This window comes from Salmo trutta, chromosome 3 (genome assembly GCF_901001165.1).
Source record: "Salmo trutta chromosome 3, fSalTru1.1, whole genome shotgun sequence".
In the NCBI taxonomy this organism is placed as follows: domain Eukaryota; kingdom Metazoa; phylum Chordata; class Actinopteri; order Salmoniformes; family Salmonidae; genus Salmo; species Salmo trutta.
The window spans coordinates 63731182-63801452 of NC_042959.1; the positions used below are offsets into that span (position 1 = coordinate 63731182).

The 70271-nt window shown below is 44.7% G+C and overlaps 5 protein-coding genes across 9 annotated transcripts; all 5 read left to right on the forward strand.

Annotated features, from left to right (window-relative positions):
* The first annotated feature begins 206 nt into the window (after positions 1-206).
* LOC115183051 (uncharacterized) lies at positions 207-20202 on the forward strand. Of its 2 annotated transcripts, XM_029744416.1 has the most exons (12): positions 207-308; positions 1030-1162; positions 1298-1471; positions 1757-2263; positions 2462-6754; positions 6856-7042; positions 7186-7408; positions 7597-8934; positions 10976-11141; positions 14700-14815; positions 16288-16431; positions 18223-20202. In XM_029744416.1, the coding sequence occupies exons 2-12, from the start codon at positions 1048-1050 to the stop codon at positions 19069-19071; spliced, it is 8112 nt and encodes a 2703-aa protein (XP_029600276.1). In that variant the 5' UTR covers positions 207-308; positions 1030-1047; the 3' UTR covers positions 19072-20202. The 2 variants fall into 2 exon arrangements, with proteins under 2 accessions (XP_029600276.1, XP_029600267.1); XM_029744407.1 differs by lacking the exons at positions 207-308; positions 1030-1162 and having other exon boundaries at positions 1169-1471.
* Positions 20203-20288: 86 nt separating this feature from the next.
* Positions 20289-22266, forward strand: LOC115165034 (uncharacterized). Its single transcript, XM_029718056.1, has 3 exons — positions 20289-20437; positions 20882-20965; positions 21110-22266. The coding sequence occupies exons 2-3, from the start codon at positions 20923-20925 to the stop codon at positions 22105-22107; spliced, it is 1041 nt and encodes a 346-aa protein (XP_029573916.1). The 5' UTR covers positions 20289-20437; positions 20882-20922; the 3' UTR covers positions 22108-22266.
* Positions 22267-22583: 317 nt separating this feature from the next.
* LOC115165748 (zinc finger protein 341) lies at positions 22584-40837 on the forward strand. Its single transcript, XM_029719091.1, has 5 exons — positions 22584-22606; positions 23332-24207; positions 37526-38508; positions 38679-40112; positions 40805-40837. Exons 2-5 carry the CDS (start codon positions 23337-23339, stop codon positions 40835-40837), a joined length of 3321 nt encoding a protein of 1106 aa, XP_029574951.1. The 5' UTR covers positions 22584-22606; positions 23332-23336.
* Positions 40631-44434, forward strand: LOC115183062 (zinc finger protein 79-like). 3 transcript variants are annotated; one of them, XM_029744432.1, is made up of 5 exons: positions 40631-41860; positions 42002-42086; positions 42260-42342; positions 42628-42802; positions 42943-44434. In XM_029744432.1, the coding sequence occupies exons 3-5, from the start codon at positions 42316-42318 to the stop codon at positions 44409-44411; spliced, it is 1671 nt and encodes a 556-aa protein (XP_029600292.1). In that variant the 5' UTR covers positions 40631-41860; positions 42002-42086; positions 42260-42315; the 3' UTR covers positions 44412-44434. The 3 variants fall into 3 exon arrangements, with proteins under 3 accessions (XP_029600292.1, XP_029600293.1, XP_029600286.1); XM_029744433.1 differs by lacking the exon at positions 40631-41860 and having other exon boundaries at positions 41955-42086; XM_029744426.1 differs by lacking the exons at positions 40631-41860; positions 42002-42086 and having other exon boundaries at positions 42103-42342.
* Positions 44435-51746: 7312 nt separating this feature from the next.
* On the forward strand, positions 51747-62857 carry LOC115183094 (carcinoembryonic antigen-related cell adhesion molecule 18-like). Of its 2 annotated transcripts, none has more exons than XM_029744442.1 (7): positions 51747-51866; positions 55352-55473; positions 55813-56017; positions 56884-57029; positions 58482-58626; positions 59572-59756; positions 62034-62857. In XM_029744442.1, exons 1-7 carry the CDS (start codon positions 51809-51811, stop codon positions 62034-62036), a joined length of 864 nt encoding a protein of 287 aa, XP_029600302.1. In that variant the 5' UTR covers positions 51747-51808; the 3' UTR covers positions 62037-62857. The 2 variants fall into 2 exon arrangements, with proteins under 2 accessions (XP_029600302.1, XP_029600296.1); XM_029744436.1 differs by having other exon boundaries at positions 51748-51866; positions 59603-59756.
* Positions 62858-70271: the final 7414 nt, after the last annotated feature.

A 70271-nucleotide genomic window follows, 5' to 3' on the forward strand; every position in this document is an offset into this window, starting at 1 on the left:
AGCTAAATCAATGGCTACAGAGGGACTTATCTTGTAAAGGAAGAGTCTTAATAACCAAGGCTGAAGGTATCTCTAGGCTAACATATGGCATGCTGCACGGCCAATCCAAACAGCAGATTTACCACGCTGGGCCTTTAAGGCTGAGCAACGAATTAATGCATCTCAGGAAAAACTACAAATCCCATTCTGCAACCTGGTTTGTGTATGACGCCATGATCTTTGCAGCTCGTTTCTGTTGGCTTTGTGCGAAGCGAGAAACGACGCGGAGATGTCTGGGCTGAAGAAACCAGCATAAGAAACCAGCATAGGTAACGTTATAGATTTACACATAGTGGTGTGATCATATGAGCAGTCATACGACGATACATACGCCGCTTGTGTGTAATGCTGAGCGTTGCAAATGTTTTAAATCCACGCAATATAGGCTATTTGTATGCCTTTCATCAATGCCGTTTCTGAGCAGTCCAGTAGCCTAGCAGCAAGACATCCGAATAATTAAAGATGATGGATGGACACCAGTTAGTTGTGAGCAATAACATTCCTCGTCAGTATTTGGCATGTTTAGTCGGCCCGTCATTTGCGCAGCAGTAAAGTACCCCTGGTTGTAGGCTTGTTGGTGTTGGTTTTCTGTTCAAGCGCAATGTAAAATACCACCCTTGTAGCCTATTATCCATCCCTCTGAGAACATCTTTGTCATACAAATATAGTGTCCATTAATTTGCCTGCCTGCCAGCTGATAAAGGCAGCAGCATGCCATGATTCCCTTGGAATCAGAGCTTATAGGCTTAGTTTGGGATGGCCATTTTATGGGCGTATATTCTCTTTAGCATAAAGAGTCGGTGGCTTTACATGCACACATTATGGGTCGTTGTCTTTTTATAATAAATAAATAAAACGTCTCTATTTTAGCCTGTTTTAGCCTGCTAGTGTGCAGTGTGTGCTTCACTGTTTTCCACACCATTGTGTTCTACCTTAATGCAGATGTAGTATGTTGTGTGAGAGTGTTGTTGAACTTGTCACTCTTTGCAGGGAATTTGTTTTACAGACATGGAGGAACCTCCAGTAGTGGAGGCAGGAACCAAGTTGGTCATGGAGCGCTTGACACAGCCAGTGGAGACAGTTGAACAAGCAGTAGAAATCGAGGAACAACCAATAGTTACAGGTGAACAATACATGGAAACCGAAGAACAACCAATGAGTGAACTGCTACCTGCCACTGTAGAAGAGGCTTTGGAGTGTGTCTCAGACCCCACTGCTTCTACAGAGATAATACTTGAACTATCCGCTGTCCCTCTAGAGTCTGCTGCTCCTGAAGAGTGGGAACTGGGCCAACCTGAGGATACACAGAAGGAGACCCATGTGGATGACGTGGCTGCTGGTGACAGAAAAAATATTCCCCCCAAGAAGAACAGAATGGAGCCACTCAAGATGGACATGTCCAGGCCACCAAAAATGGTGACGCCTCTCACATGTGAGTATTGAACTTCTCTGATCGTCTGCTGTGATTGGTTACCATGTAATACATTTTTGTATTTATCTTTCAAGGCTTTAGTATTGCAGACAGAATCTCATAATGTCCCCTGTAGTGTTTTCAGGTGATTTATTTGTAGTTCTTTCATAAGCAGTTTTAAGCTATTACTACAGTTCATTCATTTAATTTGCTCTTATAATAACCTCCATTGTGTGTTAATATAGGTTTGAAGGTGGGATACAAGTGTTCTGTCCTCTAATCCCCTCTCCCTCTCCCTCCCCCCAGCTTCCCAGATCTCTCTGCAGTGCCTGGAGTGTCACATCATCTTCAGCGACCACAAGAGCAAAGAGCGCCACCTCAAGCAGAGTCACCCGGCAGAGTACGAGCAGTGCATGCTGGGGGATGCCCTGTTTGCCTGCTACGTCTGCGACCGCCACTTCACCAACTCCAGTGACCTCATGCTTCATCAGCGTGCACACACGGAAAAGACGCCCTTCAAGTGCCCCATCTGTGGTGATGCCTTCAGCCGTTCCTCTGAGCTCACCCTCCATAAGAAGCTTCACTTCGGTCTGTACGGATACACCTGCTCAGACTGTGGAAAACCCTGCAAGACACTCACCTTACTGAAGTATCACCGCCGAACGCACACAGGGGAGAGGCCCTATGTCTGTAAGGAGTGTGGCAAGAGGTTTAGCATGTCCAAGGCCCTCCAGAAACACGCACTAGCGCATTCGCCGGAAGGAGGTGGAGGGATCACACCACTGACGAAGGCACAGCTAAAGAAGAATAGTGGTGAGTACTGAAAAACATGTTTGTTTTCATGTCATACAACTTCCCATACTGGGATGTGCAGTAAAACGCTAGTGATATACACTATACAGTGATAAAGCTAGTGATTCTATGCAGAGCCAAACCTTTTTGTTAGTGACAAATGACTACTTCACCTTTTACACCAAGATGTAAACTTTCATCTGTATTCTTTGTATCTAGGCACTGCAGTGGTAAAATTGTCCTGCTCCATGTGCAAGGCAACCTTCAAGACTGCCAAGACACGGCTGCATCACATGAAACACAAGCACAACCTGTGTGTTACAGCACCCAGCAGCAGCATCACACTAGCTGGTCAACAGGTGAAGCCAGGTCAGCCCATCATAACCCAGGCTCCTATGGGCCAGCCAACCTTTCTCCAAATGGAACCCCTTGGGCCCCTCCAGCAGGTGGACAACATAGACACTGAACAAATCCGGAAACTAATCGAGTCTTTGGGGAACGTGCGCAAAGTGAACCAGGTGGTGATACTGGGACAGGTGCTGCCACACGGTCAAACATTGGCTCTACAGCGGCTACAGGGAAAGAGAGAGCATTTGCAATTCCATTTTACTCAACCACAGTTTATAGAGCTGAATAAGTCTGGGGGTGGAGAGACTAAGTCAATGGGACTGGAACAGGCAAAGCCACAATGTGAATCACTGGAACCAATTATTACATTGGAACCTGTTATATCATATGGACAAATGGAGACCCCATTACTTTCACACACACAGGAAGTTACATACGCTGAGCATGCTGGATTAAAACAAACACATGAAGGAGAGATGATTCCTCAGCAGTTACTTGGACAGACTGGTCAGACAGTTGAAGAAGTGAACACTATGATTCAGACTGTGTCAGTGGAACAGGTGTTCTGTCACAGTGAAACAGTTGAGCTCAGGGAAACGACTGAACAAAGTCAAACGGTTGTGTTGGAAGTCACTCCTTCACTGATACCAACTCTGGAATTGGAACAGACTCAAACCGATCAACATGGACTTATGTCTGATTCCTCACTACCAACATTTCTATTTGACCAGAATTCTGGACAGAATCTAGTGGTTCAGGAGGGAAATAAGTCTGTCCCGTCACTCATACCAACAGTGGAGTTAAAGCTGATGCCATTAAAAACTGATCAGCAGGAAGAACTCTCCACTTCCTCATTGGTACCAACAGTTAAGTTTGCACAAACTCCTCCTGGACAAACAAGCCATGTAGGAGAGATGGCCACACAGATGGAAACATTACAGTTAGATCAGGTCTATTCCAGTATTGGACAGACACAACAGATGGGAATAGGACAGCGAAGATCAGTTGAGAAACCTCTTCTAGAAAACACAGAGAATGAGCAGCAGCACATTTTAGAAAATCCTTGCGAAGGAAAGAAACAGACATCACAAGAGCAGTTGCAGACACTGATAGATAAGTCTGCTTCTAACAACGCACTGAACAGCAGAGAGATACAACCTCGTACTCAGACGTCAGAAATATTCCCTCCGCCCTCAGAGACAAAGAAGGCGCCACAGAGTTCACAACTGCCTGTGCATTTGATGTCGGTACAAGAATTTGTAAAAGTGAGGAAGAGAAAGCAGCCAAAGAACTCTATAATGCAAGGAAATATGCAACAGCAGACGGTTGAGTTGAAGGGGGAGCCTGCCAAACGACCAAGAGCAACGAAAGCTCATCTTGTTGTGACGTTTGGTCCTAAAGAGAAGCCTAAAAACCAGAATAAGCTTCCACAACCATCTAAGCTGCTTCAGAAAGGAGACCAGATTCAGGAAATGAACCAAATGCGTGTCTCAACTCTACCTGACAAGAAATTGCCCTTAAAGGTTGGTAAAGAAAAAAAGGTCAAGAAGAAAAACAATATTTCCAAGTCAAAAATCAAATCCCCATCTATATTGTGTGACCCACATGTGCAGCAAGTCTTGCAGGTAGACGAGCAGGTGCATCAAGTGAATCCGAGGAAGAAGAAAGTAAAAAAGCAAAACTATGTAATTAGTGAGACTTATTCTGAGCAGAGTAGCGCTGAACCGATTAGCGAGCAAGAGGTGATCGCTCCACCCAAGCCAAAAAAGAAAAAGCAGCAGAAGATACAGCAGGAGGACCAGCCTAAGAAAACAAAGGGCCAAAAGCTGTCAAAAACGGGGAGAAAAACAAATAAACCGACTGTGGAAGCAAGCCCAATATCAGAACATATGCCCGACCCTGAAATAAAGCAACAGTCCCTACTCCTACTGAAGGGTCACAAACAGCCCCAATTGAAAGTTTACAAATTAGATGCCTCAAAAGCCCCCCAAGGTCAAACGGATCTCCACCAAGACACCCATCCCATCCATAAGAAGAAAGGGCCAAAAAGCAAGCAACTAAAAATGCTAGCTGCCGGAGGGAAAAGAAGAGTAGGGAGACCCAAAAAGAACCACACAGCGCTCTCTATGTTGACTCCTTTAAAGACTACGTCCCATTCTTCTGACACATCTCCGACCAATCCAAAGACCAGCAGGAAACGTAAGGCCCAAAAAGTGGAGACCGAGGGGATCATCAGTGGCTCTCATTCCCGGCGAGCCCTTGAATGTAAGGACTGTGGAGAGAGGTTCTCTGACGTCTCGTCCCTCCAGGAGCACAAGGCAGCCCTGCATGCAGTGGAGAGCCCTGGTCTCACCTACACTAACGGCAACATCTTTGAGGGCGTTTCTGGGTCAGATCTAGGCCAGCCTCCACTAAAGGTGACTGAAGAGGTCATTGAAAATTCACTGAGTCAAAACACGTTTGGAATGCAGGTAGCATCTGACTGGGATATGGCGGTGGAGATGAGAGGGATAGGGTTGGGAGAAAGAGGGGAGCGAGTCTCTTTCCCAGCCCTAAACCCTTCCCCTTCTCTGCCTCTGGTTGCTGCGCTTGTTGAAGGTGGACAGAAGGAAAGGGAGAAGAGCATGGATAAAACCTCAGAGGGGATGGAATCATTTTCTCATATGGCCCCAAATTCAACTCTATCTTACTCCCCTCCACAAGTTCAATTCCCTTATCTGGCCACATCTGACAAGGTCAAACCCCTTCTGTCTGAGAATCTTTCTCCTCCTCACCTCACACCCATAGCCCCCCTCCACAGCTGTCACCAAACAGCGGACACTAAGTCAGAGAATCAGGGCAATATGAATGACACTGCAGATGCTCTCATACCTACTGTTTCTGGATTTGAGCACCTAGGGCCTATTGAGGATGAAATTAAAGAGGAGTTACTACTTGAGGTGGATTTGGTCACTGTTGGGGATGGGGACCAAAATGAGGGGGAACACCAGAGCTCACCTCATAAAGACAGTTCACCAAATGAGGGATCCAGCCTTCATGAAAACAGCACTCATGAAAACAACAGCACTCATGCACTATCTGCACATGCTCAGATTGAAAATGTGAATAGAACTGTAACAACACAAAATGTACAGACAGAATCCTGCCCCTCTGACCCGCTGGAGATCAAGCAAGAAGAGGAGGAGATTATGGTGCAGAGAAGAGAAGTGGAAAAGAGGGGAGTGGGCAGAAAGAATTACACCAGGGGCAGGAGAAGAGGAGTTGGACGTGGGAGGAGAGGTTCAGCCACAAGGAAGAGTCTAGAAGGAGAGGGCATGAGAGAAATTGAACTAGAGAAAGAAATTGATCAATGTCAGGTAGTCTACCAGCTGTATTCACTCAATAATGATACTGAAATCAAGGATGAAGCAGACGTCACTACTCTCCATCCTGGTCAGTCATCTCCCATCAGTTTACAGACCGAGATCAGATCTATCTCTGAGCAAAACATGCTAACAGCTCCATGTCCATCTGGATCCTGCATCTCACCGCTTGAGGAGGACCCTGAGGACCAGGTAGTGTTTGAGCTAGAGTCAGTCACCACCAGTGTAGTGGAGGTGTTGAAGACCGAAGATGGGATGGTGATGAAGGGAATAGCAGGGGACCAGGACGACAGGGACACTGGCCAGTCCCCAGGCATCATACTGGAGAGGTTTCTCACCTCAAGGCAGAGAGAGGCAGCAGAGGGGGAGAATGGAGTGGTGCTCATGGCAGACTTGAGAGGTCAGGAGGTCAAGGTGGAGGAGAACATCTCAGATTTGGTTCCTGTGCCACACACCTCTCATGCCAGACACACAGTGCAGCAGAGGGGGGTCAGGATGTATCTGGTGAAACAGGAAAACAACCTGGTTTTGAATGACCCCCAGGTTAGTCAAGGTCAATCCCAATTGAATGTGGAGCAGAGCAGTACCAGGCAGTGCATATTCTACCCAGTGAAGGAGGAGAGGGAGCTTCTGGAGGAGCCATCTCAAAGTGAGCAGGGAGTACCAGCGCTGGTGGTGCCTGGAGAGGCCAAACTCAACCATCCAGTGGAGACTCTATCCATTACCAACCCTGCAGTAGAGGAGTATGAGGTGAACAGGAGAGCAGAAAAGTTGGGATCTGAGATCAATGAGTATGGAGAAGGTAAGATCTCAACATGAGTCATGTGTTGTAGCAATGTACATTTTCATACACAATAGTGAAGTTATCCATAGATGTAACTAAATACTGTTTCTTTTTTCTAGGTGACCTGGACTTTGAGCAGCAAGACACTGAGGAGCTTGTTGATTTCCTACTTCAGAATTCTGACGAAGTGGAGTCAGAGGTTGTTGAATGTTCTGACCCGCAGCCTGACCCTGAGGCTGTAGTTATGGCCTGTTACCATGACAGCCAAAACCATGCCTCACTGCATTCAAATTATATACCAAACAAGTAAGTATTGTAATTTGCATTTTACTCATCATGACTACACTGTACAATTTAATTTTAAAGTTTCTACTTTTTATTGTCATGTACTGTATGTATCCTTAAGGACATGTCATGTTGTCAGTTTTGATGTAAATTGTTGTCCTCAGCTTGCCAACCACAGAAAGCCAGGCTCATTCAGGATCTATGGGAGGGTCCCAGACAGGGACTGGCTACAGGAAACCCATTGATTACTTCTCCAAGTATTTTGGTTGGGACGCTTGGGCAGAGATTGCCCGGTGCACAAATAAAGTGTCCCATCTATCGAACGCAGTGACAGCAAAAGAGGTGGCCGAGTTTGTTGGAATCCACATTGCCATGGGAACATTGAAGGTATGTACATGAAAGTATTGGCGTATATCCTGAATCTTATTCATGTGGCGTCTAGTTAGGCTTATTGGGTCAAACTCATGCTAATCTCTGCACTTTTGAATGTCTACAGTCATTCTTATGAGCACACTATCTAATGCTGCATAAACTAACATTGTCTTCAATGTCTTTCTCCCTTTCTCCTCTCCTAGTTCCCCAGTCTCAAGCTGTACTGGCAGGACTTCACCAGGGTGCCTCTCGTTGCTAACACCATGTCTGCCTCCCGCTTCTCCCAACTCTCCTGCAAACTGCAACTGGCATCTCCAACGCCAGCAGGGGATCCCACGGACACCCAGGAAGCTGGACACAGTGGTAATCCAGACGGGCCTAAGGAGGGAGACTCCACACGCAACCCACTCAGAGCTTTACACACCCCAGCTAACCCTACAGTTGGCACAACTAGAGGTGAACTGGATGGCAGTATCCACACACTTACACGCGGCCACAGTCAAATACAAGCTCTTAGCTCCAAGTCTGTGTTTGCAAAATCCACAACCCAGACGTCCACAGTCCCTCACAGAATTTGGCAGAGGTGTGGGGACATACCATCCAGCCAGGACTGTTTTAGTTTTAAAACTGACCCCCTTTGGAGGGTTAGACCGTTAATGGACCACGTTCGGGCCGGATGCCTGATTCTGAGAAGAGAGGGTGACCATGGAGTCGATCAATACCCTCTCCCTTTGACATGTAGAGCGGTCAACAACAAGCGGCCCTCCTTGCACAGCACGGTCTTAGTTAGATCTGATGGTCTGATCCTAGATTTCAACCTTAGTCTGGATCTCTCCAACAAAGAGGCCACTGTTGAGAAAATGGTGCCCAGAGATGGGATGGTGTATCTCTGCAAGCAGGAGCTCTCTACTCCCGCCATGTTGGAGCACCTCCTTGGTTCTGGGGTGCATGGTGCGGGCAAGGTGGGAGGAGCCAAAGGACAGATGGGTGATGAGTTTGTTAGCTCTGACGGGCGGCTGATGCTACACAGGTACCATCTCGGCTTCATCCTCTCTACTGTAGGGAAGGCCCAGCAGAACATGGCATCTCTCGTCGACAGCTTCGAGAAGGCTCAAAAAGCAGCCAGCCTCAATAGAGACTTACTGAATCTCTACCATTCCCCACTCTCAGCCTCAGCACCAACTAGCTGGCCACAGGCTGTTCTGTGGTACCTTACAGATCTGGCTCTGGTAAACTCATGGATGCAGTACAGGCAGGATCATGTTCCTCTTCCTGAGCCTCTGAACCTCATGGCATTCAGGCTAGAGGTCTCCAAGGCCTTGATCCTCTCTAGTGGCTCAGACACCCAGGACTCAGCCCCTCCGCACCCCCCTCCTCAGAAATTACACTCCCTGGGCACAGCCCCAGATCCTGGCCTGTTACAGGATAGTCCTCTCCCTGACGTGGCCACGCGGTACGACGGTTCGGGCCACTGGCCGGAGCAGCTTGGGGAGGGAGAAGATGGCAGGTGCCGCTTCGGAGGCTGTGAGCGAATATCTCGAGTACGATGCCTCAAGTGTTGGGTGTTTCTCTGCATCTCTCGTAACCACAACTGCTTCTTGAATTTCCACAGTCAAGGGAGTTTTTGAAGCTGATAAGATTTATTTTTATTAAGTGGTGCATGTTTTATTTAATGCTTATTTAATTCTTTTAGGTTAGAAGCTCTGATTTCATATTTCTCCCCCCTACCCCAAATATTTTTTTTGAGTACTTCTCTCTTTTCAGTGTCAGCTTCAGTCCTGTGCAGCAAATTAGGAACTTGGTCCCTTTTTAGCCGACTGTGTAAATGTAATCTTAATGTATGCAATGGCTTTTGTATGAATTTGCCTACAAAATAAAATGTGAGAAGAGAATTAATGTTAACCATAAAGTCAATGTTTCTGAAACCAAGTGAAAATACATTTGAAGATGTTTTTGAAATTATAATTTAAAATAGTGCTGCATTTTTTTTCTGAACCTTGTTTTGTTGTTTATATGCCAAGAAGCTTGCATGTGTTTTTGGCGTTCTTTGTAAATTGAATAATTTAGTTATTTAATACTGTTGGAGCAAATACATGTACGTTTCCTGACTGTTTGGGTTGTGAATTGTATTGGTCCACCTGCTGCTCTCAAGATACATTTTTCACCGAAGTTATTCATCAAATCTTTAGCTACAAACAGCGAATTCATTCGATTATTTACCAAATCAACTGCACCCAAGCATAGACAAACACGTGTCTATGCATTTGCTCAAGTTAAGGAGAAAGAGCAGAGAAGCATTGCCAGGTCGCAATTGTAAATGAGAACTTGTTCTCAACTTGCCTACCTGGTTAAATAAAGGTAAAATAAAATTCAAAATGGAATTGTTTTGAAGACCAAAATATTGCCCTTGTCACGTGACAAGGGGCAATTCAATTTCCACATTCACTGTACTGGAAGCGGTTTGAGGTAGGTGGCTAACGGCTTGTTCACAATTCATGTTTAGCTGTAACCTTAGTTTGCTAATATAGTTTAAGACTTATGCCTACATATTTACCATATCATGCTGGGGCAGTTGGTTTCCGTGAACTAAACGTGTTCGTAATATGCTAAATTGTTAATTCTCCGTTTGAATTGTTAGCCAGCCAGCCAGCTAATGTAGCTAGCTAGGTTGTTATTCGAACTTGGTGTTAGCTCAGCAAACCATTGAGGGAGAAGACTAAGATAAAGACACAGCTGACTGTTAAACCGTCTAGCAAGAACCTAAACCTGACCCCTAACCATTTTTTTTTTTTTTTATATAAATTCTTAACGAAAATATCGGGCTGTGTATCAGGCGTGTCGGTGTAGCCTTTTCCAACCATTAGCTAACGTTTGTCTAACAGGACTTTAGCGAAGTCCTGTTTGGACAACCAACGTTAACATTAGTACAAATGTAACATGTCTATTGGCATACTATATACATTACATACATCTAGCCAAAGTATAACTACCGTTGCTTCACTTAGTGAAAATTATAATCTGTTTCTGGGGAAACTCGCAGTCTATCCTTCTAATGTCGACTAACTTGCTACCGTTAGCTGATATGGGCATCCTTCTCACCGTTAGCTAACTTTAGGGCCTTGTTGGTTTGGGAGCCTATTTCAGCTAACGTTAGCGCCTTGAGCTGCTAGCTGTGCATGTTTTAACGTTCTTATTTATAACTGTTGCAAGCAAGTTAAAGCTATAAAATCAATTATGGGCATTTAGCTAGCAGTAGTTAATTGTTAGTTAACAGCTGGGTATGTAGTTAACTAGTCAACAACTTAGTTCGCAACTAACAATGAATTAGCCAGCCAGCCATAAAGGCAGTGAACCCTTTTTTATTTTTAGCATTCATTACAAATAAGTGGGATTTAATTGAGATACGCCTGTGCACAAGACTTAGTTATTTAAAATGTATGTAAATGTCTGTCATAACTGAAGTTGTCTAGCTTGCAATGTGATAATTTGTTATTAGCTATATTAAAGCCCATCTGGCTAAATTAAATAATGTACCTCCCTGGCTGGCCAACTCTATCATCCTTTTATGTTTAAACTTTTCAGGACATCCAGTCTCCCACGATGGACTCAGACATACTGAATATAGAGGAGATAGTGATGGGGAAGGGTCCACCAGATCCCCCTGCAGAACTGACCACTGAGAAACCAGCAGAACCCTACAAACCCATCTCCTCCTTCAAAGCACCGCCTCCACCCACCATTCAACCATGTGAGTTGGGTGGCAGTTATTTATTTTTGTTGAAATTGTATTTTTATTGCAGAAAAAAACATTATACATACAGTGAGGGGGGGGGGGGAGTATTTGATCCCCTGCTGATTTTGTACGTTTGCCCACTGACAAAGAAATGATCAGTCTTTAATTTTAATGGTAGGTTTATTTGAACAGTGAGAGAGAATTACAACAAGAAAATCCAGAAAACCGCATGTCAAAAATTTTATACATTGATTTGCATTTTAATGAGGGAAGTAAGTATTTGACCCCTCATTAGTACTTGGTGGCAAAACCCTTGTTGGCAATCAGAGGTCAGACATTTCTTGTAGTTGGCCACCAGGTTTGCACACATCTCAGGAGGGATTTTGTACCACTCCTCTTTGCAGATCTTCTCCAAGTCATTAAGGTTTCGAGGCTGACGTTTGGCAACTCGAACCTTTAGCTCCCTCCACAGATTTTCTATGGGGTTAAGGTCTGGAGACTGGCTAGGCCACTCCAGGACCTTAATGTGCTTCTTCTTGAGCCACTCCTTTGTTGCCTTGGCTGTGTGTTTTGGGTCATTGTCATGCTGGAATACCCATCCACGACCCAATTTCAATGCCCTGGCTGAGGGAAGGAGGTTCTCACCCAAGATTTGACGATACATGGCCCCATCCATCGTCCCTTTGATGCGGTGAAGTTGTCCTGTCCCCTTAGCAGAAAAACACCCCCAAAGCATAACGTTTCCACCTCCATGTTTGACGGTGAGGATGGTGTTCTTGGGGTCATAGGCAGCATTCCTCCTCCAAACACGGCGAGTTGAGTTGATGCCAAAGAGCTCCATTTTGGTCTCATCTGACCACAACACTTTCACCCAGTTGTCCTCTGAATCATTCAGATGTTCATTGGCAAACTTCAGACGGGCATGTATATGTGCTTTCTTGAGCAGGGGGACCTTGCGGGCGCTGCAGGATTTCAGTCCTTCACGGCGTAGTGTGTTACCAATTGTTTTCTTGGTGACTATGGTCCCAGCTGCCTTGAGATCATTGACAAGATCCTCCCGTGTAGTTCTGGGCTGATTCCTCACCGTTCTCATGATCATTGCAACTCCACGAGGTGAGATCTTGCATGGAGCCCCAGGCCGAGGGAGATTGACAGTTCTTTTGTGTTTCTTCCATTTGCGAATAATCGCACGAACTGTGGTCACCTTCTCACCAAGTTGCTTGGCGACGGTCTTGTAGCCCATTCCAGCCTTGTGTAGGTCTACAATCTTGTCCCTGACATCCTTGGAGAGCTCTTTGGTCTTGGCCATGGTGGAGAGTTTGGAATCTGATTGATTGCTTCTGTGGACAAATGTCTTTTATACAGGTAACAAGCTGTTGTTAGGAGCACTCACTTTAAGAGTGTGCTCCCAATCTCAGCTCGTTACCTGTATAAAAGACACCTGGGAGCCAGAAATCTTTCTGATTAAGAGGGGGTCAAATACTTATTTCCCTCATTAAAATGCAAATAAATGTATAACATTTTTGACATGCGTTTTTCTGGATTTTTGTTATTCTGTCTCTCACTGTTCAAATAAACCTACCATTAAAATTATAGACTGATCATTTCTTTGTCAGTGGGCAAATGTACAAAATAAGCAGGGGATCAAATACTTTTTTTCCTCACTGTACAAGAAGTATACAAACAGACAATGTTAACATATGCTATGGGGTACAATAAATTACTTATTATACAAAGACCTTAAAAGATGCACACATATTGGGTGTCAGTTACTCTACTGTTTGAAGTTTTTGTAATGACTCACAGATAGGGCTGTTACGGTGACCGTATTACCGCCACACCGGCAGTCACGAGTCATGGCTGCAGTCAAATTCCATGTGACCATTTAGTCACGGCAATTGGGCTTCTCCAAGCTCTGATGCTGCTGATGGTTATTAGTAACCAACCAAACTGGCTAACTGCATGGTACTCAGCACGCAATTGTCCCTCTTATCACTCTGACATCCATGAAAATGAAACATGGGAAAAACATCCTCCATTTGCTCTTTAAGTACATAGATGTGTTTTTTTCCCCTGCTGCGTCTGTTTTGAGACAGGTAATGGTCTGTTCTAAATCAAAACAAATTTCACATATTATTTAGTATATGCGAAGACAAGATTAAATCAAGAATTGTGTGATGGGTGGAACATTTGCGCTTATAGCCTACTGCCATGTGCGCATTGCTGTGCTCATAATGTGAAGAAATAGCCTAATAGTTTAGCAACATTTTACACTGTTCTCATCTCTTGCGTCAGGCTTATTGCTTGAAACAGGTTTTTTGATGCTAGTGGTTGTATTAATTTGGGATCTATTGCATCCCACAGCTGTCCCAGACTGTTAGGAATATGTATTTCTCGCACAGAATAGAATAGGTCAACTTTTGTATTATGGGCGATAGTCGGTTGACATAGGCTAGTGCGTTTGCTGTTCGTTAGGCCTACTCATCTTGTTGGCTGACGAAAAGTAAATTTGGACACTTCTTCCAATATCTTCAATATGCACTTCCGAACTGGATATGGACACGCACAGTTGCCTGTGAGAAAGACCTGATCACGTGATGGAGAGCGAGTGAGAGGTGCTTCGACACACAGCCGGCAGAAGGGAATTATAATTATTATATTCAGCCCAAGGGCACAAAGGCCACTGGCTGCAAAAGGCATGGATTATTTTAGGGGGCATTACGGCCACACATGATGCAGCCGGGAATTTCGAGGCATTATCAAGTGCTTGTCAAATTGTGAATGAGGGACTGATGAAGTGTGTACAGCCTTGCCAGAAAAACTAAGCAGAGCTCATGCCTTTCATGCAACTTAAAAAAAAAAAAAATCTTTAGTTGCATTATGCAGCCAAGAATGTATTAAAAATCAAAACACAACCCAACATTTGTCGCAACTAAAGTTACATTACTCTAAATTAATCATATAGGAGTGCCTGTTTTTTTTGTTGTTAACCGTTCGACACAGCATAGCCGCATGTGCGCAATCTCTCAAATAATTTGGAGTAAAAATCCTTTCAATTTTGTTGAGCTATTTTCAATTGTATTCTGAATACTATAAAATAATGCCATGGAATTCTAAGAAAATCTTTTCTCCCAAATGATCTAGTGTAGCCCACGGCCATATGGCATAGCCAGATCAGGGCCTAACATAAGGACAACTCTGAGTATGATTTTCTGTTCTTCTGAACTAGACTACATTCTCTTCATGTTTCTTTAGACCTGTCTAAAATAAGTCATGGTTTTGTGATATTACATGGATTTGTTAGACTTTTTAAAAATACTTTTTTTATGTAGTTGTTCCAAAGGTCTGCATCAGTGGCTTGTAGGAGATGCTAAATGTGTGTGTTAATTAACAGTCAATTACTGAGATCTTCAGTTATTTGCTTGCTAATCACCGTTTGACAAAATGTAATGACCGTCACAGCCCTACACATAGACAAATACAGGTTTTCTTTGGGTTGAATGAAATCAATCTGGTAGTTAGGGAAGGCAATGCATCGTCAGCTGTCATATCGCTGACCTCCTCTTCTCACAGACCAGCATGAGAACCTGCAGTGTTTCCAGTGCTTCATCACCTTCTGTAACTCCAAAGCCAAGGAGAGGCACATGAAGAAGAGCCATCGTGAGGAGTACAAGCAGCAGCTCCAGCAGGTATGCTACTATACAACCTGCCTAACAATCAAAACACTTTCTAGAAGGTATTACCTACTGAAGCGCTGTTTTTACCTTAGAATGTTTTCTGTCATATCATAAGCTTCAGACCAACATACAGTTGAAGTCGAAGTTTACATACACTTATGTTGGAGTCATTAAAAATTGTTTTTCAACCACTCCACAAATGTCTTGTTAACCAACTATAGTATTGGCAAGTCGGTTAGGACTTCTACTTTGTGCATGACACAAGTATTTTTTCCAACAATTGTTTACAGACACAGTGAATTCTAAGTGAAATAATCTATCACAATTCCAGTGGGTCAGAAGTTTACATACACTAAGTTGACTGTGCCTTTAAACAACTTTGAAAAGGATGTCATGGCTTTAGAAGCTTCTGATAGGCTAATTGACATCATTTGAGTCAATTGGAGGTGTACCTGTGGATGTATTTCAAGGCCTACCTTCAAACTCAGTGCCTTTTTGCTTGACAATATTGGAAAATCAAGAGAAATCAGCCAGACCTCAGGGGAAAACAATTGTAGACCTCCAAGTCTGGTTCATCCTTGGGAGCAATTTCTAAATGCCTGAAGGTACCACATTAGTAGGCAATAGTACAAACAATAGTAGGCAATTATAAACACCATGGGACCACGCAGCCGTCATACCGCTCAGGAAGGAGACGTATTCTGTCTCCTAGAGATGAACGTACTTTGGTGCGAAAAGTGCAAATCAATCCCAGAACAACAGCAAAGGACCCTGTGAAGATGCTGGAGGAAACGGGTACAAAGTATCTATATCCACAGTAAAACGAGTCCTATATCGACATAACCTGAAAGGCTGCTCAGCAAGGAAGCCACTGCTCCAAAACCACCATAAAAAAGCCAGACTACGGTTTGCAACTGCACATGGGGACAAAGATTGTACTTTTTGGAGAAATGTCCTCTGGTCTGATGAAACAAAAATAGAACTGTTTGGCCATAATGAACCTCGTTATGTTTGGAGGAAAAAGGAAGAGGCTTGCAAGCCGAAGAACACCACCCTAACCGTGAAGCATGGGGGGTGGCAGCATCATGTTGTGGGGGTGAAATGAAACGTTTGACCCAAGTTAAACAATTTAAAGGCAGTGCTAACAAATACTAATTGAGTGTATGTAATCTTCTGACCCACTGGGAATGTGATGAAAGAAATAAAAGCTGAAATAAATCATTCTCTCTACTATTATTCTGACATTTCATTCTTAAAATAAAGTGGGGATCCTAACTGACCTAAGACAGGGAATTTTTACTAGGATTAAATGTCAGGAATTGTGAAAATGTTGTTTAAATGTATTTGGCAAAGGTGTATGTAAACTTCCGACTTCAACTGTAAATGCTTATTTCCATACTAGACCAGTAGGAATGTGCGGTGCCCCCCTCCCCAATTTAGCAAACGCATATCATAATTTATGCACGTCTGTATTTTCTTCCCAGGGAGATACTCTGTTCACCTGCTATGTGTGTGACCGTACCTTTCCATCCTCGGAGGAGCTGACCCAGCACCAGGGCTCACACAACAAGGAGGACAAGCCCTTCAAGTGTCCCCACTGCCAGGAGAGCTTCCGTACCTTCTCTGAGGTGAGTGCAGAAGAGGGACACAGGTTCTGAACCAATATATGTTTAGTGTAACACTGCTTGAACAGTTTGAAATAAACTAGTAAAGTGTCAGACTCAAGGTCTCGACATAAATAAATTATTGTCAGATACACCGGATAGGTGCAGTGAAATGTGTTGATTTACAGGGTCAGCTATAGTACGGAGCCCCTGGAGAAATAAGGGTTAAGTGCCTTGCTCAAGGGCACATCGACAGTTTTCACCTTGTCTGCTCGGGTATTCGAAACACAAACCTTTTACTTACTAACAGAACACTAACCGCTAGGCTACCTGCCACCCAGGCTACATTAACGCTTGCCCAGGGCAATAAAACATTTTCAAGCAAGGAGATTATAGATTGAAATTGAACAAGTAAATAAATCACTATGAAACAATTAGGCTACTCTGATCAGAATTGGATATAATTGTCCTCCGGATGTGATGTGGTGTTCACTGTCCTCCCAATCTATGCCGAGTGCATCGGAGTATAATTATTGTAGTCCTGTGTTGCTGGGCATGAGGGGTCTTTCAATCATGCAGTCGCGAGATGTGATTTTATCAAAGTGCACATTTGTTGATATTCATTGCTAGTTAGTGAGTTATTTGCCCAGTTAGGGCAAATTTTTGGTCAGAAATGAAAATCTTGGAAAGGTCATGGTGTGTACATCGCCTGCGTGTGTGTCAGTGGGCTGTTGTCATAGAGGGAGAGAGAGAGAGAGAGACGTTTGCGCAGCAGGTAAAATAATAACAGACTAACTAATTGCCAATTCAAAACATTGTGTACTATGGCTGATTCTCGCTAACTATTTAGCTATTAGCATGTATTAATGTTTGATGTCCTAAAATAACTTTCCACTGGCACTCGTGTATAACCGTAAATGGCCGACAGTTCGGTTGATACGGGTGCGCATTTGATGAAACCAATGCTGCCTACTCCATTTGTAATACCGTCTCTCGAGTTCAAATTTGGCTAGGATTCTCTATTCAATGCTGGCCATGAAATTCTGACAAAGTAATAAAAATAAGTTATTGACTAGTAACCCCAATGCTGTCAACATTTCCCCAAACACTGAATATTTTAACCTTACAAATAGTTAAACATCTTAGTTAACTACCTCTCCCACCTTAGCCATTTGATCCCCGGTACATTGAGGGAGGGAATTATTTTGTAAAGATATCAAAAAGTATTTGGTTGTAATTGTAACGTTGCAGGGTGGCCAATTATCCTCCTGGAGAGCTACTTGGGAGTGCATGCTTTTGTTCCAGCCCTGCTTGAACACGCCACATTGTAAAACATCAGCTACTCAGCAGGACCTTGACTCTGGTGTGTTTGACCAGGGTTGGATCAAAAGCCTGCACACCCAGTAGCTCTCTAGATGGAGGGTTGACGGACCATATTTTATACAGTAGCCTTTTATATCAGTGCAGTATTTTACTTTGTGGGGGGTTTATGTGCCTTGCTCAAGGCCACTAGGAGGAGATGTAGTACATGGGATCGGAGACCAGCGGCCTTCTATTGTCAATACCAGCGTTGATAATTAATGTTATTTTGTGAAGTGGTTCCTTGCATCACTCAACACAGTTTTCAGTCACCTTTTTAGCCCATGGTGTTACAGATTTTAGCCCATGGTGTTACAGATTTTTTTTGCGACTTGAGCTTTCAGACAAGTAAAACCACAGTCCTGCTTGTGGCTAGAACAGTTAATGTCAATCACTGGACTCTTCCCTCAGCCTTGACTCACATTTCCGTTCTGTTCATTCTCTGTTCCCCCTCAGCTGACGACCCACAGGAGACAGGTCTGTCCAGAGAGGCAATTTGTGTGTAAGGACTGCAGTGAGACCTTCCGCAGCCCTGCCCTCCTTCGTACCCACCGCCTGGCCCAGCACCCCCGTCCAGAGGCAGAGGTGGATGAGCCAGATGATCCTACCAAGACCCACCGCTGTGGAAAGTGCAACCGGGGCTTCGAGACCGAGTCTGAGCTAATAATGCACCAGGAGAACCACGCCGGTGACCAGCACTGCAACGGCAGCGCTTCGCCTGCCAAGAAGCGTGGACGGCCCTTTAAAGCAGAGGATGCAACGGTCGGAGAGAAGAAAGGGAAGAGGAGAAAGAAGAAGGAAGAGGGCACAGAGGAGGCGGAGACTGGAAACAATGCAGAGGAGGCTGCAGCAGCTCCGGCTGAGACCAAGGGGAAAGCGGCAGCAGCAGGGGGTGGCAGGCGGGGCCGTCCTAAAGCAGCAGCAGGCGAGGAGGCCAGAGAAGATGACAGTGAAGCCCCAGCAGAGGAGAAGAAACCCAAAGTGGCTCCCACTCCGCCCAAGCAACACCCCTGCCCTGAGTGTGAGCTCACGTTCCCTGCCCTGGCCCAGCTCCGCGCCCACAAGAAGGAAAAGCACACTCCACGTAAGGCCCACCCCTGCGAGGAGTGTGAGGAGAGCTTTGCCCGTCCCGAGCAGCTAGAAGCCCACAAGAACCGGGCACACACCAAGGGGCGTTACGCCTGCCCTACCTGTGGCAAGAGCTTTGGCCGAGAGAGCAACCTGAAGGGCCACCAGCAGAGCAGCCACCCAGAGGAGGAAGAGGAGGAGGAGAAGCAAGAGGCGGCGGGCCGCAGCAAGAGATAATTCAGAATGGGGAAGGGGGGTTTTCTGTAAAGTGATTGGGGAGGGGGACGAAGTATCAGAGGGGTTTTAAAGAATTAGAATTTGGTTTGAGGTTGGGTGTGAAATTTAGATCATAAGTTTGAGGTGTTTTTAGAATGTGAGGAATTTCTTGCAGGATTTTTAACAGGTGACCTGAGGCGTCCCACTGATTGTTCAGCATTTGCCATTTTTGGATTGTGTTAGGATGTTCAAGGCACACATCACACTTGGAGTGACTGACTTACTAACCAAAAGATGTAAGCTTTTGTTAAACCCATCTGTTTCTTATCTGGACTAAGAACGACAATAATTAGTTTCGGGCATCGTGTTTGTTCCCTCTGTTTTGATTATCTTTAAATCATGATCATGAGAATTGAGTTACTGTTTTTACATTGTTTTTAGAGCTGTATGTAAAATGGCTTTCATGCTGTCTGACATGGAGCTTTTCTTGTTTGTTTTATGATTTTTATATTGCTAAGTATGTTTTCTGTAGTAGAAGATGAAATGCAACCACCGTGCATTTTATAAAACCTGTTGGATATTTACTTTTTGAAAGAGGTTCTTGTGATAAGTGAACCATGGATTGTAATGTTTGGGAGTTACATAACGTCTCTTAGAAATTGCATCTATTTATGTACGGTTTCTGGTTCATGTAGTGGTGCATTGTAATGCCAAACTTTCAATTATGATTAACTTCTAAATTGTACTGCTATTGTTAAATGCGCAGGGTATAAAAAATATCAGTGTATTTATCCTCTTAAGTTCATTTGGTTTAGGCCCAATGGTTCTTCTTTGGTGTCATGCATGGATTTTAACATAATGTCATCCTAAACAATGGTAGTAATGAAGACTAATAGTCAATGACTCGAATTAGGATAATCCGGCCACCAGCTACACCTTGTCACCTGTATTTCTGATTTGTTATACTTAATTTAAATGTCATAAATATTCTAATGACCTTTACATAAATTATTTGGTTTAAGGTTGACATGATGACGAAATGACCAGAGGCCTGAATGGACGTTTTCTTGTTTTCATTGTTCTCCCCATGTAACATGCCTGGACACTGCCAATATGTAATAAAGGTGCCCCAAGGGCTGCTACAGAATGATACAATTGTCTGTTTGCCTTTCAATGTGTCCTTCATTACCCCCATTTTTTTATTAATTTGTGCGTTGTGACGTCACCAGCTATTGCCTAGCAGCTGTAACTACAGACAGACGATTATCAATTAAATTCGGGAATTAAAACTTTCTTAAAGGCAGTAAGTAGGCCCTAAAAAATCACTGACCGTAGGTCAACCAACGGGCGAACAATCTTTCTGCGGACAATCCCAAACGTAGCGCAGGTAATTGAATAAGTGGACAGGCTATTTGTAGAGTATGATAGATAAACGAAATAACTGAATCTAAATGAAATTAGGTTTTTGCCGTCGCGCAAGAAGTAATTAAAACGACAGCAGATGCCCTGTACCGATAGCAAGATAAACATAATTTAGTTTACTACGCCCTCTGCTGTTTAAAAGAAAGTATTGCGTTTCTAAAATAGTCACCTTTGAGTTGCTTTTTTGCGTAATCAAAATGGATCTAAGCTTAAAGTATCTTGTGAGCTTGCTGATTTGTAAAACAGTTTCCTACACACATAGTTAGTCTTTATTATATTGGAACCATTCTTTTTTTATAGAGCCATCTAGCTATTAAAAATAAATGTAAACCTATAATTTATTGAACTTATCCAATTGATCTCACCTGATTCATTTGGTCCCCTGTTTCACGTGTTCTTAATCACCCAGCTTCAATAGCATATTCGACCTGAGGGTGGATACATTTAGAGATGCCACCAAAAAACAGAGGGAGACCTGGGTTTGACCTTACAGGTATTTTGCATCTTTATTGCACTGCTCTGTCTTCCTTTTATGCCAGGGACTTGCACATCATTTTATGAATGCCCACTATGACTATGAAAGTTTTGTTTTGCTGATTTGATGTCCTTGTCATATATAATTTGTTCTGCCTACCAGGAAATCCCACTGCTCCACAATCCTCTGCATCTCCTGAGGAGGAAGAGCCATTGGACCTGAGTCCAAAGAAGATCTACTGCCGTAACTGTGGCTGGAGAGATTCCCTTAGAAATTCATCCTTCTGTGTCCAGTGCCTTGTGGTCCTTAGGGATCCTGTTCTGAACCTCTCCATTGACATGAAACCAAACCTGAGTCAGACGACTGCTAAGCCCACCTGGGATATTCCACCTCAGCTCCCCTCTCCTGATGCCATAGATCTGGGCATCTCCTCGTTCTCCTTTCCACCATCCCTGGAGGCAAGCCAGAGTGTCTTCCAGACCCCTGAGCCTGATGTGGTGTCCCTGGGTCCCTTGCTGTGCCGATTCTGCCAAGAAACGTTTGCTCTGCCTATTCTTCTGCACCATCATGTCAAGGAAAGGCACCTTCATCCATGCAACATGTGTTGCCGCATATTCAAGAATGACATGCTCCTCATCAGACACCAGGTCAACATGCACAGCTTAGTGCTGCCTTGCCGTCCTCGACCTGCCTTCTCCAAACGTGGCCCAGGCCGGCCTAAAGGCGTTGCTCATATGCTGCTGAAACCCTACACCCGCCCCAAACCTACTCATGTCTGCCAGGCCTGCTCTCGAGAGTTCTGGTCACCTGGCGTGCTCCACAAACACAAGTGCAACCCTCGGCTGGTCCAGTGTACCACCTGTGGGGGCTATTTCGGCAGCCATAATTTGTTCTGCAAGCACAAAAGCCAGAACCTCTGCAGCAATTCCTGGAGGGCCATAGGGAAGGCAATGGCTCAGGCAGCATATGCAGCAGCTCAGGCAGCGCACAGAGCAAACTCAACAAACCCACAGAGGGAGAGGTCAGGTGCCACATTCCAGATCTTGGAGATAAACTTCACCACTCCTCATCATCACAGTGACTCTTCATTACACTCCAGCAATGAGGAGGAGGAGCTGCAGAGTATGGATCGTTCAGGCGCAGAATCCCCTTCTGCATAGTCTTGTCAGGACTGCATATCATAATCTTAACTTTTTTTATTGCAGCATTTTGTTCAGAAAACAGGAGGCACATACTGTTTTTAAAAGATGTTGAGAATATGTGAAATCATAATTTTATAGACGCATCCCAAAAAATAATAAAAAATATGTTCTGCCATTAAATATCCCCCTTGTAGTTTTATGCATTTTCACACTCAGTGCAAAGTTCCATTCACAGGTCAGGCAGGTAGCCTAGTGGTTAAGAGTGTTGTCCAGTAACTGAAAGTTTGTTGGTTCGAATCCTGAGCCCACTAGGTGAAAAATCTGCCAATGTGCTATTGAGCAAGGCCCTTAACCCCAATTTCTCCTGTAAGTCGCTCTGGATAAGAGCCTCTTCTTAGAGTCAAATATTATTTGTTATTGTAATACCCCTCCACGACAATAGGTGTCATTAAGTGTGTAAAGTGCCGGATGTTTTTGTCCCACTGTTGTTGTAGAAGACGGAAGCAGATTGGTCGCGGTTTGTGAGTGATTCAATTACAACAAATTGTGTGTTACAAAATAAATTAAACATACGTTTTAACCAGTATTTAGGCTAGATAGTAACATTGTGCAACAAGCGTTATACAGTATCACAGATCAGTCACATAAGATAGTGTCTGGATATTTTTCGGACAGTGAAGAGCGCATGCCTCCACGGCCACAAGGTGTTTCTGTCCAGGTGGAGCATCTGAAAATTAGCCATCTTCACTGTTGCAATCTAAACTGAGGTGATCTGCGGAAGTCCATACGTCGTCATAATTTACCTGCTTATTCTGTCAATAGTTATAGTAGTTAGGTAGTTTTTATTGACGTGGGGCATTGTTGCGCTTATGATTTTAATTAGGCTGGCTAAGTAACTAGCTACCGTTAGCTAGCTACAATTCAAAGTTAATATGGTGAATGTTGCCGTCACAGTCAGTGCGTTCATGTATTCAGCTCGCTCACTGCACTTGCTTGAATATGGCTAGTTACTTTTTCTATATTTCAGAATCAGTGTCAAACATACATTGTCTTAGCTGTTTTCTGCCAACTTTAGCATAAAAGCATTCAACATTTTGTTTTGTAATGGCAGTTACTTTTAGTGACATTGGAATTAATTGTATTATGGTCTGGTCTTACTGTACATAATTCTGATGGCTTTTGTCCTGATCCTGGAATGGTGGCATTAGAGAATTATATCAATGGATTGTATTTGTCTCACAGGTACCATGTCAGATTTCACCATCGATATCCAGCTGACAGAACTAGGGTTCCCAGACATCTTGCAGCCCAGAGAAACAACCTGTGTGAAGGAGACACCATCGCCTTCGGCCTCTAACAATATCTCCCCTGGAACCCTGGCCAACCTCCAAACACCCAGTTCCTCGCCGCCGCCTCCTGCTGCACTCACCCCCACAGCTGTGGACCCAGAACTGGTCGGTGTAGATCAGCTGGTTTCTGTAGCCTCACAGACTGCTTCTACAGTTCAGCAGGTTGCCTCACAGACTGGCCCTCACATTACAGTAACCCCAAATCCCTCTGGGCCCCCAGAGACACTGACAATACTCTGCCCGCCCCCTCCTTCTACACACAAACCGGTGGCAGTGCCACACACTTCACGGCCTGTTAGTCCCGTATTGCTACCCAAGAGTTTAGTAAGTGGTCAAAGCACTAGCCTTCACCAAAACTCCAAAATAACTAAAACTGTCCTGATATCTGTGTCTCGTGTTGGAGCAGGTACTGTGTTGACTACTGTACCAGCTACTTTCACTCCCCCTGTTGAACACTTAAGAACCGTTAAGAATGATTCCGAGCTGCCACTGGCAGACCAGACTGCAATGTTTCAGACCACTCCAAAACCTGTAAACACAGGGAAGCTAGGAAGGGCGGTCGCTGATAAAGCTGAGGAAGAAGAACCAGGAGAAAAAATTGGAGGAGGGAAAGGTGTTTTCGATGATGGGAAAGTGCAAGGACCGAAAGAGAAAGAAGCAGAAGTTGCAAAAAGTTTAGAGGAGGATTCTGAGGAAACAGATGACAGTGAGGTTTCTGAGAATGAGGATGATGACGAAGAGGAAGAGGAGGATGAGGAACTGGACCCAGGTAGGCTACAGCTCTCAAATCATAATACCTTATTGTCAAACAATTTTTTTTTGACTTATTGTCAAACCATTTTTTTTTGTTGTTGCTTAAAACAGTTAAGTTCACATATGATAAAGTACACGTCTATGCTTATTTCCTATTCATGTTGTTTGTTAAAGCACCCATACAGTCATTCTGATTCCATTGTAAAATAGCCTTTTGAGTGACTAAAACATCAACTGTAATATTTTTCCCCTGATTAAAAGTGCTAAAAATTTGTCAAACTACCAGGAAGTCTGAAAAGGCAGACTGAGTGGGCGGGGAGCTAGTAGGCTGAGTGGGCGGGGAGCTAGTAGGCTGAGTGGGTGAGGAGCTCACCTTGAGTGAAGTTTTTTTCAAACATGTCAAGCAACATGGTTGCAGTGAGATTATCTCAAGCAAATTTGCTGATGCAAAAAGCAACTAAAACAACATTGAAATTGCATGCAACATTCAATTCCGTCATACATCACATAATGGTTTCACACAAAAAAAATGTATGCAACTGTTTGGTTATGTAACAGCATACATATAGAAAAAATATTGGCTGTATAATTTAGCAAGCTAGCCCAAAAGGAATTGTCAGCACTGCTTATCAGATGAGCTAGCTAGTTCTTCTTGGACAATTTCAGTTTCAATTTCAGTTCACTTTACAGGGGGAGGTCTGGGTACTTTTCATTACATATAGTACTTTCAGAAAGTATTCATACCCCTTGACTTTTTCCACATTTTGTTGTGTTGCAAAGTGGGATTAAAATGGATTTCATTGTCATTTTTTGTCAACAATCTACACAAAAAATGTTTGATGGAAAATAAAACACTATCTTGATTAGATAAGTATTCAACCCCCTGAGTCAATACATGTTAGTCACTTTTGGCAGGGATTAAAGAGCTTTGTCTCTAAGAGCATTGCACACCTGGATTGTACAATATTTGCCCATTTATTCTTAAAAAAATATTCTGTGTCAAATTGGTTGTTGATCATTGCTAGACAGCCATTTTCAAGTCTTGCCATTGATTTTCAATGCGGTTTTAAGTCAAAACTGTAACTAGGCCACCCATGTTGTTTTGGTAAGCAACTCGTGTGTATTTGGCCTTGAGTTTTAGGTAATTGTTCAACTGGAGGATGAATTTGTCTTCCAGTATCTGTTGGAAAGCAAACTGAACCAAGTATTCCTCTAGGATTTTGCCTGTGCTTAGCTCTATTCCGTTTCTTTTTATCTTAAAAAAAACCCTGTCCCAGTCCTTGCCGATGACAAGCATACCCATAACATGATGCAGCCACTACCATGCTTGAAAATGTGAAGAGCGGTACTCAGTGATGTGTTGTGTTGGATTTTCCCCAAACATAACGCTTAGTATTGAGGTAAAAAAAATAAACATTTCTTAGTCAAATTTTTTGCAGTATTACTTAAGTGCCTTATTGCAAACAGGAAGCCTGTATTCTGTACAGGCTTCGTTCTTTTCACTGTCATTTATCAAATCAAATTTTATTAGTCACATGCGCCGAATACAGTGAAACACTTATTTACGAGCCCCTAACCATCAATGCAGTTTTAAAAAATACGGATAAGAAATAAAAGTAACAAGTAATTAAAGAGCAGCAGTAAAATAACAATAGTGAGACTATATACTGTACAGGGGGGTACTGGTACAATGTGCGGGAGCACCGGTTAGTTGAGGTAATATGTACAGTCGTGGCCAAAAGTTTTGAGAATGACACATATATTAATTTCCACAAAGTTTGCTGCTTCAGTGTCTTTAGATATTTTTGTCAGATGTTACTATGGAATACTGAAGTATAATTACAAGCATTTCATAAGTGTCAAAGACTTCTATTGACAATTACATGAACTTGATGCAAAGAGTAAATATTTGCAGTGTTGAGCCTTCTTTTTCAAGACCTCTGCAATCCACCCTAGCATGCTGTCAATTAACTTATGGGCCACATCCTGACTGATGTCAGCCCATTCTTGCATAATCAATGCTTGGAGTTTGTCAGAATTTGTGAGTTTTTGTTTGTCCCCCCGCCTCTTGAGGATTGACCACAAGTTCTCAATGGGATTAAGGGCTGGGGAGTTTCCTGGCCATGGACCCAAAATATTGATGTTTTGTTCCCGAGCCACTTAGTTATCACTTTTGCCTTATGGCAAGGTGCTCCATCATGCTGGAAAAGGCATTGTTCGTCACCAAACTGTTCCTGGATGGTTGGGAGAAATTGCTCTCGGAGAATGTGTTGGTACCATTCTTCATTTATGGCTGTGTTCTTAGACAAAATTGTGAGTGAGCCCACTCCCTTGGCTGAGAAGCAACCCCACACATGAATGGTCTCAGGATGCTTTACTGTTGGCATGACACAGGACTGATGGTAGCGCTCACCTTGTCTTCTCCGGACAAGCTTTTTTCCGGATGCCCCAAACAATCAGAAAGGGGATTCATCAGAGAAAATGACTTTACCCCAGTCCTCAGCAGTCCAATCCCTGTACCTTTTGCAGAATATCAGTCTGTCCCTAATGTTTTTCCTGAAGAGAATTGGCTTCTTTGCTGCCCTTCTTGACACCAGGCCATCCTCCAAAAGTCTTCGCCTCACTGTGCGTGCAGATGCACTCACACCTGCCTGCTGCCATTCCTGATAAAGCTCTGTACTGGCGGTGCCCCGATCCCGCAGCTGAATCAACTTTAGGAGACGGTCCTGGCGCTTGCTGGACTTTCTTGGGTGCCCTGAAGCCTTCTTCATAACAATTGAACCGCTCTCCTTGAAGTTCTCGATGATCTGAGAAATGGTTGATTTAGGTGCAATCTTACTGGCTGCAATATCCTTGCCTGTGAAGCCCTTTTTGTGCAAAGCAATGATGACAGCACGTGTTTCCTTGCAGGTAACCATGGCTGACAGAGGAAGAACAAAGATTCCAAGCACCACCCTCCTTTTGAAGCTTCCAGTCTGTTATTCGAACTCAATCAGCATGACAGAGTGATCTCCAGCCTTGTCCTCGTCAACACTCACACCTGTGTTAACGAGAGAATCACTGACATGATGTCAGCTGGTCCTTTTGTGGCAGGGCTGAAATGCAGTGGAAATGTTTTTTTGGGGGGATTCAGTTCATTTTTATGGCAAAGAGGGACTTTGCAATTAATTGCAATTCATCTGATCACTCTTCATAACATTCTGGAGTATATGCAAATTGCCATCATACAAACTGAGGGAGCAGACTTTGTGAAAATTAATATTTGTGTCATTCTCAAAAATTTTGGCCACGACTGTACATGTAGGTAGAGTTACTATGCATAGATAATGACAATAGAGTAGCAGCAGTGTAAAAGAGAGGAGGGGGGAACAATGCAAAAGTCTGGGTAGCCATTTGACTAGATGTTCAGAAGTCCTTATGGCTTGTGGGTAGAAGCTGTTTAGAAGCCTCTTGAACCTAGACTTGGTGCTCCGGTACTGCTTGCCGTGCGGTAGCAGAGAAAAGAGTCTATGACTAGGGTGGCTGGAGTCTTTTACAATTTTTAGTGTTTTCCTCTGACACCACCTGGTATAGAAGTCCTGGATAGCAGGAAGCTTGGCCCCAGTGATGTACTGGACCGTTCGCACTACCCTCTGTAGTGCCTTGCTGTCAGAGGTCTAGCAGTTGCCATACCAGGCAGTGATGCAACCAGTCAGGATTCTCTCGATGGTGCAGCTGTAGAACCTTTTGAGGATCTGAGGACCCATGCCAAATCTTTTCAGTCTCCTGAGGGGGAATAGGTTTTGTCGTGCCCGCTTCACGACTGTCTTAGTGTGCTTGGACCATGTTAGCTTGTTAGTGATGTGGACAACAAATAGCTTGATGCTCTCAACCTGCTCCACTGCAGCCCCGTTGATGAGAATGGGGGCATGCTCGGTCCTCTTTTTCCTGTAGTCCACCATCATCTCTTTTGTCTTGATCATGTTGAGGGAGAGGCTGTTGTCCTGGCACCACACGGCCAGGTCTCTGACCTCCTCCCTATAGGCTGTCTCATTGTTGTCGGCGAGACAGCCTATAGGTCAGGCCTACCACTGTTGTGTCATTGGCAAACTTAATGATGGTGTTGGAGTCGTGCCTGGCTGTGCAGTCATGAGTGAACAGGGAGTACAGCAGGGGGCTGAGCAAGCACCCCTGAGGGGCTCCTGTGTTGAGGATCAGTGTGGCGGATGTGTTGTTACCTACCCCTACCACCTGGGGGCGGACCGTCAGGAAGTCCAGTATCTAGTTGCAGAGGGAAGTGTTTTGTCCCATGGTCCTTAGCTTATTGATTAGCTTTGAGGGCACTATGGTGTTGAACGCTGTCTGTAGTCAATTAATAGCATTCTCACATAGGTGTTCCTTTTGTCCAGGTGGGAAAGGGCAGTGTGGAGTGCAATAGAAATTGCATTATCTGTGGATCTGTTGGGGCGGTATGCAAATTGCAGTGGGTCTAGGGTTTCTGGGATAATGGTGTTGTGAGCCATGACCAGCCTTTCAAAGCACTTTATGGCTACAGATGTGAGTGCTACGGGTCGGTAGTAATTTAGACAGGTTACCTTAGTGTTCTTGGGCACAGGCACTATGGTGGTCTGCTTAAAACATGTTGGTGTTACAGACTCAGACAGGGAGAGGTTGAAAATGTCAGTGAAGACACTTGCCAGTTGGTCAGCACATGCTCGCAGTACATGTCCTAGTAATCCATCTGGCCCTGCGGCCTTGTGAATGTTGACCTGTTTAGAGGTCTTACTCACATCGGCTGCAGAGAGTGTGATCACACAGTCTTCTGGAACAGCTGGTGCTCTCATGCATGTTTCTGTGTTATTTGCCTCGAAGCGAGCTTAGAAATAGTTTAGCTCATCTGGTAGGCTCGTGTCACTGGGCAGCTCTCGGCTGTGCTTCCCTTTGTAGTCTGTAATGGTTTCCAAGCCCTGCCACATCCGACGAGCGTCAGAGCCGGTGTAGTACGATTCTATCTTAGTCCTGTATTGACGCTTTGCCTGTTTGATGGTTCGTCGGAGGGCATAGCGGGATTTCTTATAAGCTTCCTGGTTAGAGTCCCGCTCCTTGAAAGCGGCAGCTCTAGCTTTTAGCTCAGTGCGGATGTTGCCTATAATCCATGGCGTCTGGTTAGTATTGTGGAGTACTGCAACGTTGTTGATACATCTTCATTTATCTCTTATCCCAGCCATTAAACACTAACTGTTTTAAAATTTCCTTCCTCTCCGGCAACTGAGTTAGTAAGGGCGCCTGTATCTTTGTAGTGACTGGGTGTATTGATACACCATCCAAAATGTAATTAATCACGAGTCACATATCCCTGGGAAGTCTTCTTTTTTAAAATCTTTTGACTGGTCTTTGTGGTTGAATCTGTGCTTGAAATTCACAACTCGACTGAGGGGCCTTACAGATAGTTGTATGTGTGGGGTACAGAGATGGGGCAGTCATTTAAAAATCATGTGAGTCCATGCAACTTATTATGTGACTTGTTAAGCACATTTTTACTCCTGAACTTGCCAAAACATAAGGGTTGAATACTGATTGACTCAAGACATTTCAGATTTTCATTTTCTATTAACTTGTAAACATCTATAAAAACATAATTCCACTTTGACATTATGGTGTACCGTGTGTAGATCAGTGACACAAAAATCAATTTTTAATTCAGGCTGTAACGTAACAAAATGTGTAGAAAGTTGAGGGGTGTGAGTACTTTTTGAAGGCACTGTATACAGTGCATTTGTAAAGCATTCAGACCACTTGACGTTTTCCACATTTTGTTATCTTACAGCCTTATTCTAACATTGATTTAAATTGTTTTTTCCCTCATCAATCTACACACACTACCCCATAATGACAATGCAAAGACATTTTTTTATAATCTTTTGCAAATTTATACAAAATTAACTGAATAAGGCTGTAACAAAATGTGGAAAAGGGGAAGGGGTCTGAATACTTTCCGAATGCACTGTATGTACGCTTTCGTAAGTATTCAGAACCCTTCCATTTCCCACATTTTGTTACAATGCAGCCTTATTCTAAAATGGATTAAGTAAATAAAAATCCTGAGCAATCTACACATAATACCCCATAATGGCAAAGCCAAAAACAGGTTTGTAGAAATTTTGCAAATGTATAAAAAAAAAAGAAGAAATACCTTATTTACATAAGTATTCAGACCGTTTGCTATGAGTCTCAATTGAGCTCGGGTGCATCCTCTTTCCATTGATCATCCTTGATGTTTCTACAACTTGATTTGAAGTCGACCTGTGGTAAAAATTTTTATTGATTGGACTTACATTTTAGTCATTTAGCAGACGCTCTTATCCAGAGTGACTTACAGTAGTGAGTGCATACATTTCATACATTTTCCCCCCTTTTTTTTTCGTACTGGTCCCCCGTGGGAATCGAACCCACAACCCTGGCGTTGCAAACACCATGCTCTACCAACTGAGCCACACGGGACCAATGGATTAAGTTGATTTGGAAAGGCACACACCTGTCTATGTCAGGTGCCACAGTTGACAGTGCATGTCAGAGCAAAAACCAAGCCATGAGGTCGAAGGAATTGTACGTAGTGCTCTGAGACAGGATTGTGTCGAGGCACAGATCTGGGGAAGGGTACCAAAAACATTCTGCAGCATTGAAGGTCCCCAAGAACACAGTGGCCTCCATCATTCTTAAATGGAAGAAGTTTGGAACCAGCAAGACTCATCCTAGAGCTGGCCGCCCAGCCGAACTGAGCAATTGAGGGAGAAAGGCCTTGGTCAGGGAGGTAACCAAGAACCCGATGGTCACTCTGACAGAGCTCTGGAGTTCCTCTGTGGAGATGGGAGAACCTTCCAGAAGGACAACCATCTCTGCAGCACTCCATCAATTAGTCCTTTACGGTAGAGTGGTCAGACGGAAGCCACTCCTCACTAAAAGGCACATGACAGCCTGCTTGGAGCTTGCCAAAAGGCACCTGAAGACTCTCAGACCATGAGAAACATGATTCTCTGGTCTGATGAAACCAAGATTGAACTCTTTGGCCTGAATGCCAAGCATCACATCTAGAGGAAACCTGGCACCATTCCTACGGTGAAGCATGGTGGTGGCAGCAGCATGCTGTGGGGATGTTTTTCAGCGGCAGGGACTGAGAATAGTCAGGATCAAGGGAAAGATGAACGGAGCAAAGTATAGTGAAAACCTGCTTCAGGACCTCAGACTGGGGCAAAGGTTCACCTTCCAACAGGACAATGACCCTAGGCACACAGCCCAGACAACGCAGGAGTGGTTGTGGGACAAGTCTTTGAATGTCTTTGAGTGGCCCAGCCAGAGCCCGGACTTGAACCCGATCAAACATCTCTGGAGAGACCTGAAAATAGCTGTGCAGCATCGCTCCCCATCCAAGCTGACAGAGCTTGAGAGGATCTGCAGAGTAGAATGGGAGAAACTCCCCAAATATATGTGTGCAAAGCTTGTAGCGTCATACCCAAGAAGACACAATGCTGTAATTACTGCCAAAGGTGCTTCAACAAAGTACTGAGTAAAGAGTCTGAATACTTATGTTATTTTTATAAATTAGCAGAAATGTCTAAACCTGTTTTTGCTTTGTCATTATGGGGTGTTGCGTGTGTGTGTAGATGTTTTTTTTTATATGAATACTTTCCGAAGGGATCGTGTGTGTGTGTGGGCGCGCGTGTACACCAACACACACACAGAGACAGAACCTGTTAAAAGTTTGGACGCACCTCCTCATTACATTTTTTTGTTGTTGCATTTTTACTATTTTCTACATTCTAGAATAATAGTGAAGACATCAAAACTATGAAATAACACATGGAATCATGTAAACTCAGGGAAAAAAAGAAACGTCCTCTCACTGTCAACTGCGTTTCTTTTCAGAAAACTTAACATGTGTAAATATTTGTATGAACATAACAAGATTCAACAACTAAGACATACCGTAATTCCCGGACTATTGAGCGCATCTGAATATAAGCCGCACCCACTGAATTTAAAAAATATATATTATTTTGAACATAAATAAGCCGCACATGTCTATAAGCCGCAGGTGCCTACCGGTACATTGAAACAAATGAACTTTACACAGGCTTTAACGAAACACGGCTTGTAACAAAAATGAACAGGCTTTAACGAAACACAGCTTGTAACAAAAATAAATAGGCTTTAACGAAACACGGCTTGTAACAAAAATAAATAGGCTTTAACATAACACGGCTTGTAACAAAAATTAGCAGTAAGCTTTAGTTGTCTTTTTGCACTGAGTCAATTCCTCACGCTGCTGTTTCCAACGTCTTATCATCGACTCATTAAGACCAAGCTCCCGTGCAGCAGCTCTATTTCCTTTTCCAACAGCCAGATCAATCGCCTTCAACTTGAAAGCTGCATCATATGCATTTCTCCGTGTCTTTGCCATGATGAGGGTAACAAAATGACTACCCTAATCAGAATGATGAAGTTTGAGAGAGCTCGATTTAATCTAAACAGTAAACAAAAAAGTAGTTTGACCTTAACCCGTTCGGCAATTTCATTGGTCTAATGAAAGCTTCATGCCGCCAAAAAACTGAGCACGTCACAGAATGTGTTTTTTTGGAGAAAAAAAAATTTAAAGCGTGAAAAATCCATATATTAGCCGCGTCATTGTTTAAGCCGCGAGGTTCAAAGCGTGGGAAAAAAGTTGCGGCTTATAGTCCGGAAATTACGGTAAACTGAACAAGTTCCACAGACGTGACTAACAGAAATGTAATAATGTGTCCCTGAACAAACGGGGAGGGGGGGTCAAAGTCAAAAGCAACAGTCAGTATCTGGTGTGGCCACCAGCTGCATTAAGTACTGCAGTGCATCTCCTCCTCATGGACTGCACCAGATTTTCCAGTTCTTGCTGTGAGATTTTACCCCACTCTTCCACCAAGGCACCTGCAAGTTTCCGGACATTTCTGGGGGGAATGGCCCTAGACCTCACCCTCCTATCCAACAGGTCCCAGACGTGCTCAATGGGATTGAGATCTGGGCTCTTCGCTGGCCATGGCAGAACACTGACATTCCTGTCTTGCAGGAAATCACGCACAGAACAAGCTGTATGGCTGGTGGCATTGTCATGCTGGAGGGTCATGTCAGGATGAGCCTGAAGGAAGGGTACAACGTGAGGGAGGAGGATGTCTTCCCTGTAACGCACAGCGTTGAGATTGCCTGCAATGACAACAAGCTCAGTCCGATGATGCTGTGACACACCGCCCCAGACCATGACAGAACCTCCACCTCCAAATCGATCCCACTCCAGAGTACAGGCCTCGGTGTAACGCTCATTCCTTTGATGATAAACGCGAATCTGACCATCACCCCTGGTGAGACAAAACCACAACTCGTCAGTGAAGAGCACTTTTTGCCTGTCCTGTCTGGTCCAGTGACGGTGGGTTTGTGTCCATAGGCAACGTTGTTGTCGGTGAGATTTGGTGAGGACCTGCCTTACAACAGGCCTACAAGCCCTCAGTCCAGCCTCTCTCAGCCTATTGCTGGCAGTCTGAGCACTGATGGAGGGATTGTGCGTTCCTGGTGTAACTCGGGCAGTCGTTGTTGCCATCCTGTACCTGTCCTGCAGGTGTAATATTCGGATGTACCGATCCTGTGCAGGTGTTGTTACACGTGGTCTGCCTCTGCAAGGACGATCAGCTGTCTGTCCTGTCTCCCTGTAGCGCTATCTTAGGCATCTCACAGTACAGACATAGCAATTTATTGCCCTGGCCACATCTGCAGTCCTCATGCCTCCTTGCGGCATGCCTAAGGCAAGTTCACACAGATGAGCAGGGACCCTGAGCATCTTTCTTTTGGTGTTTTTCAGAGTCAGTAGAAAAGCCTCTTTAGTGTCCTAAGTTTCCATAACTGTGACCTTAATTTCTTACCGTCTGTAAGCTGTTAGTGTCTTAACGACCGTTCCACAGGTGCATGTTCATTAATTGTTTATGGTTCATTGAACAAGCATGGGAAACAGTGTTTAAACCCTTTACAATGAAGATCTGTGAAGTTATTTGGATTTTTACGAATTATCTTTGAAAGACAGGGTCCTGAAAAGGGGACGTTTCTTTTTTTGCTGAGTTTAGTAACCAAAAAAGTGTTCAACAAATCAAAATATATTTTAGATTTTTCAAAGTAGCCACCCTTTGCCATGACAGCTTTGCACACGCTTGACATTCTCTCAACCAGCTTCACCTGGAATGCTTTTCCAACAGTCTTGAGGGAGTTCCCACATATGCTGAGCATTTGTTTGCTGCTTTTCCTTCACTCTGCAGTCCAACTCATCCCAAACCATCTCAATTGGGTTGAGGTTGGGTGATTGTGGAGGCCAGGTCATCTGATGCAGCACTCATCACTATCCTTCTTGGTCAAATAGCACTTTCACAGCCTGGAGGTGTGTTGGGTCATTGTCCTGTTGAAATCAAATGATCGTCCCACTAAGCACAAACCAAATGGGATGGCGTATCGCTGCAGAATGCTGTGGTAGCTATGCTGGTTAAGTGTGCCTTGAAGTCTAAATAAATCACTGACAGTGTCACCAGCAAAGCACCATCACACCTCCTCCTCCATGCTTCACAGTGGGAACCACACATGCGAAGATCATCCGTTCACCTACTCTGCGTCTGACAAAGACATGGCAGTTGGAACCAAAAATTGCAAATTTGGACAGATTTCTACCGGTCTAATGTCCATTGCTCGTGTTTCTTGTCCCAAGCAAGTCTCTTCTTCTTATTGGTGGCCTTTAGTAGTGGTTTCTTTGCAGCAATTCGACCATGAAGGCCTGATTTATGCAGTCTCCTCTGAACAGTTGCTGTTGAGATGTCTGCTACTTGAACTCTGTGAACATTTTATTTGGGCTGCAATTTCTAAGGCTGGTAACTCTAATGAACTTATTCTCTGCAGCAGAGGTAACTCTGGGTCTTCCTTTCCTGTGGCGGTCCTCATGAGCCAGCTTCATCACTAATAGCCTACTAACCAAGACTTCGGACCAAACCTTTTTCAATACCTTATTTGCATACCCATTTTCCACTTTATTTATTGGTAGACAAGTTTAACCTTCTTTCCTACCAACACTACCGGCTACTGATGTCATTCTTCTGTGAACTGCTCCATGCAACAACCAGTTGAGAGCTGCGTGCTTTTGCTGCCTGCAGATGATATTCTGCTGAAACTAGGCTGTGAGTGGCGTGCATGTGAATATATCCCACATGCTTTGCGATTTGTTTAGGCTACTTTACATTCTTTTTTTATTGTACTGCATAATTGTTAAGTCGTACACCTCCACTACATTACTTTGGTTCGTATAAGTGGGGATTAAGAAGTGAGTATTGGCAATGCCCACTGAAAGAAAAGTGGGTATAGGGTTTATACCTGCATGTAGCCTCCACTACACTACTCGCCCTTTTGTGTTTTACAAAAAGTGCACTCCCCTACATGTGCCAGTATTACAGTTGCTGTCCTTTCAGCATCAAAAGCCTGTAATACACTGAAGGTCCAATAGGTTCCCCACTGTGCAAACATGTCTACAATATATATATATATATATATATATATATAAATGCTTTTACAATTTCCCATGGTCTCCCCATACTAATAGTGAGCATTCAACTTTCCAAACATTTCCCCCACTCTTCCCTACCAGGCAGTCAAGGAAATTCTGACAAAGTTCTGACATATTTTTCTACCCAAGTAAAAGTTAGTAATGTTACGAGTAAAGTAGGAAGTCCAGGTTTCAACAGGCGACGAGATATTAATGTTTCAAGAAAAAAGGAATGTGTATATATTTGGCCTGGGCAAGCGGTTTTATATGCTGACTAAATGGAACTTATAGATATGCGGGTTTTTTACTCTTCTGGCCAAATGAGACATGGATTTTGTATGTGTACCTTTAAGTTTCAATAGGCGAGACGACAAAAGATTTAAGTGCCTTTACAACGGGGTAGGTCCCAGGCGCACCGGTTTGTGTCAAGAACTGCAACGCTGCTGAGTTTGTTACGCTCAACAGTATCCCCTGTGTATCAAGAATGGTCCACCACCCAAAGGGCATCCAACCAACTTGACACAACTGTGGGAAGCATTGGATTCAACATGGGCCAGCATCCCATTTTGAACCATTTCGACGAATTGAGGCTGTTCTGAGGGCAAAAGGGGTGCAACTCAATATGAATGTTTTGTACACTCTGTATATTGACTACTAGACAATGTTCACATGTCATGACTGTCAGTCAAAGGTGGAACCAAGTCATTATTATTCGTGTTGCAAGTCTCAAGTCACAAGGTCCGGTTCTCAAGTTGAGTCCCATGTAGAATGGGTTGGGTCAAGTCCAAGTCATGTGTTCTAAGAGCTAGTCGAGTCGAACGTCAAGTAAAAAAAAATTATACATGCAATGACTTGTTCAACTATAAGTTGTTCATTATTTTGTCTCTAACATATTTTGATTATGTAATTATTAATTTTAACAACAAATTCCAAATGCAAGTAAATTATTAATTTCAAGCAATTTTGACATACCAAGAGACCAGTAGGCCTATGCTAGTTGCTTGAAGCCCCATTGCTGGTGAGCTTGCAAAGTAAACAGTTAATATTCTTGATCACCAAACATTTTTGGAGCTGCATGTTAGCGAAGCATCCGTTCCTATAGCTAGCTGTACAGCATGTGACTCGAGTCCACACCTCTGCTATCAATGTCAAGAAGTGTGTGTGAATCTTCCATTTAGCATGTCTCTTGATGTAATGACATGACAACTGCGTCTGAGTTTTTGGCAACCCTTCCCCCACTTTTGTTTCATGCTGTCTGAAGACCTAGCTAGCCAGCTACTAGCTAACACAAGACACAGATGAAAGCAGAAACCTCTAAGTATCTTTGCCTTAGATGAATAGGGAAAATCTCTAATTGCACTGTGTCAGCAAATACAGTAGAGTCAAATTTTGGCACCAGTAGACTAGTTACCTAGCTATGTAAACCACGCCCCTCTGCGAACACCCTTCTGCAATTGTTGGTTACAAGGCAGTACTTATTTAAACGAGCTAAGAGAATATGACAATACCATTGGTGTATTCAAATTTGAGATTTTGTGATGTCATAAAATGCCCTTAATATTCCCGCCTCTTGAATCCTGGTGTTTGACATTGGGGAGGGGACCAGTAACTTTATGATCAAACTTTATCAATGTAGAAGCAACAGTCATTTTTCATACTTTAGGTGTCCTAGTTTGATCTGATTTCATCCAAATATCATCAATTTCCTGAAAATGTTTTGACTGTACAGGACCTTTAACATCCTTCCCCCTCTGCCTTTCAGAAGCAGAGCCTGGAGGTTCAGGCGAACACCGCTGTAGCGTCTGTGACCTCGTCCTTTCCTCCAGCTTCCAGCTCCAGGAGCACATGAACCTGCACACAGGGGCACGCCCCTACTGCTGTGCCGAGTGTGGCAAGCGCTTCTGTCAGCTGGCCAACTACCGCTCCCACCTGCGGACGCACGCCCAGCCCCAGACCTCAGTCCCACCCGTACAGCTCCGCTGCCGTGTTTGCCTGAAGGGCTTCGATTCTGAGCAGGGTTTGAAGGACCACCTAGCCAAGTCCCACTTTGAAAAGGAGTTTTATGAGTGTGACGCATGCAAGCGCATCTTCACCTGCCTGACCAAGTGTGAGGAGCACCTGGAGGAGCACAAGCGCGAGCTGGCGGACCACGTGTGTCTGCAGTGCTGCCGCCGCTTCCGCCTGCGCCGCTCTCTCCGCCGCCACAAGGAGCGGGGCTGTATCCGCAGCTATCGCTGCACCGACTGCCCCATGAACTTCAGCCGCAAAAATGCCCTCCTCAAGCACAGCTTCTCCCACCTGGGCCTGCTGCCTTACACCTGCATCCAGTGCCGCGCACATTTCCGCCTGGCCAGGCTCTACCGTAAGCACGAGTGTGAGCCAGAACGGCTCCACTGCGTGGCATGCCTGGGTGTCTTCCAGAGCCACAACGACTTCCAGAGGCACAAAAGGGAGACGGGCTGCTGGGGCCAGCAGGGGACCAAGGGGGATGAGATCCGCTGTATGGAGTGTGGCCAGGCCTTCTCCACAGCTGACGAGCTGAAGAATCACGCCGGGGCCCACCAGAGGGTGATGACCTGCTCCGAGTGCGGCAAGGGCTTCCGCTCGGCCTTGATGCTGATGTCACACATGGGGGGCCACGCAGGGTCGAGGCCCTGTCTGTGTAAGAACTGCGGCCTGGGCTTCCCTCACCAGCAGGGTTACGAGAGCCACCTCAAGGACTGTGGACGCAAACCCCCTCCTGTGGTGAGTATGGGTTACCCCCCTAAGGACTGTTGCAATACACGGATATGTTTGTCACTGTATATGGCTCTTTGGAAGAAAAGTAGTTTCATATTATTTTAGTTTAAGTTGGATTGGATAGAGAAGGGTACAAGTAGCTTTCTGTTCACTGTTGTAACTCTCTCTTTGTGCAGATGGCTCCAAAGAAACCACGGAAGGACCCCCCTGCTGCTCCTTCCAAACCCCTACCCCAGCTCGCTCCAAGGCATCTTCCTGCTCCTGTGAAGAAACCAGAGAGACAAGCGTCAGCACCACTTCCTACTCTGATGAGAATGCCAGGCTCTGCCCCTGCCAGAGTCACTATGGGAGTCCCTGCTTCTGCCCCAGTGAGAATGCCAGACTCTGCCCCTGCCGGAGTCACAATGGGAGTCCATAACACCACCACTGTCCGCGTGGTGAGCCCTGACCAACCCACCAAGGGGCTGTGGAAGCTCAGCCTGGACAAACAGCCTCCTCCTGGGGTGTCATTGGTCATGTTTGTCCCTGCCAACACCCCTCTGGCCTCTGGCCTCTCTGGCCCATCCTCCACCCCCCAGTTCCCAGCCCTCTCAGGCACCCAGCCCCAGTGGAAGGTACTCAACCCAGCACCAAATCCAGGAGCCCCTCCTCCGGTGCTGTGCCAGTCCAGCTTCACCTCTGAGCCGGGTCTGAGCCTCATAGCAGAGGCAAACCGGCGCTACTCCTCCTCTGCTCCGCTGGATCTGGCCTTAAAGACAGCTGACTACGAACAGGAGCCTGCTAATATACTACCTCTTGATCTGTCTAACAAGTCGACTTGCTCCACTCCTCCTGCTAACCTTGTAGTCAAGACTGAACCGAGAGACCCTGGGTTTGCAGACGAGACTGAGGAAGAACTATTCACAAGTTTAACAGGTGATAAAAAGGGAATAGTCTTTCAGAGTAAGAGGGAGCCAGGGGAGGATTCTAAAATGGAGGCTATGGCTCAGAAGGGGGAAAATGGAGAAGGGAGTGGAGATGAAGACAGGCAAAATGACAGCAGAGATGATGGAACAGCTCAGTCTCAAATGAAGAAGGCACCAAAGCCGGGAGTCCCGTCAACACTACGGCTCCTGACCGTCAAACAGAAGAACGCTGCCAAAGTGGATCCAGTGAATCAGCTGAAAATCGAGTCAGTCAGCTCTTTGCACTCCAAAATGCTTCGGGGCTTAGTCCATATAAAGCAGGAACCACTGTCTCTAGAGGCTGACGGTGGAACACAGAGCTCAGACTTCTGTTCGTACAGCCCGCTGACAGCATTGAACAGGAAGATGGAGCCAGACGTGGGGCTGGACTTGAGATGGGATGGGGGCACCCCAGGCTGTGTGCTCGACTTGAGGTTGAATGGAGGGAACCCAGCCAGTTGTGATGTGGCGGAGAAAGCAGAGGAAAGGAACATGAAAGGAGACTGTGTAGAGGAGGAGCTAGAGGGTGGCGAGAAGGATGGAGCAACAGAGGAGAGGAAAGCAGATGAGGGTGGATCGGAGGAGAGGGAAGAGCAGAACGATGGATCGGAGGAGAGGAAAGAGAAGGCTGGATCGGAGGAGAAGGATGGAACGGAGGAGAGGAAAGTGGAGAAGGATGGAACAGAGGAGAGGGAAGAGGAGAAGGCTGGATCGGAGGAGAGGAAAGAGGAGAAGGATGGAACGGAGGAGAGGAAGGAGGAGAAGGCTGGATCGGAGGAGAGGAAAGGGGAGGAGGATGGAACGGAGGAGAGGAAAGGGGAGGAGGATGGAATGGAGGAGAGGAAGGAGGAGAAGGATGGAACGGAGGAGAGGAAAGGGGAGGAGGATGGAACGGAGGAGAGGAAAGGGGAGGAGGATGGAACGGAGGAGAGGAAGGAGGAGAAGGATGGAACGGAGGAGAGGGAAGAGGAGAAGGATGGAACGGAGGAGAGGAAAGGGGAGGAGGATGGAATGGAGGAGAGGAAAGGGGAGGAGGATGGAACGGAGGAGAGGAAGGAGGAGAAGGATGGAACGGAGGAGAGGAAAGGGGAGGAGGATGGAACGGAGGAGAGGAAGGAGGAGAAGGATGGAACGGAGGAGAGGAAAGGGGAGGAGGATGGAACGGAGGAGAGGAAGGAGGAGAAGGATGGAACGGAGGAGAGGAAGGAGGAGAAGGATGGAACGGAGGAGAGGAAAGGGGAGGAGGATGGAACGGAGGAGACTGACGCACCTGTTGATGAACCCACAGCCCATAACCCAGAGACAGAGCTCCCCTCCTCTCCCATCCCCTCTCCTCCCTCCTCACCACCATGTAAAAGACGAAGGTCACTAAGGACAAGGGAAAAGCCTAGATCCCTACACGACTGTTTATTATAAGGGCAGTACTTTAGACAGAGTGAAAAATAGGTTTGCTGACAACAATGTTAATTAGGCTGCTTTTTAATGGCCCGAGGAACAGAGGACAACATAACCAAGCCTAATGTAAAACAATTCATACTAGGCTTGTTATGAAATCATAATAGCAACACATTTTGTGAATTAGTGGTGATTTTGATAAACCATGCCTCTACATTAATTTGCCCTCGGGATTTGGTTGCTTTCCTATATTCCAATGATTTTTTTTGTTAGCTATTGAAGACTTACTATGTCTATGTTTAATGTACCTGCTAGTGCTTAGTGAGCTAGCTAACAATCCTTGTTGTTAGCTGCTTACTGTGTGGCAAGAGATTGAGATTAGCGTAAATAGTGGCTGTTTTCTATATTACAGTAGTTGCGTATGTTGGCAATAGGATCATGCACTTCTTCCAGTGTTACCGCACACCTTTCCAAACACTCCATATCTATTTGACTATACCAATATAACTTATTTGGTTTTTTTTGTTATAGGTTGTCTAGTTTGTCTTCAATTGAATGTCATTGTAATTTTTGTAGTTTCTATTCTATATAAGCTGCTGTATGGGACTTCAGTCGCCAAGGTTTCTTATTCAGGTACTGATGGGGAGTGTTTGGGAGCCAGGATTTAATGTACTGTCAACTTTCTGAGAAATGTTTCTCAACAGCTCGGTTTTTGTTTGATTTGAGTTCCATAATGGGTAAAATATGCAAGAAATATGTGCTGTCCAATTATAATGTTAAATTGACTTGTATATCTTTTTCTATCACGTTGAATGTCTTACCCCAACTTCAACTGAATGGTTGCAGTGTTTTGTAGAGTTTTAAAACATTCTGTTCTGAAATTGGGATCTTAAAGGATACAAATAAAGATCAACTGTATTGGAATGGTATGGAGGGATTTTCTTGGAAAGCCTTCTTTCATTGACATATACAGAACACTCTTACTTGAGTGCTGGAGAGGAAGCAGGGAAGGCACTATGGTAAGTGTTTATCTACTTGTAAACACACTGTTATAAATCTTAATATAACATAACACTTAACCAAAGCGTTGTAATTCCAGTGTTGGATTTTGAAATGTTAATAAATGATGCACTCGGCTAAGTAGGTCTATAATTTTATAGGCCTACCTCTTCGAGAAAGTTGGATAGTGCTAATGCGCACAGTAAAGAGCTCGGTTGAAGAAAAGACTACAAATCCTGTCACATGGTAAGAAAGCCCGGAAATAATTTGTAAAATCCTGCGAAGATAATAACACAGTAGGGAAATGTGGCGGGCGTAAGAATACACTACAGCTTGCAATAGATATCCCTTTCAGTGTCGATCGGAAGACTGTTGGGTTACGTAGCTCAAATTCCTTTCTCTTGCTTCGCGCAATGTAGGCTGATGAAACGGAACAGACGGCAAAAACTTCGTATAACTGTACACATTATTCTACATGGACAAAGACAAGTTCGCTGTGAGCGTAAGTATATAGGCCTGTCAATAAAATGCATGTTTTGAAGAAGTGAATATGGTTGTGTAGCTTATTTGTATCCATAATAAAAAAGGAACCAAAAAGCATAGTCTTGGATTTAAAAAAAGTATTATTGTAAAAAAATATATAATACAGTTTAAATATTTGTTAAACTGATTACTATTGCTAATGTATATGTAAGTCATAAACGAAATATTATGTTGTAGTATAAGCAATCTCATTGTTATTTTCCAATTGACACCTATCCTCTCCCTCTTCATTTCCCCCACCCAGCATGACCCGTGCTCCTGGTTGGAGATGCACCAGTTCATTGGAGACCTGATGGTCTCTGGGGGGGCTCTGGGGCTAAAAGACGCCCCAACAGCAGCCCCAGGCTCAGCCCAGCCCAGACAGGTCCAGGCCCAGGGAGAGAGCATTAGAGAGGCCAGAGACATCAGTGGACAACAAGGTGAGTGGAGAACATTGTGGAGTAATAGGAAAGGACAGGAAATACTAAGGAAACAGATTTTGTTTTCGTAGGTAACGGCTTGTCTGGCTTTATAATAAATGTCTTTTCTTGCTTTTGTCTTTTCCCCCACTTGTACACAGCTCAGCACCATACCTGCACTTGCCCTGGCTGCCCCTACTCTTCCTCATCTTCCTCCTTCCAGACCATAAAGCCCAGAGGCACTGTGTCCTCACAGCCCGAGCCCAGCAGCACCTACAGCCCAGAGCTCAGTCAGGACAAGGAGACCAGCACCCAGAGCCCCAGCCCAGCACCTACCACTCCCACTAACCAGGGTACTTCTTCACCAAGCCCCCTGCCTCAAATCCCCACCTTCCCTTGTTTCTGCTGCTGCCGCCGGGGCTTCCAGACATGCACCCAGCTACTGCACCACCAACAGGGGGCAGCAGACTTTCCATTCTCCCAGACGCACACCCACTACCACCACCACTGCCCCCTTACCAGCTGCCTGCCCCACCACCACTCCCACCCTGGCCTGGCCCCTGGCACCTTCCCATGCCTGTCCTGCCAGCATTCCTTCCCCTCCTGCTCCCAGCTCCTCCGCCACCAGCAGGGCCACAAACCCCCCCAGAACCATGTTGGAGGGGTGACCACAGTGTGCCCCACCCTACACCCATGCATGCACTGTACAGCCTCCTTCCCCCGACCCTCTCAGCTGCTACAGCACCAGCGCACTCTGCACGCTCACAAGGCCGGCGGCTTCCTGTGCACCGAGTGCGGGCGCGCCTTCAACTCCCACTCCAACCTCCGCATCCACCTCAACGTACACACCGGCGCCCGGCCCTACTCATGCCCTGACTGTGGAAAGAGCTTCAGCCAGTCAGGAGCGTTGAAGATCCATCTGCGCATTCACACTGGGGAGAGACCCTATGCCTGTGCCTACTGTGGGAGGGGCTTCCCCCACCTGGCCGGGGTCCGGGCCCACCAAAGGACTCACACAGGTGAGAAGCCCTACCGCTGCACCCAGTGTGGGAAGTGCTTCACCCAGTCGGGGGCACTGAAGATCCACACAAGGATCCACACCGGGGAACGGCCGTTTGTGTGCAGCCTCTGTGGGAAGGGCTTCTCCAACCGCTCCGGCATCCGCTTCCACCAGCGCACTGTCCATGGGATGGTGTCGGATATGGGCGGGGGTGGAGGAGCCGGTGGGTCCCATAGGGGGAGACAGAGTCTAGACAGCTCAGCTGCTGTGGGACGCCTCAGTGCCAATCCAAACAGGATACGCAACAACCCCCATACTGACGTGAGCTCCAGCATTACTCCTGCCCCGACCAAAATCCTTCCCCCTGGGTCTCTCCTTGCTCCTCCAGGGTCAGGTCCGACTGTAACCTCAGACAAAGAGCCCCAGTTCCAGTCTAGCGGTGTGAAGATCCCCTCCAGGAGAGCAGAACCAGGCAGTAGCAGGGAAGGGAGGGCTCAGCTGTACACCTGTGAGGACTGTGGGCTACGTTTTGGGGACGCTCCCTCCAGAAACAGACACCAAACTCTGGTGCACTACTCTACAGAAGGCGTAGAGGAGGAAGACCTGGGGGACACTGAGGGGGAGGGGTGAGAGAGGGAGGAGGGAGAGATGGAAGCTTGATGCAGTAGATTGTTGGATCAAATCAAATCAAAGATAATTTGTCACGTGCGCCGAATACAACAGGTGTAGATCTTACAGTGAAATTACTTACTTACAGGCTCTAACCAATAGTGTGAAATAAACGGTATGTGTGTGTGTGTAGGTAAGTAAAGAAATAAAACAACAGTAAAAAGACATTTGAAAATAAGAGTAGCAAGGCTATATACAGACACCGGTTAGTCAGGCTTATTGAGGTAGTATGTACATGTAGGTATGGTTAAAGTGACTATGCATATATGATGAACAGAGAGTAGCAGTAGCGTAAAAGAGGGATGGTGGGTGGTGGGACACAATGCCGATAGCCCGGTTAGCCAATGTGCGGGAGCACTGGTTGGTCGGCCCAATTGAGGTAGTATGTACATGAATGTATACTTAAAGTGACTATGCATATAAGATAAACAGAGAGTAGCAGGGGGAGGGCACACAATGCAAATAGTCCGGGTAACCATTTGGTTACCTGTTCAGGAGTCTTATGGCTTGGGGTTAAAAACTGTTGAGAAGCCTTTTTGTCCTAGACATGGCACTCCGGTACCGCTTGCCATGCGGTAGTAGAGAGAACAGTCTATGATTGGGTGGCTGAGGTCTTTGACAATTTTCAGGGCCTTCCTCTGACACCGCCTAGTGTACAGGTCCTGGATGGCAGGCAGCTTTGCCCCAGTGATGTACTGGGCCGTACGCACTACCCTCTGAAGTGCCTTGCGGTCGGAGGCCGAGCAATTGCTGTACCAGGCAGTGATGCAACCGGTCAGGATGCTCTCGATGTTGCAGCTGTAGAACCTTTTGAGGATCTCAAATATTTTTACTTTCCTGAGGGGGAATAGGCTTTGTCGTGCCCTCTTCACGACTGTCTTGGTGTGTTTGGACCATTCTAATTTGTTGTTGATGTGGACACCAAGGAATTTGAAGCTCTCAACCTGCTCCACTACAGCCCCGTCGATGAGAATAGGGACGTGCTCGGTGCTCCTTTTCCTGTAGTCCACAATCATCTCCTTAGTCTTGGTTACGTTGAGGGATAGGTTGTTATTCTGGCACCACCTGGCCAGGTTTCTGACCTCCTCCCTATAGGCTGTCTCATCGTTGTTGGTGATCAGGCCTACCAATGTTGTGTCGTCAGCAAACTTAATGATGGTGTTGGAGTCGTGCCTGGCCATGCAGTCGTGGGTGAACAGGGAGTACAGGAGGGGACTGAGCATGCACCCCTGGGGAGCTCCAGTGTTGAGGATCAGCGTGGCAGATGTGTTGCTACCTACCCTCACCACCTGGGTGCGGCCCGTCAGGAAGTCCAGGATCCAGTTGCAGAGGGAGGTGTTTAGTCCCAGGTTCCTTAGCTTAGTGATGAGCTTTGAGGGTACTATGGTGTTGAACGCTGAGCTGTAGTCAATCAATAGCATTCTCACATAGGTGTTCCTTTTGTCCAGGTGGGAAAGGGCAGTGTGGAGTGCAATAGAGATTGCATCATCTGTGGATCTGTTTGGGCGGTATGCAAATTGGAGGGGGTCGAGGGTTTCTGGGATAATGGTGTTGATATGAGCCATTACCAGCCTTAGTAGTCATTTAGGCAGGTTGCCTTTATGTTCTTGGGCACAGGGACTATGGTGGTCTGCTTGAAGCATGTTGGTATTACAGACTCAATCAGGGACATGTTGAAAATGTCAGTGAAGACACCTGCCAGTTGGTCAGCACATGCCCGGAGCACACGTCCTGGTAATCCATCTAGCCCTGCAGCCTTGTGAATGTTGACCTGTTTAAAGGTCTTACTCACGGCTACGGAGAGCGTGATCACACAGTCATCCGGAACAGCTGATGCTCTCATGCATGCCTCAGTGTTGCTTGCCTCGAAGCGAGCATAGAAGTGATTTAGCTCGTCTGGTAGGCTCGTTTCACTCGGCAGCTCACGGCTGTGCTTCCCTTTGTAGTCTGTAATAGTTTGCAAGCCCTGCCACATCCGACGAGCGTCGGAGCCGGTGTAGTATGATTCAATCTTAGCCCTGTATTGACGCTTTGCCTGTTTGATAGTTCGTTGCAGGGCATAGCGGGATTTCTTGTAAGCTTCCGGGTTAGAGTCCCGCACCCTGAAAGCGGCAGCTCTACCCTTTAGCTCAGTGCGAATGTTGCCTGTAATCCATGGCTTCTGGTTGGGGTATGTACGTACAGTTACTGTGGGGACGACGTCCTCAATGCACTTATTGATAAAGCCAGTGACCGATGTGGTGTATTCCTCAATGTCATCGGAAGAATCCCGGAACATGTTCCAGTTTGTGATAGCAAAACAGTCCTGTAGTTTAGTATCTGCTTCATCTGACCATTTTTTTATAGACCGAGTTACTGGTGCTTCCTGCTTTTTAATTTTTGCTTGTAAGCAGGAATCAGGAGGATAGAGTTGTGTTCGGATTTGCCAAATGGAGGGCGAGGGAGAGCTTTGTACGCGTCTCTGTGTGTGGATTACAGTTGATCTAGAATTTCTTTCCCTCTGGTTGCACATTTAACATGTTGATAGAGATTTGGTAGAACTGATTTAAGTTTCCCTGCATTAAAGTCTCCGGCCACTAGGAGCACCGCCTCTGGGTTAGTGGTTTCCTGTTTGCTTATTTCCTTATACAGCTGGCTGAGTGCGGTCTTAGTGCCGGCATCTGTCTGTGGTGGTAAATAAACAGCCATGAAAAGTATAGCTGAGAAATCTCTAGGCAAGTAGTGTGGCCTGCAATTTATCACAATATACTCTACTTCAGGCGAGCAAAATCTAGAGACTTCCTTAGATTCCGTGCACCAGCTGTTGTTTGCAAATATGCACAGACCGGGAGAGGTGGGAAAACTGGAATGGGAACATGGAGAGGTGAGAAGAGACTGAAAGCTTGAGACTCATCGAGGATTAAAAATGTGTAAAGCCATGGCGGTGAAGGGAGGCGAGAAGATAAAGTGAAAAATTAAAAAATTAAAGTGTCTCTATCAATGGCATCTATGAAATATTTCAAATTAAATTTCCACTTTAAAAGATGCACTGCAGGCCTAAGGAAGTCTTTTGCGATAGTGTTCACATTTTGGGAGTCCAATTTTCTCTTTGTCAAAAAGCCAAGTACCATGATTAGGCTACTAAAGATGATATTTGAGAGCTTTGGATTATTTTTGTATTTATTTTACTGCTTTGGCAAAATCCACAGATAACATCATCTCAAATATATGACACTGTAAGACATTGTCCCATAGGGCGGCGCACAATTGGCCCAGCGTCGTCCGGGTTAGGGGTTATTGGAGGGCTTGGCCGAGGTAGGCCGTAAATAAGAATTTGTTCTTAATTGACTTGCCTAGTTAAATAGAAGTTAAATAATACATAAAAAGTACGTGCAGAAATGAGGATATGCTGTATTTAGCATCATTATGTAATATATGTTTTGTAATAATAGAATCTGATATTGTATGTCTATAGGCCCGTATATACTTGTGTGTATCAGGTTATCTATTTAGCTCATTGTGCCTTTGATCTCAGATTAGATCATTCTAGTACATAAAAAAGACATATTTGCATAAACCACACTGTACTAAACTTCATGACAACTGATATGTTAGTGGTTTAGTGATTTTATTGAGGATCAATCTCTTCACTGTTGGAAGATGAGCTCTTATACAAGGTATTTTTAATCAGGATCATTTCTAAGACATGGTTTGTTGACCTGTTTTCTATTGCTTCAGATCGTCACCTAGTGGACATTTAGAAGCATAGCAGCAGAAACACAGGCACTGAAGCTAGTCTGTCTAGGCTACAGGTGTCACTCATTCCATGGAGGTCCGAGTGTCTGTGGGTTTTAGCTGCTCCCTTGTCCTTGATTTATGAATTACGGTCACTAATTACTAAGGAACTACCACACACGCTTGTCTTGGGCTTAATTGAAAGGAAAAAACTAAAACCTGTAGACACTAGGCCCTCCATGGAATGAGTTTGACACCCCTTCTCTAGATCAATGGTTCCCAAACAGTGGTACTAGGAGCCCTGGGGGTACTTGAGAAGACTCATGTGACCATAGGCCTACTGGTAAAATGCGCATGAGGGGGTGCTTCAGCAGTGGAGGCTGCTGAGGGGAGGACGGATTATAATAATGGCCGGAATGGAGTAAATGGAATGGAATCAAACGCATGAAAACCATTTGTTTGATGTATTTGATACCATTCCACCGATTCCGCTCCAGCCATTATCATGAGTGTATCCTACCAAATGAAGGTGCCACCAACCTCCTGTGCTTCAGGGGTAGTCCAGACCGAGCACAATTCAGCTGTTGGTCCAGTTACTGAAAAAGGTTGGGAACCATTGATCTAGATATCTGTGTTGCCACCCACCATTTGCAAATGCTACTGTTGCCTATGGTCTTTTTTTTCAGACACAAACTATTGAAACTTTTGTATGGCCAACTTCCCTTCTTTGGTATTCTGTTTTTATTTTTCCACATAGACCAGTTATCAGTAAATGATTGCCTCAGTCATTCAGGGTTGTTTAAAAACATCATCTATAGGGCCTTTTGTAATGATAATTTCACTCCAGATGTGCTTCTGCGTGTCTCAGATGTTTACTAACTGGTATAAACTGATACTAAAACCACGGTCAGCTGGGATTCCCAACAACAGGCAAGGCTTGTACAATTATCTGGGAGATCTTATATCAGACATATAGCATGACGAGCCACTAGTGATGACACTACAGAAATGGCAGAATTGGTTTGCCAGAAACAGAAAAAATTAAAAACGTATGAGACGGACGTTCTTGGAAGTTTGACTAATCAAAATGTGTCCATGAAAAGGCTCTGTTTCAAGTGTGTTTATGGTTCCTTGAAACTTAACAGCATTTCACAGTACCTTTTGGAGAGAGATGATTTTGTTATAGGTTTTGCAAGTGTTTATTTGGTCGCGCTGAAACGATCTCAAGTGCTGCGTAAAATCAGGCGACGCAGAACAGTCCACATGGGTAAAAAACGTCACCCCATGCGTAGACAGCGTCCTTCCACTTGTCATGATATGTAATTAAGTGTAAACGGAACCATTTACGGACCCACCTGAAGTTGGGACAGGTTTGGTTAATGATAGGTAATTGACCTATAGATGACAAAAGCTCTTGTGTGTGACAAAAGAGCGCTTTATGATAGCAGTACGTCTCTCCAACCATGGTCCTGGTGAGCTACCGTCCTGAGCGAAACACTACAGGAGGGTAACTCTCCAGGAACTGGGTTGGAGAGCCATGCATGACACAGTCAGTGCTATCTGGGATCTTTGGGACATCCCTACCCCGTTAAAGTAGAATTTTAAAATGTTAGGTAAGTGTTATGGTTGTGGCTAGGGTAGGGACTTTCCAATGATACCGTATAGCACTGACCTGCGTGAAACTGTACACCTACATCCTGAGCGCACGGAGACAAGTCACGCACTAACGAGTGATTGGTAATTGGAGCGTATACTCCCATTGTTATCAATATACACTCGTCTTGGTTTTACTTAATATCTACAACAGTGGAGAACAGTTATTTAAAACCAAACAGAAATAAACACTTTAATAAAAACATTCTGCACGTGGAAAGAAAGAAGTGTGTGTGTGTATACACAAAGCTATATATATATACACTGCTCAAAAAAATAAAGGGAACACTTAAACAACACAATGTAACTCCAAGTCAATCACACTTCTGTGAAATCAAACTGTCCACTTAGGAAGCAACACTGATTGACAATAAATTTCACATGCTGTTGTGCAAATGGAATAGACAACAGGTGGAAATTATAGGCAATTAGCAAGACACCCCCAATAAAGGAGTGGTTCTGCAGGTGGGGACCACAGACCACTTCTCAGTTCCTATGCTTCCTGGCTGATGTTTTGGTCACTTTTGAATGCTGGCGGTGCTTTCACTGTAGTGGTAGCATGAGACGGAGTCCACAACCCACACAAGTGGCTCAGGTAGTGCAGCTCATCCAGGATGGCACATCAATGCAAGCTGTGGCAAGAAGGTTTGCTGTGTCTGTCAGCGTAGTGTCCAGAGCATGGAGGCGCTACCAGGAGACAGGCCAGTACATCGGGAGACGTGGAGGAGGCCGTAGGAAGGCAACAACCCAACAGCAGGACCGCTACCTCTGCCTTTGTGCAAGGAGGAGCACTGCCAGAGCCCTGCAAAATGACCTCCAGCAGGCCACAAATGTGCATGTGTTTGCTCAAACGGTCAGAAACAGACTCCATGAGGGTGGTATGAGGGCCCAACGTCCACAGGTGGGGGTTGTGCTTACAGCCCAACACCGTGCAGGACGTTTGGCATTTGCCAGAAAACACCAAGATTGGCAAATTCGCCACTGGCACCCTGTGCTCTTCACAGATGAAAGCAGGTTCACACTGAGCACGTGACAGACGTGACAGAGTCTGGAGACGCCGTGGAGAACGTTCTGCTGCCTGCAACATCCTCCAGCATGACCGGTTTGGCGGTGGGTCAGTCATGGTGTGGGGTGGCATTTCTTTGGGGGGCCGCACAGCCCTCCATGTGCTCGCCAGAGGTAGCCTGACTGCCATTAGGTACCGAGATGAGATCCTCAGACCCCTTGTGAGACCATATGCTGGTGCGGTTGGCCCTGGGTTCCTCCTAATGCAAGACAATGCTAGACCTCATGTGGCTGGAATGTGTCAGCAGTTCCTGCAAGAGGAAGGCATTGATGCTATGGACTGGCCCGCCCGTTCCCCAGACCTGAATCCAATTGAGCACATCTGGGACATCATGTCTCGCTCCATCCACCAACGCCACTTTGCACCACAGACTGTCCAGGAGTTGGCGGCTGCTTTAGTCAACGTCTGGGAGGAGATCCCTCAGGAGACCATCCGCCACCTCATCAGGAGCATGCCCAGGCATTGTAGGGAGGTCATACAGGCACGTGGAGGCCACACACACTACTGAGCCTCATTTTGACTTGTTTTAAGGACATTACATTAAAGTTGGATCAGCCTGTAGTGTGGTTTTCCACTTCAATTTTGAGTGTGACTCCAAATCCAGACCTCCATGGGTTGATAAATTGGATTTCCATTGATTATTTTTGTGTGATTTTGTTGTCAGCACATTCAACTATGTAAAGAAAAAAGTATTTAATAAGATTCTTTCTTTCATTCAGATCTAGGATGTGTTGTTTAAGTGTTCCCTTAATTTTTTTGAGCAGTATATATACACAAAGCTTGTTTCCAAACTTTGAAAGAAAGACAACCCTGGAAGCCACGCCTCCCCCAGTATCAATAAGTACAGTGCCAGACGTTCTTTTCGACAGTCAGACGGATTTGCAGTATTTGGATACAGACAGTGAAGCAGAATCCAATAACAAACATGAGAGGTTTTATACTCTTTGCGATTTTAGTAATTGCACATGCTCACAGCACTACTGGTAAATATAATTTTATTTACTTTAACTGAGTGAATTTCATTTTATTCTACTCTCTCTATACACTTACATTTTATGTAGGCTTATTCGTTTTAATTCAACTGCAAATGTGAACTCTGTTCAGCATTGTCCTTCAAGTTAGTTTACTTGACAACAGTCGTGTAAAGTACTTAAGTAGTACTTTCAAGTATTTTTACTTAAGTCGTTTTTTGGGGGTATCTGTACATTACTATTTATATTTTTGACTACTTTTTTATTCACTACTTTCATAAAGAAAATAATGTACTTTTTACTCCATACATTATCCCTGACACCCAAAAGTACATTTTGAAAGCTTAGCAGGACAGAAAAATGGTCCAATTAACTTACTTATCAAGAGACCATGCCTGGTCATCCCTACTGCCTCTGATCTGTGACTCACTAAACACAAATGCATCTTTTGTATATAATGTCTAAGTGTTGGAGTGTGCCCCTGGCTATCCGTACATTTTAAAAACAAGAAAATGGTGCCATCTGCTTTGCTTAAAAGAAGGAATTTGAAGTGATTTATACTTTTACTTTTGATACTTCAGTATATTTACAACCAAATACTTGTAGACTTTTATTGAAGTAGTATTTTACTGGGTGACTTCTACTTTTACTTGAGTAACCTTCTATTACGGTATCTATACTTTTACTTAAGTATAACAATTGGGTACTTTTTCCACCACTGCCATCTGGTTTGTTTAATATAAGGAATTTGAAATGATTCATAGTTTTACTTTTACTTTTGATACTTAAGTGTATTTTAGCAATTACATTTACTTTTGATACTTAAGTAGATTTAAAACCAAATGCTTTTAGACTTTTACTCAAGTAGTATTTTACTGCGTGACTTAGACTTTTACTTGAGTCATTTTTTATGAAGATATCTTTACTTTTACTCAAGTATGACAACCGGGTACTTTTTCCACCACCGCTTGACAAGATATTGTAGGTCAGCTGTGTTGGCATCACATAAGGGCTTATACTCAGATTTAACTTCCACTCATTATCTCATTACCTGCACATGGTGTGTTATCATGGTTGGAATATTATTATATTATGGGAAAGAGATAATTTTGTTCTCGGTTTTGCAAGTGTTTATTTGGTCGCGCTGAAACGATCTCAAGTGCTGCGTAAAATCAGGCGACGCAGATGTGTATGTAAACTCAGCAAAAAAGAAACGTCCTCTCACTGTCAACTGCGTTTATTTTCAGCAAACTTAACGTGTAAATATTTGTATGAACATAACAAGATTCAACAACTGAGACATAAACTGAACAAGTTCCACAGACATGTGACTAACAGAAATGGAATAATGTATCCCTGAACAAAGGGGGGGTCAAAATCAAAAGTAAGTCAGTATCTGGTGTGGCCACCAGCTGCATTAAGTACTGCAGTGCATCTCCTCCTCATGGACTGCACCAGATTTGCCAGTTCTTGCTGTGAGATGTTACCCCACTCTTCCACCAAGGCACCCGCAAGTTCCCGGACATTTCTGGGGGGAATGGCCCTAGCCCTCACCCTCCTATCCAACAGGTCCCAGAGGTGCTCAATGGGATTGAGATCCGGGCTCTTCGCTGGCCATGGCAGAACACTGACATTCCTGTCTTGCAGGAAATCATGCACAGAATGAGCTGGGGCTGTGGAGGGTCATGTCAGGATGAGCCTGGTACAACATGAGGGAGGAGGATTTCTTCCCTGTTACGCACAGCGTTGAGATTGCCTGCAATGACAACAAGCTCAGTCCGATGATGTTGTGACACACCGCCCCAGACCATGACGGTCCCTCCACCTCCAAATCGATCCTGCTCCAGAGTACAGACCTCGGTGTAACGCTCATTCCTTCGACGATAAACGCGAATCCGACCATCACCCCTGGTGAGACAAAACCGCAATTCGTCAGTGAAGAGTACTTTTTGCCAGTCCTGTCTGGTCCAGCGACGGTGGGTTTGTGTCCATAGGCAATGTTGTTGCCGGTGGTGTATGGTGAGGACCTGCCTTACAACAGGCCTACAAGCCCTAAGTCCAGCCTCTCTCAGCCTATTGCGGACAGTCTGAGCACTGATGCAGGGATTGTGCATTCCTGGTGTAACTCGGGCAGTTGTTGTTGCCATCCTGTACCTGTCCTTCAGGTGTGATGTTCGGATGTACCGATCCTGTGCAGGTGTTGTTACATGTGGTCTGCCACTGCGAGGACGATCAGCTGTCCGTCCTGTCTCCCTGTAGCGCTGTCTTAGGCATCTCACAGTACAGACATTGCAATTTATTGCCCTGGCCACATCTGCAGTCCTCATGCCTCCTTGCAGCATGCCTAAGGCACGTTCACACAGATGAGCAGGGACCCTGGACATCTTTCTTTTGGTGTTTTTCTGGGTCAGTAGAAAGGCCTCTTTAGTGTCTTAAGTTTTCATAACTGTGACCTTAATTTCTTACTGTCTGTAAGCTGTTAGTGTCTTAACGACCGTTCCGCAGGTGCATGTTCATTAATTGTTTATGATTCATTGAACAAGCATGGGAAACAGTGTTTAAACCCTTTACAATGAAGATCTGTGAAGTTATTTGGATTTCTATGAATTATCTTTGAAAGACAGGGTCCTGAAAAAGGGACGTTTCTTTTTTACTGAGTTTATATATATTTTTATATATTTTTTTATATTGTCTCTGTTTGTGCCTGGGTAATCGATTCAATTATTAATTGAGAGCGGAACTCCCCTGAAAAGCCAATTATTTGAATACGAATTGAAAGTGTGACAAATCAAATGAATCTCTGCACCTCTATCCAACGCCATGGGATTTGATTTACCTTGGAGACTCAACGCCTGTGGAGAAAAGCAATTTAAGTCACTGTTAGTTTTTTTTTCACTATCTAAAAACATGTTTCCAATTGCTTTTCTTCAGCATTGTCCATGGTGTGGATTGATAATGCCACAGTCATCCCTGTGAAATGGTGTGCTTTCAACGTGTTGTACAGCTCCTCTGACAAGTAATGCAAGTGCGTGGTTGGTCTGTGTTTTTGCACTAAAACGCTTTGTCCAGCAGGGGACCTCCTACTAACCTTTTATTACCAGCATCTCCTAGTCAAGTAGACAAACCTGTTGTTCTTCTGGCTGTGTTTGGCTAATTGCCAGTCTGGTTTTAATCAGTCAACATGAAGGAAAAGGAAGAGCTTGTATATAAATAAAACTATGTATTTGTCACTCAAACAGTAAGCTGCTGCAACAGCCCAGTCTAATGCCCTATATGTGGCCTGATTGTTAGGCACCAGTCCATCCACTGAAGTGTATCAAAATACTTCTCAACAAAAACCCCACTGGAATGACTATAGCAGTCAGTGGGCAAAACAATAATCTTATCTACTACCAGCCATGGGATGAGATTAGCTAAACAATAAACTAGCATTGACAAATAAAGTGTATGATGAGGGTGTTGATTTGGTCCCTGTTGTCTTCCTCTGTCCTGTCTAGCGACTCTGGTCATAAAGGGACCAGACAAGCCTGTTCTGGAGAACGATGAAGTCACCCTGGAATGTCTGCTTTCCGACTCGGAGCTCAACACCAGCCAAGTCCACTTTGAGAAGTTTTCCAAGGTCAGGACACAGGCTACCTCTACCTCTGACTTTACTTCTAATTGGGTTATATGACTGCCGATTCTGTTGCTGTGCTATGTGAAGTGAAGCGCGTTGAGACGCTGCACTTATCGAAACGTGACTTGAACTCGACTTCAGTTAGTGCAGTATGTTTAATTATGTCAACAGGGCTCAGCTTTACAATTTTTATTGTATATAAAATGACCAATGTGTGCAGACCAAGAAGGTAATCATTCTCGCTACTACTCATATCACTGTGCCAGTCCCCCATATGACTGCTGTTTGCAGATTAGGTAAATCTGTTTCTCTCTCACTGTTCCTCTCTCTCCTCTCCATCAGTACATGAATAAGTGGTATCGGCTGGAGGAGGAGCCCATATACCGCCGATGTATCCCCGGTGTTATCTTGAGGCGTGAGGTGAGCCAACTGCTTCTGTCCATCCACAGCATCCACAGCTACTTCCACCAGGGACTGTACCGCTGTGTCGCAGACAACGCCACGGCACCCGACAACTCCTCCCAGCCCCTGGCTATCACCATCAACTGTGAGTATGGGGTGGGCTATATAGTCACATGCATGTCTGTAACAGCTGTTTTTTATTTATTTTTGATGGCCGATAAGTCGGCACTGCAGGAAAGACCAAACCTCCTGGAGAGCTGCTGGGTATGCAGGCTTTTAGTACAACCCTGCTTTAATACACCTGATTTGTATCAGCTGCTCCCCAGAACCTTGATTAGCTGAATCCGGAGGGTAAGTGTAGTGCTGGAACAAACCCCTGCACACCCAGTAGTAGCTCTCCAGGAGGAGCGCCTGCTATCCACTCCACCGTACAGTATATCTATTCTCCTCATTGTTTTCAAAAACAATGTTCCAGAAACGGAAATTCACAGCGGATAGATAGAAATACAAAGCAACCAGAAGAAGAGACATATTGTACTGTACAAGGCACATGAAAGGGTGGTCATAGCGTGAGGCCTATTTTCCCTTCTGCTACAGGGGCGATCAAATCGTCCGTCATGTCTTTTGATAGGCTTCTTTGCCTGTGGAGCAATCGATAATGGGGAATTATTTGTGTGGAGAGAAGGAGAGAACCCAAGGCACATGGAGATGGTTCCGTTGACGTAGAGCGGGAGAAAATGAACCGTCACACTCCACAGTGCACCATTGTGAGGACTTAGGAAGATGAAGGCAATTACCATTATCTGATTGTTCCCTCATGGGCAATTTGAAGAGGATTTGAGGCACGATACCGCAGTATACTCAGGGATATGGCTCTGTTGACTGATGTCTATGCATGCTTGTACACTGTGCGCACAGCTGCACACACACACTCAAACCTCTTAAAACCATCACGCATGCGTTCTTCTTGATTTCTGCCTGAACCTGCTGTGTTTCTGATCCCCTGTTCAGACATGCGTGAGCTATCTGTGTACGATGTGTCCTCCTCCAGCCGGAAGTTCATCAAGGAAAACCTGCTTGTGACACTAGGTGACGACGTGGAGGTGGAGTGCTCCACCACAGCCTCCGAGGCACCACAATACTTCTGGCAGAAATATGTGAGTTTGGGTCTGTCGGGATCTGGTCTTCTATCGCTCGATCTCTCACTCTCTGTCCCGCTCCTCTTTCTCTCAGCACCATAAGAGGTGCTCAGTATTCATTGGTATTCCCTGGTTTGGACCCTCCTCTTTCTGGAGAGCAGCTTGCCCACTTACAGAGGATTAATAGTTTAATGAGGTCTAGACAGGTGGCATTCAACCTGAAAGCCATTCTGTGGATAGATTCCTAATGATTTTTCAATGTTCAGTTAACCATTGTTGAATTATTCAACTTGCTGTTACCAAAGCCACAAACCAAATACCCAGGGGAATTAAGACCTCTCAATGCTAAATGTCAAACTCCGAATGGCCATGCAGGCAACAATAAGACCTTGGTGAATTGATTTGCTGCCCCCTAGTGGTAAAATAAGGTATCACTACTTCAGCACATTGTGGGTCCACTATTTCAGACCTGATACAATTTCACACCTTTAAAATCAAGTTAGTCCTCATTTTCATCCATTTTTCTGAATTTGAATGTCTTTAGAAAGAATAGCCCTCCACCCTCCAATATCCGTCGCTGTGAATGTCCTCCATCTACCTTTTGAACCGTTCTGTCCACACATTCATAACTATTTGCATAACTGTTTCTACATCTGTCTCCTCTTTCTCTCTCAGCACCATAAGAGGTGCTCAGTATTCATTGGTATTCCCTGGTTTGGACCCTCCTCTTTCTGGAGGGCAGCTTGCCCACTTTCAGAGGATTAATAGTTTGAGGTCTAGACAAGTGGTAGAAAGTATTCAAGGATGGGGATGGGAGGAATTATGGGGGCAGAGAAACAAACAGTATGGGCCATTTGATGGACAGCAGCTGACTGACTGCACAGTCCTGGTCTCTAGTAATGTCAATGGGAGGCAGGCAGGAGGCTCGATGCATCTGAGCCAGTGGATTTGCATACAGAATGCTGTTTGGCCAAACCTGGCCTTTCCTGGAAGTCCTCTTAATTCAGCCCCCCATTCAAATTGAAATGTACTTTCTTGGCAGGAAAATGTGAGATCCCAGGAGCCAATTCATTTGCATGGTGTAATGTCTTTTTTTTGTTTGTTTCTATTCTGTTTCTCCTATTATTTCTCCCCTACTGTGTCTAACTCTCCCTCTTAATAATAGCCCAGCAGCTAGTTCTGTGTCCACAGTGCCTGCCGTTTTCTCATTATGTGTTGTTAACAGTGTTGCTGTGTTATTCTTTGCTGATTGCCCCATCTAGGTCAGTGAATGGGGTTTATGTGGAATTTATTCAGTGGGATTATTGTTCAGGTAAATACACCTTGTCTGGGAGTTTATCGCTTCTCTCACAGGGACAAGCATACTGTAACTCCACTGAGAAACATTTTCTTGACTTGTTCACTCGCTTTCTCCTCCATTCGCACCCCCCCTCTCCTCTCTCTCTCACCCACCATCCTTCCCTCTATCAGGGAGAGGATTGGATCGTGCCCTCCTCCAAGCTGAGGCTGAAGAATGTGAGGATGGAGGATGGTGGAGACTACACCTGCATGGCTGAGCACCCCACCCTGTCCAGCCTGAAGAGGAGCAGCACCATCTCCATAACTGTGCTGCCAGGTAGGTGGGGGGTCAGGGGTTAGGAAGGGGGGGACTACAGGGGTCAGGGGTTATAAAGAGGGACATTATGTGTAGGGGTTAGAATGCAGGAAGGAGAAGAAGGAGGGCGAGAGGTACAGATATAAGGGCCAACGCACATATGGGGAGGAGGGGTACAGGGGAGTGTCTAGCGAGAAGCTCCCATCAAGGCGAGGGTCTTACGGCTATGTGATGGAGGAGGGAACTGGCCACTGCAGATGACGTCTCTTAGAACACTAAATATGTCACTGAAGAAGAGGACTCATTATATTACAGCTAATCCAATTTATCATACTGATGATTGTTCATTTTTATCAGCGACCTGCGAGATGATTACGCTGCATTAATGGTCACGGGTTTTTCAAACGATCATATCGCCAATATAGAGTCAATTTGAATCATTGCGATTACAATCGTTTCAATTATCTAGCCTCCAAGTCAGTTACGCCAATCAAACTGGATGCATGTCAATTATAACAGTAAAGACACTGCTTCAGTATTAAGTGAAAGTGAATAATCGAAGTGAACAATCAATTGCTCTAAATCTTACACTATTTTCAATCAATCAAATGTATTTAATACAGCCCTTTTTACATCAGCAGTTGTCACAGTGCTTTACAGATAGCCAGCCTAAAACCGCAGAGAGCAAGCTATGCAGATGAGCAGCACAGAGGCTAGGAAAAACTCCCTTAAAAGTAGGAACCTAGGAAGAAACCTAGAGAGGAACCAGGCTCTTCTGGCTGTACCGGTTGGCGATGCATGTGGCCATTAAGGCCAGATCGTTTTTCAAGACATTGAAACGTTCATAGATGACCAGCAGGGTCAGATTATAACCATCTTATCCAGAAGAGTTGGATACACTACAGCATGGACAGTATGGAGCTAGGCTAACAAAATAAACCGTTTGTGAATCATCCGCTATTAAAGCCTGTAGTGTGTCTGACTCTCCGGCCTGCAGCCACCAACGGCCGTCTCAACCAAGCCTGGTACAACTCCACCAACCTGGTGTTGATGACCTCCGTGGCGGGGGCGGTTCTCCTGGTGCTCATCCTGTCTATCACCGTCTTCCTGGTCCGCAGGACGAAGCAGGCCAAGAACACCAAGGGACCCATGTGAGTGCTGAGCTCTGTGGCACAGTGCCCTTCTCACCTTTCTCTCTGTGTGTGTGTGTGTGTGTGTGTGTGTGTGTGTGTGTGTGTGGTGCCCCCTCCTTTTATCTCCTTCCCCTCCCCTCTTCCATTTATCCCAGGTTATAGCCAATATATTATATCTATTGTCTTATATTTCACTCTTACGATGGTACCAAGGCTAAGGTGGATTTACAGTGTGTGTGTTAGTGGTCTTGTAGACCGCTTCGTCCCAGTGATGGTGACCAGCTCGACCCAGTCTCTGACGTCCTCCCTGATCTCTTCCCTGCCAACATGAACAAATACTACAGTTTACTATAAAATACTACAGTACCTACTGTAGAATTCTGTGGTATACTGTACAATACTATACTACACACTGTAGTATCCCTCAATCATGTGTAGTATGTTGTAGAATATTATAGTAAATACTACAGTAATGTCCGCAAAAACAACACTTTTTTAAACTAAAGTAAATACTACAGTATTTAATTTGCATATTCCCTACCCATTCCCCTATACCAATTTGTGCCACCTATAAGTTAGAAACATACATGCCAAGTATAGACCATATATTGTGTTCCATACATGTTAGAGAAAAGAGCTGACGTTCAGACCCCAGTCCTACCTACTTACAGGATAGAGAAAAGAGCTGACGTTCAGACCCCAGTCCTACCTACTTACAGGTTAGAGAAAAGAGCTGACGTTCAGACCCCAGTCCTACCTACTTACATGTTAGAGAAAAGAGCTGACGTTCAGACCCCAGTCCTACCTACTCACAGGTTAGAGAAAAGAGCTGACGTTCAGACCCCAGTCCTACCTACTTACAGGTTAGAGAAAAGAGCTGACGTTCAGACCCCAGTCCTACCTACTTACAGGTTAGAGAAAAGAGCTGACGTTCAGACCCCAGTCCTACCTACTTACATGTTAGAGAAAAGAGCTGACGTTCAGACCCCAGTCCTACCTACTTACAGGATAGAGAAAAGAGCTGACGTTCAGACCCCAGTCCTACCTACTTACAGGTTAGAGAAAAGAGCTGACGTTCAGACCCCAGTCCTACCTACTTACAGGTTAGAGAAAAGAGCTGACGTTCAGACCCCAGTCCTACCTACTTACAGGTTAGAGAAAAGAGCTGACGTTCAGACCCCAGTCCTACCTACTTACAGGTTAGAGAAAAGAGCTGACGTTCAGACCCCAGTCCTACCTACTTACATGTTAGAGAAAAGAGCTGACGTTCAGACCCCAGTCCTACCTACTTACAGGTTAGAGAAAAGAGCTGACGTTCAGACCCCAGTTCTACCTACTTACATGTTAGAGAAAAGAGCTGACGTTCAGACCCCAGTCCTACCTACTTACAGGATAGAGAAAAGAGCTGACGTTCAGACCCCAGTCCTACCTACTTACAGGTTAGAGAAAAGAGCTGACGTTCAGACCCCAGTCCTACCTACTTACAGGTTAGAGAAAAGAGCTGACGTTCAGACCCCAGTCCTACCTACTTACAGGTTATGGAAAATGTGCTCTTAGAATTTCTCTAGTAGGTTTCTTCAAAGTGAAAGCCTCCACTTCTATGTAAAAGATAATAGAACAAAACACTATAGTGGACACTACAGTAAAGTCTGCAAAAACATTACAGTAAATACTACATTATACTACAGTCCACAAAAACACTACATTAATTACTGTAGTGTATATATATACTACATGTTTTCTTTAACTACTATATTTATACTGTAGATAGAGTTAACTGTCGATACTACAGTATACTACACTAAGTACTACAGTATTCACTGTAGTGTTTTGCAGACTGTAGTCCGCAAAATCACTGCAATGCATACTATAGTATTTATACTATAGTATTTTTTTCATGTGGATGTGTTTTCACCAGACTCTTGCAAAACATGTGAAGGATACTGTGGTCATATAGTATGTACTGTTAAAATCATAATAAATACACAGTAATCAGACACATTGTGACCCACAACTTCTGTTGATCAACCTCTTATCAGAGTGATTACAACATGAGTACAGTACATGCTTTCTGTAATAGGTATTTTGTCTTATATAATATATGAAAGCTATTGAGGTTAGGTTGCTCTTTACATCTGTGTGTGTTTGACCTACAGTATAATCTGTAGATCACTGGTTGGCAGTCTATTTGTTATCTTTTACTTGTCTTTCTCTCCTCTGTAGTTCTCTGGGCAGTACATTTACAAATAATGGTGCAACTCACTCTTTCTCTCCTCCCCCCCTCTCTACCTCCAGTGATGACCACTCTCAGAAGAAGCCCATCTACACAGCCAGTGTGGAGTCTCTGGCCTCTACCAGTGGAGACAAACAACCACTGGTGTGACCGCGCCAAGAGATGGAGAGAAGTAGTAGGGGAACAAATGGTGAAAGATGGTAAAGGGGGCAAGGGAGTGAGGAATAGGAAGGAGGGAAGATGTCAAGGTGGGAGGAGAGGTGCCTGGGTTATGGATGCAGAGTTGCAGTGAGCCAGGATGCAGAGTAAAATCGAAGCTATTATCAAAGGCTGGCTGCGTGTAAGAGGAGGGAGACAAATGATTGTTTTACTGGGGTGGTTTGCTTCCAGCGGGGTTGGCTGAAGTGTTCTTGAACAAAAGGTGTGCAATTTTCTCTTTATTGATCTCGCAACCTGCAAAATTGACATTCACTTTCTTATCTGAGGCAAGGCGAGGGGGAGGAGTCTTTTGTACTGTGTGAACCCTGAGCAGCTGCAGACATGTTACCTTGAGTTGAACTGCTCACCACCACCACTGCAGCCTTGGGCTCACAAAAAGGAATGCCTCTTACGTTACAAATGTGCCTTTTCCCCGCAATGCTTTTACGTGGTGTAGAATATTGGTGTGGATTTTTTTTTCAAGGAAATGTATAACCTTATGTAGCATACTAGTGGTGACGCACTTCACAGTATACAGACGAGATGTAGACTTGTAGATTATTTTCTATCTCTATATTCCAATGACAACTGAAGCACTTTCAAACATTACCCTCAGAGCTATCTATTTGCTGTATTTCCTGTACTTTTAATATTCATGATATAAAGTTCCTTTGAGACATTCTAATAGTAATTCCCCAGTGTCTTTTATCATTGATTTAAATGTAGGACATATCGAGAGGGGGAGGAGTATTGACAATGCTGTGAAAGCTGGATGCTGGTACAAGCTTGGCCACACATACAGTAAATCCAATGACCTCTTGACCTCCTATCCTCTCTATAACCTCAGTTCCCTACACTTCCTATCCATTCTGCAAGGCCTTCCTCTACAGCTAACCTTTACTGCACCTCACTCACACCATCTAACCATGGAGAGAGAGCCTGCATATGATATGCCCAGTCAATAACAGAAGACAGACAGACAACCTTCAGGCATCTACCCATTGTTTTAAGTGAGGCTATGTATGTGGTTACACATCGTTCATTCCCCACTGCATCCTACAGCACCATGAATAACTCTCCCTCTCTCAGCCAGGCTGCAGCTTCCTTCTTTCATTTTCTCCTCTGTTGCCTTGTAACCTTAACGTATTGACTTCACCGCTTATCACCATAACCGCTCTTCTCATAACTATTTATTTAATTACGACTGGACTGTCTGTTGATGTTTTATGTGTGCGTGGTTGAAGGTAGGCTGCCGTTAATAACGGGAAGGAGATGCTGTGGTTTAACAATGACACTCCATTAAAGGGTACCTTCCACGCGCTACAGAGCACAGCGAGGATAATGTTATTAAACTGATTATTCAAGTCTTCACTGCAGGCTCCTTCTCCAGCCACCGTCTGGCTTTTTACAGGCTTTTTGTGTGTCCTAGCTGCTAGGTGTAAAGGCTGAGGTCAAAACTCTGTAGCCAAAAGTCCATAAAACAGTCATGCTCCATCAAAATACCATTTGGAAATTTGAAGCGCTCTTCATTTGAAATGCCAGTGAACAGCGTTTTATTTTGGCCTTTGAGGCATTTATGGGTAAAAAGCATACGCCTTCATAGATGTTGCTGGTTCAACAGGTTGGCCCAAGGACTACTAGACTACAGTGAGGTCAGTCCCATGAGGGCTTTCTGCCTCCATGGTTGTGTTTGGATAGCTCCGGCCCCTAGGCACTGACCTAGAATCAGCTTTCCCTTCTAAGGTCACCAGGTAAAGTTGAGGGCTGCCCTTAGACACTAGCATAGGGTCTGGCTTCTGACCTCATGTCAGTAGCTAAAGGTCGTAGGATTACAAAAAGATGACCAGCTACACTTTTACCTCACATATCATATAGGAATAATTGTTCGGAATCATTGTTATTATCCTACACCAAGTATTTATCATTGTTGATTCTGTTTCCTAAGAATATCCATTCACAATATAGTGATAAGTATACCCATAGCCACACACATTGGTTATTACATTAAGCCTATGGTTGATTGACTAGCTGATGCTACTAGACCTGCAGTCAAGGATAAACTATGCTGTGAAATGGAGTGCAACATGTTTCAGCAAGACGGACAGCAGCAGTATACCGGTCTATGGAAGCCTGTCTCAGTGGACATCTCTATTGGAATGACTAGAGCATGTATAAGTTCTCTTGAATAATATAGCAACTAGGGCCCGCTCAAAGACATTGTTTAGAACACGTGGTCTCTATTCTGTTGAATTGCTATAGACTGGCACATTTGTGCACGTCACTTGGTTTTGTATGTTTCCTTGCATATACATGTATGGGCTGAAATGAAAGTTAGGTTTTCGCTGGAGAGGCAGGTGTTCCTCCCCATCATTACTCTCCAACAATGCCCCATCTGATGCGGGGGAGCCGCCGCTGACACCCGCCAACCGGGGAACAAACACTCCGAGAGAAAGTGACGGGAAAATTAAACGGGACGCGAAATGCGGGGGGCGGATATTATCCTAGCCAAAACAACATGATGAAAGAGAACATATCTCGGCATGGTACAAGTAGAAATCAAAAGACAGAAGGAACGGAAGTGTGGTTGAGCGGGAGAAGTACAAAAGGGTAAATCAGTAGCCTACAATCATGTCAGGCTACCCACGGGGCAGAAGAATTTATACAGATGGGCCGGTTATGGAGACTGAGACAGGCCACTTTTCATGTAGCAATTTTAGAGGAATATTCAGGCTTAGGGCTACAGCATTTCCATCGACCAATTTTCAAAGCTGAAAATGAGAATGTGCCCTGCTTCAAATATATGATAATTTTCAGGCTGAATTAATTAATTAACAAACACATGTTAATTACAGGCTCATGTTACGAGCTGATCTGACATGCTATGCACTTTGGCCATCCAAAGGTGTCGCCAAACACTTACTTTGAAACATATTCATTCACTTATAATACAATATTCACTGAGGTATATTCAAAAGAAAATACAATTTTCATAATAGGTCCGTTTGGTGCCACGCTCTAACTGGAAAATTCAATTTGGGGTGCAGTGCAACCACAGCATGACGGTAAGCTGAGTCTCCGGTGCTTCTTATTCAGCCGTTATGGGGCGGCAGCGTAGCCTAGTGGTTGGAGCGTTGGACTAGTAACCAAAAGGTTGCAAGATCGAATCCCCGAGCCGACAAGGTACAAATCTGTCGTTCTGCCCCTGAACAAGGCAGTTAACCCACTGTTCCTAGGCCGTCATTGAAAATAAGAACGTGTTCTTAACTGACTTGCCTAGTTAAATAAAGGTTAAAAAAAGTGCTTTCCCAAGCTCTGTCAAGAACAAGGGTTTGGAACCGCTGGAGAGTTTTGTTGGTTTCGTTCCATTACCGCTATTCCAAGCGGTAATTTGATCAAATATAGCTTTATTTAGGCTAGTGCTCTGCTCTACACTACACTGATGATTTGACTTTACATTTAGAACACACACAAACAAGTTTTTTGTTTACTCCTCCTCCTCAAACTAGGTCTAACAAATTCCTTTGATCGACAATAAGTTCTATAGCCTCCATGTATATGGCCATAATAGCACATTTTAAAATTCAGGCTATTATGGTTTGAATGTTACAATAACATTATAGACTACCGTTCAAAGGTTTGGGGTCACTTAGAAATGTCCTTGTTTTTCAAATCAAAATCAAATCAAATTTTATTTGTCACATACACATGGTTAGCAGATGTTAATGCGAGTGTAGCAAAATGCTTGTGCTTCTAGTTCCAACCATGCAGTAATATATCTAACAATTAACCTAACAATTTCACAACAACTACCTTACAAGTGTAAAGGAATAAATAAGAATATGTACATAATAATATATGAATGAGCGATGGTCGAACGGCATAGGCAAGATGCAGTAGATGGTATAGGGTACAGTATATACATATGAGATGAGTAATGTAGGGTATGTAAACATTATATAAAGTGGCATTGTTTAAAGTGGCTAGTGATACTTTTATTACATCAATTTTTCATTATTAAAGTGGCTAGAGATGAGTCAGTATGTTGGCAGCAGCCACTCAATGTTAATGATGGCTGTTTAACAGTCTGATGGCCTTGAGATAGAAGCTGTTGTTCAGTCTCTCGCTCTCAGCTTTGATGCACCTGTACTGACCTCGCCTTCTGGATGTTAGCGGGGTGAACAGGCAGTGGCTTGGGTGGTTGTTGTCCTTGATGATCTTTTTGGCCTTCCTGTGACATCGGGTGGTGTAGGTGTCCTGGAGGGCAGGTAGTTTGCCCCCCGGTGATGCGTTGTGCAGACCTCACTACGAGAGAGCCTTACGGTTGTGGGTGGAGCAGTTGCCATACCAGGCGGTGATACAGCCCGACAGGATGCTCTCGATTGTGCATCTGTAAAGGTTTGTGAGTGTTTTTGGTGACAAGCCAAATTTGTTCAGCCTCCTGAGGTTGAAGACGCGCTGTCGCACCTTCTTCACCACGCTGTCTGTGTGGGTGGACCATTTCAGTTTGTCCGTGATGTGTACGCCGAGGAACTTCAAACTTTCCACCTTCTCCACTACTGTCCCGTCGATGTGGATAGGGGGCTGCTCCCTCTGCTGTTTCCTGATGTCCACAATCATCTCCTTTGTTTTGTTAACATTGAGTGTGAGGTTATTTTCCTGACACCACACTCTGAGGGCCCTCACCTTCTCCATGTAGGCCGTCTCGTTGTTGTTGGTAATCAAGCCTACCACTGTAGTGTCGTCTGCAAACTTGATGATTGAGTTGGAGGCGTGCATAGTCACGCAGTCATGGGTGAACAGGGAGTACAGGAAAGGGCTGAGAACGCACCCTTGTGGGGCCCCAGTGTTGAGGATCAGCGGGGTGGAAATGTTGTTACCTACCCTCACCACCTGGAGGCGGCCCGTCAGGAAGTCCAGGACCCAGTTGCACAGGGCGGGGTCAAGACCCAGGGTCTCAAGCTTAATGACGAGTTTGGAGGGTACTATGGTGTTAAATGGTGAGCTGTAGTCGATGAACAGCATTCTTACATAGGTATTCTTCTTGTCCAGATGGGTTAGGGCAGTGTGCAGTGTGATTGCGATTGCGTCGTCTGTGAACCTATTGGGGCGGTAAGCAAATTGGAGTGGGTCTAGGGTGTCAGGTAGGGTGGAGGTGATATGGTCCTTGACTAGTCTCTCAAAGCACTTCATGATGACAGAAGTGAGTGCTACGGGGCGATAGTCATTTAGCTCAGTTACCTAAGCTTTCTTGGGAACAGGAACAATGGTGGCCCTCTTGAAGCATATGGGAACAGCAGACTGGGTTAAGGATTGATTGAATATGTCCGTAAACACACCAGCCAGCTGGTCTGCGCATGCTCTGAGGACGCGGCTGGGGATGCCGTCTGGGCAGGCAGCCTTGTGAGGGTTAACGCGTTTAAATATTTTACTCACGTTGGCTGCAGTGAAGGAGAGCCCGCAGGTTTTGGTAGCGGGCCGTGTCGGTGGCACTGTATTGTCCTCAAAGCGAGCAAAGAAGTTGTTTAGTTTGTCTGGGAGCAAGACATCATGGTCCGCGACGGGGCTGGTTTTCCTTTTGTAGTCCGTGATTGACTGTAGACCCTGCCACATACCTCTCGTGTTTGAGCCGTTGATTTGCGACTCTACTTTGTCTCTATACTGACGCTTAGCTTGTTTGTTTGCCTTGCAGAGGGAATAGCTACACTGTTTGTATTCGGTCATGTTTCCGGTCACCTTGCCCTGATTAAAAGCAGTGGTTCGCGCTTTCAGTTTTGCACGAATGCTGCCATCAGTCCACAGTTTCTGGTTGGGGGAATGTTTTAATAGACGCTGTGGGAGTCCTCAACTGGCAGCTTCATTAAATAGTACCTACAAAACACCAGTCTCAACGTCAACAGTGAAGAGGCGACTCTGGGATGCTGGCCTCCTAGGTAGAGTTGCAAAGAAAAAGCCATATCTCAGACTGGCCAATAAAAATAAAAGATTAAGATGGGCAAAAGAACACAGACACTGGACAGAGAAATTCTGCCTAGAAGGCCAGCATCCCGGAGTCGCCTCTTCACTGTTGACGTTGAGACTGGTGTTTTACGGGTACTATTTAATGAAGCTGCCAGTTGAGGACTTGTGAGGCGTCTGTTTCTCAAACTAGACACTCTAATGTACTTGTCCTCTTGCTCAGTTCTGCACCGGGGCCTCCAACTCCTCTTTCTATTCTGATTAGAGCCAGTTTGTGCTGTTCTGTGAAGGGAGTAGTACACAGCATTGTACCTCTTCTTCAGTTTCTTGGCAATTTTTCGCATGGAATAGCCTTCATTTCTCAGTACAAGAATAGACTGATGAGTTTCCGAAGAAAGTTCTTTGTTTCTGGCCATTTTGAGCCTGTAATCGAACCCACAAATGCTGATGCTCCAGATACTCAACTAGTCTAAAGAAGGCCAGTTTTATTCCTTCTTTAATCACAACAGTTTTCAGCTGTGCTAACATAATTGTGAAAGGGTTTTCTAATGATCAATTAGCCTTTTAAAATGATGAACTTGGATTAGCGAACACAACGTGCCATTGGAACACAGGAGTGATGGTTGCTGATAATGGGCCACTGTACACCTATGTAGATATTCCATTAAAAAGAAAAATCAGTTTCCAGCTACAATAGTCATTTACAACATTAACAATGTCTACACTGTATTTCTGATCAATTTCATGTTATTTTAATGCACCATAAATGTCTAAGTGACCTCAAACTTTTGAACGGTAGTGTATATATTTTTAAATGCATCTCATTGAATATGAATAATACATGTTGGCCTAACTATGCATGTTTTGTAAATACCTTTTATTTGGTAAGCTATTAATGTTTGTTATCAATCAGGTGTATAGTAGCCTACCTACATCGATTGATAGATATTGTGGTATGTTCCCTCCCTCTCACCTTGTTTTATAAAGCCACCCTCATCTTCATATACAATCCTCCACTTGCTCCTTGCTTCTTATTGGTCAGAGAACAGTTCCCGAGTCCCGCCCTCTCTGCTTTCTTTTAAATATATTTAAGTAACCAAGAAAAACTGTCACAACCACGGTCGTTTATTCACGTCAACGAGAAAGAAAATGGGTGTATGTGTCTAGTAGTAAGCCGTTTTTTTTGTATGTAAAAAGACCCCAGCGAATGTTGTCAAACAGAACCAGACACACTCCAGGCTTTATTCGCGGGTGAACCTGCGGGTTCACGTCACTTTGATTTCTCCAAGAAATAGGAATATCAAAAAACAGATCAGCGGGACTATCAACGATGGCATTTACGGCGGTGTGGAACTACTGCGTTCCCTTGTCCGTCATCACTTTGCTATCTCTTGTGGGGACAGGTAAGAACATTTTCTATTTGGGAATGATATAAAGAATGGGCTATCCGCTGATTAAGAAAGACCCAAACGAGAGATTCATACTTTCTGTAGGGACTTGCCCTGACCTTTGTTGACTATTCAAGTGGAAAGGAGTGCTTGACAATAACCTAAACGCTAAATATGCACCGCAGGCTATTTCGTCATGTAAATGATATATTTTGTCAGTGGATAGGACTGCGCGCTGCCTGGGACAGTGGGGATTGTGCATGTGCGATTACGCGCCTCATGTGGTCTGTGAAGCGTTTTAAGACCGATGTGGTCTGTATCTCATTGAACACACATCGTTGATGTTTCACCTACACATCGATATATTGATGCTACACGGTAGCATGGTTTATTTTCTGTGTTTGGACAGGTAGTATTATATGCAAGCATGCGTTGTTACGACCCCATATTGAAAACAAAAGTCAAATCTATTGCCACCATTGTACCTTTTTGGCCAGTGTTCAGATCTTATATGATATTTAATTGTACATTGCATCGCCATCATACGCCGTAACCTATACATCTTCCACTTCATCATTTGTATCGACAGAGCATAGTTGGGATACACATAACGGGGTGTATAGCTAGATATACGACTGTGCGCGCCATGCGCATAGGCTATGTAACCGCACAGTGTGAATATCGATTCAGCCACATGCCTGATCATAACAAATACCGCAGCAGAGCAGAGAATCCCGCTACACATTCTCTGTCCAGTCA

Coding starts and splice junctions, on each gene's coding strand:
- LOC115183051 (XM_029744407.1), top strand. CDS start 1,174: ATGGAAACCGAAGAACAACCAATGAGTGAACTGCTACCTGCCACTGTA. Junction 7,043..7,185: donor TCAAATTATATACCAAACAA/GTAAGTATTGTA, acceptor TGTTGTCCTCAG/CTTGCCAACCACAGAAAGCC. Junction 7,409..7,596: donor TTGCCATGGGAACATTGAAG/GTATGTACATGA, acceptor CTCCTCTCCTAG/TTCCCCAGTCTCAAGCTGTA.
- LOC115165034 (XM_029718056.1), top strand. CDS start 20,923: ATGCCACCAAAAAACAGAGGGAGACCTGGGTTTGACCTTACAG. Junction 20,966..21,109: donor ACCTGGGTTTGACCTTACAG/GTATTTTGCATC, acceptor TCTGCCTACCAG/GAAATCCCACTGCTCCACAA.
- LOC115165748 (XM_029719091.1), top strand. CDS start 23,337: ATGTCAGATTTCACCATCGATATCCAGCTGACAGAACTAGGGTTCCCA. Junction 24,208..37,525: donor GGATGAGGAACTGGACCCAG/GTAGGCTACAGC, acceptor TCTGCCTTTCAG/AAGCAGAGCCTGGAGGTTCA. Junction 38,509..38,678: donor GACGCAAACCCCCTCCTGTG/GTGAGTATGGGT, acceptor CTCTTTGTGCAG/ATGGCTCCAAAGAAACCACG.
- LOC115183062 (XM_029744432.1), top strand. CDS start 42,316: ATGGACAAAGACAAGTTCGCTGTGAGC. Junction 42,343..42,627: donor AAGACAAGTTCGCTGTGAGC/GTAAGTATATAG, acceptor TCCCCCACCCAG/CATGACCCGTGCTCCTGGTT. Junction 42,803..42,942: donor AGACATCAGTGGACAACAAG/GTGAGTGGAGAA, acceptor ACTTGTACACAG/CTCAGCACCATACCTGCACT.
- LOC115183094 (XM_029744436.1), top strand. CDS start 51,809: ATGAGAGGTTTTATACTCTTTGCGATTTTAGTAATTGCACATGCTCAC. Junction 57,030..58,481: donor AATACTTCTGGCAGAAATAT/GTGAGTTTGGGT, acceptor TCCCTCTATCAG/GGAGAGGATTGGATCGTGCC. Junction 58,627..59,602: donor CTCCATAACTGTGCTGCCAG/GTAGGTGGGGGG, acceptor TCCGGCCTGCAG/CCACCAACGGCCGTCTCAAC.